Below are 59,069 nucleotides of genomic sequence, written 5' to 3'. Positions count from 1 at the left end.
TATCCAATTCAATACTGTAGCTATAATTAATGGAAGTAAGGTAAATGTTGCTCTTGTCCCTCCCCTCTAAGTGTTGCCTTGGGGCCCAGTCAATATGAAACATTCAGTTCCATATACCTGCAACATCTGAAGGTTTTCCCCTTAAATGGAAGTTTGAAAGCAACTACAGAAAAGTGTTCCATGTGTATCAGGATCAGAGATTCAGATGTTCACTTGTATTTCATGCAGGTTTAAAAAAACAACAACCAAGGTGTATTCAAAGTAATTAGCTACATTATAAAACCAAAGCAATGAAAACATTACAAGGATCAATGCAGCTAAGCTGATCTTTTCCCTATTTTATTTGCTCTTGTATTTTCAAGTCAATTGGTATGACAGTTAACTTTAGTATGGCTGTAAATTTTACAGGAATAAAACTTAACATTTTTATTAAAACAAAAATATATTCCTAGCAGCACTTGAGCATAGCCTATTAAAATAAATTATAGCTATTTGCCTCTGAATTTCCTATGACATTTTAAATCAATAGCTATGGAGTTTTGCATGCAATGAAATTCAGCTCTGGGTGCATTTTAAATCCAGCAGGGTTGTTATTTGGGGGGAATGGGAAAGGTACCCAAAATATGGATCTAATCTCGAAGACCACTATTTCTGCTTTAAAGAAAAAAATTTAAAAAATTGTCCAGTAGCTACTGGACAATTTTTTAATTTATTTCGACTGCATCAGACCAACACGGCTACCTACCTGAATCTAGATGCTTTAAAGAAAGTTTGCCCTCAACATTCAGTAAACGTGTAATATTTTCTAGTAGCACCTCCCTGCCCATGCTAGTCCTTAACCAGGGACATGCCAGTCCAGCAGCATCAACAGGATGTGCCTTCTCCACATGAGGTCCAGAGGGTGGCAACATGAGAACTGGCCTTTTCTGCAGTGGTTCCCTGTTTGTGGAATGATCTCCCCAGGGAGGTTTGTCTGGCGCCTTCTTTATATATCTTTAAGTGCCAGGCGAAAAACGTTCCTCTTCAATCAGGCCTTTGGCTGTTTAATATTCCACAGCCTTTTAAATGTGTCTGTGGGAGGGGGGTATTGTTTTGCTGTTTCTAACTATTTATTTGTGTTTTAATCTCACGAACAGCCCTGAAATCTTATGATGGCGGGTGGTATATAAACCTAATAAATAAGATAAACTAATAAATAAATATTGCAAATGTGCTTGGGACACGAGAAGCAGTAGGCGAGAGGAGAAATGTTAATGTCTTAATGTGTACACACAGTGCAAAATACTCCAATAACAACTGTTTATAGCAACACTCAGCCAAAGGAATTATTATGACAACTTCCTATTTTCTTGTCTGCAGCTTGTATTTATTAATTCTGCTAAGTGGGAAGATAAAGATCTTGGGAAAAATTTTTTATAATTGGCTGTTTAAAAGATAAGACCATGCATTATTACGCTGCAGGGCTTGACACCAAGCAGTAGACCAGGAATAGCTCACACATTCAACTATTTACAAATAGACATTTATTCATGTCAACGCCCTTCAGCATGTGCTTCATGTTATATGTTGAGCTATTTATTACCCGGAGGAGTTTTGCACTCAGTAGTGTCCTTTACTAATAGCAGTAAAGCACATTTGTGGCACGCTATGAATTTTGCTGTTTGCTTCTGGGTAGCAGCAGCTTTTCTTTGGCTCAGTTTTGAAGCAGCAATAATGAAATGCTCTTCCAAGAAAGGGAGGTGGGGCAAGAGAGAAGCTAAGCAATGCCAACTCGGGAGTCACGTATTGTCATCATGCCGAGACATTTTAAGGAATAGGCTGGGATCAAGGATTTAGTGATCTTTTCAAATCCCATGGTCTATCTAGCTCTTCTAAGCCAAGTTGCAATCAACTCAGGGAAAGGTATGGCACCACATAAAAGGATTCTACCCATGTGCTCTCTGTACTGCTCTGCTTCGTGAGGAACTGAACCTCAAAGAGGTGATAAGAAGGTAAAGGTCCCATGGACGGTTAAGTCCAGTCAAAGGCGACTATGGGGTTGTGGCGCTCATCTCGCTTTCAGGCAGAGGGAGCCGGCGTTTGTCCACAGAGTTTTCTGGGTCAAGTGGCCAGCATGACTAAACCGCTACTGGCACACAGAGGACTGTGATGAGTGCCAAAGTGCATGGAAACACCATTTACCTTCCCGCCGCAGTGGTACCTATTTATCTACTTGCACTGGCATGCTTTCGAACCGGCACAGTCATGAAAGACAGCTTATTTACAAGAAAGGAGATGGGAGAAGAGTAGTAAAAGCATCCTTTAAACAATTTAGGAAGAGAAGCTCCGAGGAGTATCAGTAACTGGTGAAGCGACTTGAAAGCAAACCAGCAAGGAGGATGTGTTTGATATGATGGGAAAGAAAAAACATGATGGAGGCACATAGAAGTTCCAGCATGAGGATATTCAGGAAAGGCATCACAGCTATAAGAGACAGGAGGGTGTAGGCACTAAACATATATCACTTTTTAAAAAGTGGCAAATGTGGTTATGATCTACAGAATGTTTACCAGTGGCTGGGGAAACCCAGCCAGATGGGCGGTGTAAAATTATAATGATTATGATTACCATGATAATGTTAAATGAAAATGTCAAAAGGAAATCTCGCTTATAGACCTGTAAGGGAATGCCCATGAAGCAGAAGAGAGCAGTCCTAGTTCTCAATGAGGCAATTACTGGCCTTTTAACTCTTCTCTTCAGACATTTCTCATCTATAGCCAGGGCTGTGTATGTTGTTGTTGTTGTTTAGTCGTGTCCGACTCTTCGTGACCCCATGGACCAGAGCACGCCAGGCACTCCTGTCTTCCACTGCCTCCCGCAGTTTGGTCAAACTCATGTTAGTAGCTTCGAGAACACTGTCCAAGCATCTCGTCCTCTGTCGTCCCCTTCTCCTTGTGCCCTCCATCTTTCCCACCATCAGGGTCTTTTCCAGGGAGTCTTCTCTTCTCATGAGGTGGCCAAAGTATTGGAGCCTCAGCTTCAGGATCTGTCCTTCCAGTAAGCGCTCAGGGCTGATTTCCTTAAGAATGGATAGGTTTGATCTTCTTGCAGTCTATGGGACTCTCAAGAGTCTCCTCTAGACCATAATTCAAAAGCAGGGCTGTGTATACTTATGATTAAAAAGAAGGTAATGCCTAAATTCTGTTGTGTGGAAATTAACACAGTTGTAATTTGTATATGTTAGGGCAAGTGAAGAATATTTAATTAATTTACTCGGCTTCTGTTAGTACACATGATCTGCAAATAACACTTTGTGCCATGCACACTGCTCCAAGACTTCACAAGGCTGTATTTATCCTCTTTCAAGCATCATCTCAGCAGCTACTAAAGGCTAGATTTTGTTTGAATAATTAGAAAAAAAGAGAGACCAAGACTCTAGGTGACTGTACTATGCATCAAGACACCACACAATGAACTTATTCTGTGGTTATGCAGACTTGTGAAATTCATACAGCTCAACAACTCTATATGGCTGTAAGTCTCTCTCTCTTTCAAATCACAAATAATGGAAAAAGTAAAGAGAGACTGTTTTGTTAAGTCTTCAGTTCTTAATCATGTGACAAAATATCCAAAAGATACTTCTAAGAAATATGTTTAAGGTTAGAAAGTACCATACATACAAGTAGCAATGGAAAACAGACATAGGTGTATCATATTTAGAGTACGCATACAGGAATTCTTTTACATATTATGTGGAATATGTATACCAAGAATCACACACATTTATTTTGTCAGAACTGGATGCTTCCCCTCTTATATAGATGCTTGATCAAGGTCAATATTAATTTTATAAGCCTACCATTTCTCAAGTACAAGGTGCAGTGCACATCATGAAATTAAGTATGCTAAAAAAGGACTTATTTTTAGAATCTTTACAATTTAATATCAATTGAGAATAATTTTACAGAACAGCTAAATATTATTTGCTTTCAGAAACACTTGTCCCATTAATGAGGTTTCTCCAAAAATGCTTTACAGCATCTAAGGCACTGTTGATAAACAGTTTCAAAATCTTCATCAGTCCCCTATAGAAAGAAGCAGAGACAAAAAATAAAATGAACCAATTTAAGTTACAGGTTTCTTTATTACAACACTGATTGCTACAACACTGGTTTTGAGTTAAAAAGGACTAATAAAATTGCATACTTACATAGTACGGATCTTCAATAATAAGCTGCTTTTGGGGATCATAGCTCCCAAGCAGCTCAATCTGAGATTTGCAGTTTTGAACACTATTGCTTTTTCTTTTCAGATCTCTACAAGACAAAAGTTTAGGCAACTTTTTGTCATTAAGTGCGGCATGTCTTTCTTTCTTTCTTTCCTTTGACACTAATATGTCCTTAAAGTTTGCAGTGCATAAAGGAAACAAAAATCACAGTGTATAAAGGAAAAAACCCACACACTTTTAACAGTGTGATGTGATTTAGTATGCAGCATCTAACACACATATCTTTATGTAATGTTGTACCCAAGTATAAGTGTATGTTATGGAATACCAACACTATGGAGCCAAAAATACTAATGAGAGGCTCAGGAAATATATGCAACAGTTTCAGAACATTGACTTGAAATAACACCTGGATCCACCAGAAATATAGATTTCATACAGCAGCCTGTTCTCCTCTTGCAGAGTAATCCTGGCAATCATTTGCTCAAATGAGGAATAGATTACTATAATGCAAAAGGTACAATGCTATTCCGATCCAGAACGGGGAACCTGTGGTAAAGGGAAGTCCTCTTTCTGCACATAGCTGTTGGTTCTCCTTCTGCCATTAACTGCTACATTATGGGGAAGCCTTGCTTCTTTTCTCTTGCTTCCTTTCTCTTGCATTCTGAGAAGTCTTGCTTGTAGGCTTTTCTCTGCTTTTGCACACACTGTACGAACCTGCTCTTCATGCCTAGCTGACCACATCTACAGAACTTGATTGTTATATTGTTTCATGTTATGATCAATCATTAGTAATTGTTTGTGCCATATTAATCTCTAGTTACAATTTAATTAGGAGGCTTCATGCCTGTCTAGTTCTAGCTCCGATTCTCAGCCTTTAATGTATCAGTGATAAATGATCATATGTAAATCCCACCTCTCACATGTAATCCCCGCCTTGTAACCAATCAGCCACAGGCCCACCTGTGGCAATGCTTGCAATATTCAATAAAAGAGGCTCCCAAGGCCCGCCCTGACAGACGCCTCATGTTGCACCTGCCTCTCTCGTCTCCCGTGATTTTTCATTCCTACACTGTGGTCCTCCAGCTGTGTTTGAATTAACCCCTCATCATCTCTATGCATTGACCATGCTGGCCAGAGCTGAGGGTAGTTCAATAACATCTGGAATTTAATCTGTTTCCTTCCCCATGTTTTAGACAAAGGGTGTGGGAATACTCTTTAAGGGCTTTAGTGCCTATTAGGGAATACTCTTTAAGGGCTTTAGTGTCTATTAGGAGGCACTAAATGTAGCAAACAACTCATTTAGGCTAGAATAATCAGAACTATCATCATCTATAAGCAAAAAGCACATAGCTTTCACAACTTACCGTAAGTTACTTTCATCCATACAAAGCATATAATCAAACGTCAGGAAATCATCTTTTGTAACCTAGAATTTAACAAATACGTTTAAACACTGTTAACAGAGATCCATGTCACAACAATTCTTAATAAAAAAAATGCAAAATAAGGTTAAGCCAGTGTTGCAGTGATGGCAGTTAGCAATACATATTTAAAATTCTAAAGCCAAACGACATTTATGTATGCTAACTGACAGCTGCAAAGTAAGCAGCTCAGAAATCAATTGTCGAAAAATAAAACTGGAGACAGAACAATTAGTGTTTTAGCATTTGGCCAGGGAACACTTACACAAGTTATTGCTCATATTATCTCTCAAAAATCAAACACTCTTCAGAAATTCTGGGATAGGGTTGTAATGATTATGACGTAAAAGTATTGTTCAACAATGTGCTCTTCCAAAGATGCCATCAGTTCTTCTTTTGAACTGTGATAACAGTCAGAGCACATTTTGATGTGTTGAAAGCAACAGATGTGAACTATACCATTTAAGCTTTCCTTGTTAAGCTTTTAAATATTGGCAGGGGGGGGGGAGAATCAAGATATCAAGAGAAATAGAAGAAAAAGCAGAAGGCAGGCAGAACTGTTTGAGTGTTGAGAGGCTCTAATCTATGCTGAGTTCTATGGGTTTTACATGAAGTGGACCAAAGGGAGTTTAAGGTCAAAAAGGGCACCAGTGAAGCTAAAGGAACAATAATAAAAAGATCTGTAAATGGGGAAAACAACTAAAGCAAGACCTCACGAAAGGAAAGGAAAAGTCAGAAGGGAATATGTGACACATCCTTTGTCTAACAGAAATGCTGCAGTTATGAATCCATCTAAAGAAGGTCAGGCCTTAAAGGAATTTTGATAAATTATGTGCATTTATTTTAGCTGAGACATTGAAATCAATATCATTTAGCCATCTCTTATATCCTACAATTGTCTACTGGAGCAGAGTTGCTTATGCTCTGAACCAGGAACAGTTGTCACAATGGAGGGAAGCTAACAGCGAGTCTCTATTGGGATTGGTGTGATTTAACTTGTTTATTAATGAACTGCAGCCAGGGGTGAGAAGTCCAAGCCTGCAATCAACACCAAATTCTTTAGTACAGTGGTACCTCGGGTTAAGAATTTAATTCGTTCTGGAGGTCCATTCTTAACCTGAAACTGTTCTTAACCTGAGGTACCACTTTAGCTAATGGGGCCTCCCACTGCCGCCACGGCACGATTTCTGTTCTCATCCTGAAGCAAAGTTCTTAACCCGAGGTACTATTTCAGGGTTAGCGGAGTCTGTAACCTGAAGCGTCTGTAACCAGAGATACCACTGTACTATGAAAAGCCAAATGCAATATGACTCAAAAGGATCTCTTTAAACTGGAGGAATGGGCAACAAAATGGCAAACTAGGTTCATGGCAAGTGATTCACCTTGGCTAGCAAAGAAATAAAATAGTAATATTCCTAACCACTGAAATCATTTCAGTCAGGGAACAGTGTTAACAGGCTCTGGAACACGGCTTCATCCAACCACTTTACGCAGATGCTGTTAGAATTTCCACTGCTCTAACCACGACGACACTGAGTAGTTAAACATTTAATACTTTGCCAATCCATGCGCAATCCAACCTACAGCAGTTACCAAGACTTTTGCACCACCCATAGTTTCCAGAAAACAACAAACAGACTCTTTCTACCTGTCGTGCTTTATGGCCCGTCTGAATGTCATGATTTCTCAGACAACTTAAAGCCCTCGCATCTGGGGAGCGCCCCACATTCCAGTCAGAAACAGCACCGCTGTCTATCACCCACTGTGAACAACAAGAACATATGCATAGACAGTGAAAGCAATATGGGTACAGTACCTGCCTGGCAATATGATTCATGGTAACACCATGTTTCCTCATGCAATTCTGGCCTCGATAATCTGGAGGATTTCCTACTTCATACGTAGATGTTGCTGCACTGTCTATCCTCCACTACAGAAAAACAAGTCAAAATATAATAATAATCTTTATTGCAGTCCAAAAATCCATAACACAGATTCAGAATAAAATGCAGATTCATAGAGACAACCCCCCAGCAGAGGGAGACTGAGACGATATTTGTTTAGTCTTACGTATGATGATCTTTGATACGTATGACTACCGAAAGAAACTTTGCCACGGCCACTGTGATACCATTATACTTGTCCAGAAGATATTTAGTATACTAGGTTTCAGATTTACCCAGCCGATTTGCCAGTAGGGGTTTAATCAATAGATCGCTAGCTTGCTCATATTGTCCGCAATGCAGTAGCATATGCCTCATACAACTGATGTCCTGAGAGCATACACAGAGCCTATTCTGATAAGGGATGCCCCTCAGTCTGCCATTTAGCACTTCTGATGGAAATACATTTAATAATAATAATAATAATAAATTTTATTTATATCCCGCCCTCCCCAGCCGAAGCCGGGCTCAGGGCGGCTAACAACACTAAAATAGTGCAACATTATAAAAACATCATAAGAATTAATTAAAATCAAAATTGATGGCAACCATAAACTAAAGTATTGTAAAGATTGCCAAAGGAGGGAGTCAGGCTGTGCCCTAACCAAAGGCCTGGTGGAACAGCTCTGTCTTGCAGGCCCTGCGGAAAGATGTCAAGTCCTGCAGGGCCCTAGTCTCTTGTGACAGAGCGTTCCACCAGGTTGGAGCCGCAGCCGAAAAAGCCCTGGCTTTGGTAAAGAAACGCTGATAAATTGGTACAGACAGATGCAGGTAAGGTCAAAATATTTATATCATGCTAACAGAATGGCGGCTTTGGCGGCTAAAATAAAACTTACCTTGTTTTCAATGTTTCCCTCAGTCACAAGTTTCCTAAAAACAGCTTCGGCTATGGGAGAGCGGCAAATGTTCCCTGTGGAAATAAAGATTTGATCCAGTGACTTTAAAATGTAATCTCTCACACCTGTGTTCTTAAGGTGAAACATTCCAGAACCTGTGGAGGTACATGTGAAGTACTGAAGAAAGCCACAGAGTTCATCTGCTCCCCGTTCTATGCAGTTTCTCATCAGTGTTCACTTCCTGACTTCCACATCTGGCTTGTGAGAAGCCCATTATTGTTCACCAACAGCAACCAACTTTTAGCAGAGGTGGATTGTTGCAAGTCATTACACACCAGTATTCTATGGGCTTTATTGGTTTTCAGTAGCATTGCTGACAATGTATTGTGACAGATTGAATTCTACATCCCCAAAAGACAATTTCACCAACACATTCCACTGAAATCAACAGCATTTCCAGATTTTAAGCCTAGTTCCTAAGACACCTAGTGAAATCACAGCCTATGACCTGCAGACTTTTCCACTGAGTAACAACTACCTGCTTTGACTCAAGCTACAAGTACACTGTAATGAAGTCTTTAACTTCATACTAGTAAAATACAAGCTGGGTCTCAACAAGGAGATACAAGGAATTACATGGGGGAGGTATTAACTCATTTCTGCCCCATCTCCTTTCCCTACAAAATAAATCTTATATCTGAAACCATGGAGTTGTTTACTTAGGAGTAAGTCATATTTTGTTTAATATGATTTGTTCCCCTGAGTAGACACAGATAGAATTGTGCTACAAGACGAACTACAGGCCAACCTTCTCCTTGCACCTCAACATAATGGGTATAAAAGTGGGGTTGCCTGACTCAGTGTTTGCATTGGGAAGGGGGTCATTAATGGATAATCCCTCTTCTGATACTAAAATAGTAAAGGTAGGATTGCTATTTGGTTTCAGTCTGTTCATCACTCTGCAGCAATGCAACTTCCAATGACAACATGCACACATTCTCAATTTGGCTGACAATGATCTACAGTGCAACTTTAACGTAGCTACTAAGCAAATACAGTGGTACCTCGGGTTAAGTACATAATTCGTCCCGGAGGTCCGTGCTTAACCTGAAACTGTTCTTAACCTGAAGCACCACTTTAGCTAATGGGGCCTCCTGCTGCTGCTGCGCCGCCGGAGCCCGATTTCTGTTTTCATCCTGAAGCAAAGTTCTTAACCTGAAGCACTATTTTTGGGTTAGTGGAGTCTGTAACCTGAAGCGTATATAACCTGAAGCGTATGTAACCCGAGATACCACTGTAATAACTATCTACTGGGATCAAAATTAGACCAAGAGTGAGTGTCTATCTATCCAGCATCCTTTTCACACAGCAGCCAACCAAATGTTCCCAGGAAGCACATAAGCAGGACTTGACAGCACCTTCCCTCTCCAGTATTCTGCCTCCTCCAGCTGCTAGTACGGTATTTAGAGACACACTAACAGCTTCGCTCTCCTGTGCTAGAAGAGGAATAGATGAGGCAGAGAAGGGAGAACCCCACCAGCAAAGAGTGTTGGTGGGGTGTTCACAGCCAAATTTCAATACTGATCCTCAAATGGAAGACAGAGGCTACTGCCAGCAGGAACTCACAAAATGTGTGCCAGTGCAGATTCACTGGCTCTTCAGCTGGCTCTGATGTCATCAGTTGATGGCCATGGGCTCAGCCTAGTATCTGGTGTAGATACTAGGGACTTTTTCATGTTGCCCCAGTGTGAGTGGTGGGGCTGTGGATGCAGTGGTGTTTACACTGCTGCATCAACTCTTGCTGTTGCCGGTCAGGAGTTTTAGTTCAGCTCTAGATGCGTCTTCCATGACCAGTCATGGCTGAAGCTGTTGATGAACCAATCCTTCATGAATATGTCTGATCTCCTTTTAAAGTTATCCCTGTCCAATGGCCAAAACCACACATTGTGGCAGCAAAGTAAGTTAACTATGTGCCGCACAAATAGGTATTGTCTTCTAACCATGTCCAATCTACTGCCAATCAATTTAATTGAGTAACACCCAACTTCCAAGTAGTGTTCGAAACTCCCATTGCTCTAGGTGCATTTTGCGACAGGGAATTTCATTAGCGTAAGCACCTTCTGAGCTCTAGGCGCAGTACTGCACCCCCATGATTTCAGATTAAAACTGCAGAGTGTAAGGAAAGGAGGACCTTTTTCTGTCTCTCCACTTCCAGCTACTCTCTGAAGACTGGAGAAGAGACCCTCTTAAGAATATTAGGTGGTTGGGCAGGGGAAGGACAAGACCATGTGGAAAATGAACATAATATTTTAGCTGCAGTTCATTCATTTTCAGTTTTGTCTCCTTGTTATTAAAGAAGTGTGCCTAGACATTCTGTTGTTGCACCCATAACCTGGGTTTAAGGTGCCATTTAGCTCCTAGTTTTCATATCTCAGTTTCTAACACTGCTTCTAAGTGTTGAAGGAGAGAGAGAGACAGCTCTATCTACAGTCTCCACACCATGCTGCCGGACCCTAGTCTAATCCTAGTTGAACACTGTTTCCAAAAGCAACCAGCCAGGATTAAAAGCAGGATTTCTAAATGCAGACAGAGAAAAACTGTATCACTATCATTTGTTTAGAGATTTTAAGAGACGTCATCTGCTCTCTCAGCTGCAGCACCTCCATCATCACAATTTAATCAAGCAAAAAGGTTTCATAAAGTGATATCTCATCTTCTACTTCACATGTGGGCAAAGGAATGAGATACATCAGGCATAATCCACTAAATGATTGTTGTGCATGCCTCACTGAAACATAGTCCAGACTGCACAACTATGGACAGGGCCCATGTTTAGATGCATCTATTTGATTTTTACCAATTGATACATGTTTCACAATAGTCATTTCATGTTTCTTTTGCCCCAGAAGCAATGAGGCTGGACAGAGTAACAGCAATTTAATAAGCAGGCTGTAGCTTCCATAAAATTCCTCTCCTGCTTTCACTCTGCAGGGTAGTTTCAGTGCCGGCTATCAGGGAAAGGTTCATCCATTTCTTCCAGAGGATTTTTTGACTGAATACCAGGAGCAGGCAACCTGAGCTGTAATCGGCTCCTATCAACATCTGGTGGCCCCTAAAACCCCAAATGATTTGGCTTCCCTTTTTTAAATAGAAGTATTATTCTTTAAATATTGTTCTCAGCAGGTGACACTTTTGAACCCCAGGACTACACTGGTTAAATGGAGAGGTTTCAACTTGTCCACCAATCTAAGAAACAGGGTGAAGGGCTAATGTCACCTCTTTTTTTACCTTTGTAAAATAATCTCTCTTTCTCTCTCTCTCTCTGGCATGGCACCGTTTCTAGAAAAGCACCAGGGACTTAGGAAACAGGACATTCTCAAAACTATGCCGCACGAGAGAGAGAGAGAGAGAGAGAGAGATCTTCTCTCTCTAAGACCTTCTAATAATGGCAGCATGCCTGTGGGAGAATTTTTTGCCAAGATAAAGAGATGCTTTATTTTCGCTCGCCAGGGCAGCACTGGGGAAGATGGAGTCCTTCCTACACCAGTGATGCCCTAGGGACCAACAGGAATATTAAAGCAAAGCTATGCACTTTGGAGTAAGCCCCATAATTCAGTGGTACTTCTGAGCAAATGTAGCAGCATACAGCCTTCATTTCTGTTGTTACCCTTCCCATTTATTTCTCACATGTACTGTACACCACAAGAGATCCACAGACATGTTACTCTTCAAGTATTAAGTAACTTATAGTCTGCTATGTAAAGAATATCCACTACTCCTATTACAAACCAAAAGCAGAGGCTAAGTGATATTTGACCAGCTTTATATTTTGCAAATCAATGTAAACATAGGACATGTACTGGTGAAATAAAAGCTGAAGACTTAATAACTTCCCATTCCTCAGTGGAATGATACTTTGCAGATAAATTGCAGGCACATACTATGCAGGCACTGGTGTCTCCAGCTTTGTTTGCTCTCTCCCTCCTCTGTCCTAACCAATAAGAAATGAAGATAAGCCCTCACACACTTGGGCCCACTGCTACCACGGGGATGTAGGGTGGCACCCTCTGCTGCCATGAGGAGGCCTGGCAAGGCTCTCTGCTGCTGCGAGGAAGTGTGATGCACCCTCCACCATTGCAGGGAGGTATGGTGGGACCCTCTGCCCTCGTGGGGGGCAGCAAGGCCCTCCGCCACCGCAGATATATATCGTGATATATCAAGATATCATATTTAGCTGGTGATATATTGTGACGTTGAAAACAAGGTATCACCCAGCCCTACTATCCAAGTTGTATCTTACCTTCCCAACTCAGCCATTCCTCAGGGGAGGTGATGGTGGTGGGAAACCACTAAACTCACCAATGCCCCTTCCCATTACTAGGATAAACATAGTTCTGCCAGTGCCACAAAGGAAGGTGGAAGATCTGAACCAGGAGATCATCAGAAAGTAGGTTTGCCACCTGTCCTGTATAATACAGGATTGTTCCGCATTTCAGTGTAAAATGCTGAGTCCTGTATTGACAGATTTGTCCTGTATTTCAGGCCTTCTCTCTCTGTCTGCCAAGTTACAGACCTCCTCCAAACGCATGAGTAATAGATTACCACTGTATTATAAAGCCAGGGGGAGGTGGTGTTATGTAAAACAGTCTCCTTCCATCACCACAGAGAGCATGGCAGCTTCTGTCCTACTCCAAATGTAAATGTTTCTCGCTTCTAGGCAGCTCTTGTTTTAAGAGATTTAGTGGTAACACTGGATTCCACTCTGGCTGCCCATCTCTTTCTTCACAAGTAAGAATGCCGTGGCTCTTCTAGCTGCTCCTGGCTTAGCTCTTCTGATATACAGTGGTACCTTGGGTTAAGTACATAATTCGTTCCGGAGGTCCGTTCTTAACCTGAAACTGTTCTTAACCTGAAGACCATTTTAGCTAATAGGGCCTCCTGCTGCTGCTGCTGTGCGATTTCTGTTTTCATCCTGAAGCAAAGTTCTTAACCCGAGGTACTATTTCTGGGTTAGCGGAGTCTGTAACCTGAAGCGTATGTAACCCGAGGTACCACTGTAATTGGGGGAGGAAACAGGACAGCTTAAAGATAGAGAACTGAATAATATGAATGTGCAGCACATTTTTGTATTCCAAGTCCATGAACATATTTTGTTAGCTTGCATAACACTTCCTATTATTATTATTATTATTATTATTATTATTATTATTATTATTATTTTCTTCTTCTTGTTGTTGTTGTTGTTCTTATTACTATTACCACTACTACAACTACCCACTCTGGGCGGTTTCCAACACATAGAAAAGCATAATAATGAAACCCCATGCATTTTTATTTTTACCTCCCCGATTCTCCACCCCCACTTTCCACTCACCCAGGCAAACGAATAAAACGGACTTAGCTTCCCCGGCCGCCATGCTCTCTCTTTCTTTCTTTCTTTCTTTCTTTCTTTCTTTCTTTCTTTCTTTCTTTCTTTCTCTCTCTTTCTTTCAGGAACCGCCAACAGGACCGAGCAGCGAAAGAGGCAGTTCGGAGGCCCTCGCAACTGTCGTGAAAAGCCGCCTTTCCCGCTTTACGGCAGCCGACGGCCGTCTTCGTATAATGCCTGAGTGGCGGGGGGGGGGGCGGCGAAATGTGAAGGATACAAAATAAAGTTGAAATCATTTTTATTTTTTTAATTCCCTTTCAGGAGTTAACGCCCCCGAGCTCTCTTTCGCGGCTTCGATTCCAACGTTAGATAAAGAAAATCAGGCGCATGGTTTAGACGACTATCGCGCCTCACGCCCGCCCATGCACCTGCTCCAGGTGAGCAGCAGCAGCTGCTGCTGCCTCTTACAAGGCGGGGTCTTTGGAGTGGAACGCAGGGATAGTTTCTGTCGCGAGTGGTTGGCTGCATTGCTGTAGATACTCCCGAGGCTTTCCCAAGCCAGGGGTGGGAGTGGATGGTACCTTCCTGGAAGCAGTAAGTATGTTTGCTTGGTGTGGATATGAGGGAGGTGGGAATTTGGAAGGTGGTGGGGGAGAGAGGAAATTGAGTTTTTGGAAAAAGTCTTGCCCATATTTATTCCCCAAGGTTCCCTAGTTCTTCCCTGTCTAGTTCTATAAGTCCAGGTTTTCCCCCCACATGAGGGGCTTGCAAATCTTTAAAAGAGTGGCTGGGGAAACCTAGCCAGATGCACGGGGTATAAATAATAAATCATTATTTAAAAAGAGTGAAACAAGTCCACTGATAAATTAATAGGACTGTCCTAGTGTAAGTCACTTTTAGAATCACAGACTCGGAGTCCGGTTCTTGTTTTATGTTTGTTTTATGTTTCTTGTTCAGTCAAAAGATGATTGTAATGTGTAATGGTATATTTATATGGAATATAGTCCCATATATATATATATATATATATATATATACACACACACACACACACACAGGAAGTGGTCCAGAAATCCCAGTCAGGTGGGCAGGGTACTGGATTATTATTATCATAATAATAAATAGGTGCAAACTAGCCAAAATCCCCATTTATGTTGTATTAACATGTGTGTTATTATAGTCCTATTTTTATTCCCAGTTAGATGGGTGGGTTACAAATAATGTTGTTGTTGTTGTTGTTGTTGGACTGAATAGGTGCAAACTAGCCAAAATCCCCACTTATGTTGTATTAATGTGTGTTATTATATTCCTATTTCTATTCCAAGTCAGATGGGTGGGGTACAATTATTATTATTATTATTATTATTATTATTATTATTATTATTATTGGACACCTCTGCAACGGCCTCTTGGTGAATAGGAGGGACTGCTGGTCTCCTCGCACCTTTGTTACCGATGTAGATCTTTATTCTTCTGCTCGTTCCTGATGGGTAGATCTTCACTCACCCCTTCTTCCCTGGTGGAGGGTGCTGTTTTGTGGCTCTCTCAGGTGCCAAAACGTCTTGGGGCAGGCCTGATTCCAGCATCCCATTCTCTCAGTGGCCAGCCCCTAAGACATAAACACAGGACCTCGGTCGCAAAAACCAGCGTGGACACATTATACGAAGAATAATAGGACATTAGATAATGAGACAGTAGCATCTCTCCACTTGCCACACTTCCTTCTATTGACATGGCAGATGGTCTGACAATTAGTGGCTAGCAGAAGCTAATGGAGGGTTAAATCACTGCTACAATAAAGTCATGAATTTCTCCATCTGCTGTGACCAGCTATAGGTTTTTTTTTTTGCCAGTGACAAAAGAGTTTGCCATGGTGTCAAAAGTAACCAGGAAATCCAATCCAAAGGAAGTATTCTAAATCACTGTGCCTGCACTCACTTATTTTCCTGTGCATGTACCTTGGGACCTAGAAGGGTGATGGTGAAGAACTGTTGCTTGGCGAATTTTGGTAATTGTTGTTCTTGGCTGTTAGTTTTAAAAAATTTAATAAAAATCAATTTATCCTAAGTATCCATCATAAACCTACAAAAGCCAACACGTCTAGCTGTGGTCAATGTTCTCTCCTTTTCTCTGAAATCTGTGGCTTTGATATTGCAATTCAGAATGTTTCAATGTAAGCCTCTCTTGGAGGCTTTTTGGCTAAAGAGCAGGGCACAAATGGAATAAGTGAGTAAGTATTGCAGAGTGGTTTACAAACTTTGTTGAGAAGACAGGCTATGCCCTCAAACTCTCAGTCTAAGAGAGCAGAGGGAATGTAATAATGTTGACTCCATTGATTAAACTGAAATGTGTGTATTCTGAATACAAATAAGGGCTTTTGCATGTGAAATCCTATTGGCAACACTTGCATCAGTTGCCCTCCCAAAGTATGATATGCAGCCTACAAGGTTAAGAGAACTAAAAGCAGTCAGATATGACATTTCTCATGTCCTTGTTTTCTGCAGAGTAGGTCACTTATATCTTCACTACTTGCTAAAATGCCTGTGATCTGTTTTCAGATAAAGCTAACCTTGAGTTGGAGTATCATGCAAAGATTTGTTCTGAGGTGCTTGTCTCGTTTTTCCTGACAGGACAGGACAGGACAGGAAACATACTACCTGGGCTTTTTAAATGTTAGTATGCTGTTTTATAATGCTAAAGTTGTATTTCCGCATTCATTTCCCCTTAAATAGGGAGGCCATGCAATTTTATTTATTTATTTCATAAAATATATTTATACTGTATCTTGGTTGTAGAAGAAAACCTCAAAGCAGTTAACAAAAAACAGCTGGAACTGCAGTTTTTAAAATAATCGAGCTCAAAACAAGCCTTCTCACCACCATCTACTCTTGTCTGACAGAATGCCTGGTTATAATAATTATTGATAATTGTGTAATGTATTTTATTTTGTTTGTGTATTTTGTTTTGTAATGGTTTCAGCTACACCTAATAATATTTGTATCCATACTAGGCAGTCCATGCAACAAGACCCAAAATAGGCTCTGGTATCTTATTTTACTCTATAGAACCAAGATATAACTAATAAGCATCTTACTTTGCATTTACAGAACTAAATTAGTGATAGCAAACTACAGTGGTACCTCGGGTTAAGTACTTAATTCGTTCTGGAGGTCTGTACTTAACCCGAAACTCTTCTTAACCTGAAGCACCACTTTAGCTAATGGGGCCTCCTACTGCTGTCGTGCCGTGGGAGCCGGATTTCTGTTCTCATCCTGAAGCAAAGTTCTTAACCTGAAGCACTATTTCTGAGTCTGTAACCTGAAGCGTATGTAACCTGAAGTGTATGTAACCTGAGGTACCACTGTATTCGAAACCTCTAAATACAAACCTCTTCATAGCTTGGATCTCACAAGTATGGGACATCATTCTTAGAGACAAATTAACGATATACAAAAGGGGCATTGCATCCAAAACAAAACTAAAACCCCAGACACTTTCTATAAAGCATGGTGTGCCTTTATTGGCTTGGTAAAATCGGTTGATCATTGTTTCCGTATGTTATATCACATGCAACACTATAGAGCAACACCTTTAGTTGACTGCCTATGTTGGAACAAAAGTGACTGCAGTCTTTAGCTGGTATATATTTTTCTCACTTACCAAGCTCTGCATTCCGCCTTGATAACTGTTTAGCAAATCGATAAAAAGCAATTTAAGAAGAGAAAGCGTATTTTACCAAGTCAGGCCTTTGGCTTTGTCTAACTCAGTATTGTCTACACTGACTAGCAACAGTTGTCAAGGGTTTCAGGAAAGGTCCCCCCCCCCCCAGTTTACCTGGAGATACCAGAAGCTAGGACCACAGCTGTCCTCTGTTGCATATGTGGACACCTGACTGCTACAAAAACATTGTCTGAAAGCTTGAATTACATGAAAGTTTCATGCTTCTTAGCATTGCTTTCCTTTTTGGTTTTGCTTCTCCAAAATATTGCAGTCATCTAATATCTCTGTATCTATGCAGCCACTTTAAAAGAGGTAAATTCAAGCAAATATTTTCATTCTCCTCTTCTGCTCAGCTGCTGTCATATTATTTTACCCTTTAGCTTTCATTCAGCAAGATTATCCTGCTTAGGGGGAGGATGGGGAGTTCAGTCTGTGCGTACTTAGAGGCTCATTTCAAGCTGTTTCAAATATGAAGGTAATTTGCCATGAGATTCATAAAATCCTTCTGATAATGTTTTGTCATTTGGGCTGAAATCCTGTACCCACTTACCTAGGAGCAAGCCCCACTGAACTTAATGTGACTTTTTCTGAGTAGTTGTAGGTAGGATTGTTAGATTCCCTAAGGACTTGCCAGGGCTGCATTTCATTACTGTTTTGCCTCTATATATCACTTTGTGTGTCCAATGATAAGGTTGCACCGTTCCCATAGCAAACATAAAACTGAACTTATAACAACTGATTAAAACGTGCCTTTTGTGTACCTTGTAGGTGATGTTTTAAAAAGGCGGGTATTTACTCAGTACAGTGGTACCTCGGGTCAAGAACTTAATTTGTTCTGGAGGTCTGTTCTTAACCTGAAACTGTTCTTAACCTGAAGACCACTTTAGCTAATGGGGCCTCCTGCTGCCGCTGCGCCGCTGCTTCATGATTTCTGTTCTCATCCTGAAGCAAAGTTCTTAAACCGAGGTAATATTTCTGGGTTAGCGGAGTCTGTAACCTGAAGCGTATGTAACCCGAGGTACCACTGTACTATGATTGTGGCGTTGTACAGTTTGAAAGTATAATTGGAAATGTAATTAAACTCTGATAACCATGAGCAGCCAGATTTCCAACAACCATCTTGATGGTGCGTGCGCTCTCTCTATTGCTGATAAGAAAGTTTTGCAAGTCAGGTTTGTTGCACTGGGGTATAAATTCTTTCCACCCGCTGTGTTCATGTTTTTGTGCAAGACTTCTTGATGACACCCTCCTTCTTCATGAACAAAAGAAGGGAGACCTCAGAGGTACTCGAAGGATAACGTGATTGGCACAGTGCGTTCACAAGACTATCTTCCACCCAATCCTTGCTCCAGATTTAGTTGTACTGAGCAATTTCATTGGAGGGAGTTTTCTCCATTCTTGATATCTCATGCTCTCCTATCTTTCTGGCTCCTTATTTTGGACACAGCTGACCTTGTATCTAATAGCTGTTTGTATATTAATTTTGAGAAATATTTCACCTGAGAAATTATGAGCAGATTAGTTTTGCCTTCTGTTATCTTACTGGGTGGATCTTTGTTAACTCATAATATCTTACACAGTATTTGTTTATGGATTGATTACTCCATTGTATAGGGTTGGCAGTGTTTTGAGTTTCTCATTTGGATCTAAGTCAGAGGAGTTTAAAAATTCCCCAACTATTTCACATTCTGTGACTGCAATCCTATGCTCAACAGGGCTTCTGTTAATACTTGAAAAATCTTTACCAGCTCTCATGTGCACTGCCTGTATTATCCTGCTACCATCAGTCATTCCTTTTAACTTCTCTTGAGGACTAAAACTAAGACAGATGTTTGTGTTGTATTGATGACAAACTATTCTCTGTGAGGTCACCTCTTTCTCTTCAAATCCCTCCTGCAAAACCTGCCACCTTGGTGAAGTCTTCGTTGCAATCTGCTCTTGCATTAGTGAGACTAAAACTAAGCCTTAAATGCATGCAACTTCATGATAGCACACTCTTCCCCTGTGGCCTCTCTGCTGTGTATCTTGTTAGATTGTAAGCTCCTCAAGAAATACTCCTGTCCTTTCCTATTCTGCAAGCGCAATACACAATGATGGCACTGTGTCAAATGAATAAAGTTTCTGCAACCATTCCTTAGGTGAAAAGTATTTCAAGGCTACGCCAAAAAATCTAATGGTTCTGCCACCTAAGCTATTCACATATTTACTTTTGCTCCTCAGTAACCTTTAACAACTCAGTAATACAGATAAAATGTTTTAGCCTTTATAGCTCAGCCTAAGTGCCCATGCTTTTAAGTGGCTTAATGTTTAATAATACTTAGGTCCAGTGTGGGTGGATGAATGGAATGTAAACAATTTGGCTACTGACAATAGGTTTTGTGCTCCATAGGCATCATGGTTTACATTTTTATTCTTGTGACAGCAATGAAGGACAGGTATTTACAAAGCATTTCAAGAGGACCCAAAAGAATATGATTTTTTCCCCCCTTGGGCTAATGGAGATTGCAGTGGAACCTTATTTATGTAAACCATCTTGATATACAGTGAGAGCCTCTACTTTGCAGAGATATTCAACCAACACAGCACTGTTAGTCAGAATTCTAATTACAGACTTCAAGCTTCTTTTAGAAACCTGCCTGTTTTCCTGTTCTGTCATATGCTTGACTCACGTAGGGTTCAATGTCATCATTCTTGAATCAGCTGTGGCATAATCACTCCAAAGCCATCAGCTAGTAAGTCCCTTTGCTGGAACTTATCTGCATTTTAACGTTGCCTGCTGCAGCTCTGGGTTGCTCATTGGTGGAATGAAATTGGATCAATTTTTTATTTAGCTTGACACACGCTTCAGAGCTACTGGTGAAAGAATGTGTCATTTCTCCATAGGCTCAATACTCAAAAATAGCAAATTGTACTGTGGAATGATTCTCCACCGTCATGTCTTTATGCTGATAATGGAGGAGATAGTGGTAGCATTATATGGTGTTACTAAGCAAGACATTTGTACCAGATTGTTAGGGATGCAACAAATGTTACCAGCTCTTGGAACTAACAGATGATTCTTACCCCCTTTTGAAATATTCATGTTTTGTTTACAATACTCCTTTATATTTCCCCTCCTTTTCAGTGAATAACCCTATACCTTCCAATTTGAAGTCAGAAGCAAAGAAGGCAGCTAAGATTTTAAGAGAATTTACAGAAATCACTTCTAGAAATGGCCCTGACAAGATCATACCTGGTTAGTAAAAGAGAGTTTTTCATCTTGTTGATCACAACTTCAGTTTGTTTGTTCTTTCTAGAGCTAAGTTTCCCCTCTAGTCTTGTCTTTGTGAGTTCACCTGATTAAAGGCCTGGGATCTGCATTTGGTAACATGAAATGGATTGTGTGCAGATTTTTTTCTTTTTTAAAGCCCCTGTTACATTTTGCAATCCCAGCTTTCTATAATCTGTTTCCCGGAAAGAAGCTGGTATCGCAGTCTAGGAAAAAGCAGTGGTCCAAGGCATGTCCTGCAAATTCATTTGCAATGTACAGTCGTACCTTGCACACCCTGAACACGCTGAAACGCAGATGTTTTGGCTCCCGAATGCCGCAAACCCGGAAGTGATTGTTCGGTTTGCGAACGTTCATTTGGAACCTGAACGTCCGACAGGGCTTCCTGCAGCCAATCAGAAACAGCGATTTGGTTTTCGAACATTTTGGTCCCCGTAAAATGCCAGTTAAATGGCAATCTGGTTATTCCTTTCCTGCCTCTCTGCTTTTAGTAATCAGCGTCACACACAGAAGGGCAAGCTTCAAAACTAACTTGCCCATTGGTCCCAGATTTGAAAGTGAAACTAAAGTCTGTCCCTCACACTTCATTGACTTCCTTGATCAAGAGTATCAAAGCAAAATTTTGCCTCAAAGTGTCAAGTCTCTGCATAATAGCTTAATTAAATGAAACAAGCTCTCCCCCCTAATTCGGAGTGGTTAGGGTTGCCATATGTCCAGGAAATCCTGGACATGTCCTCTTTTTGGTGGCTCAACAACTTTTTCTTTTTTTGCCCAGATTTTTACCTCTGGAAATACAGCAACCCTAGTATTGGTTCTTTTGCCTCCATAATATCTAACTGTTTAATTTCATTATTTGCAGCCCATGTAATTGCCAAAGCAAAAGGTCTTGCAGTCTTGTCTGTAATCAAAGCTGGGTTTTTGGTAACAGCTCGAGGAGGCAGTGGGATCGTTCTGGCTCGCCTCCCTAACGGAAGTAAGTTTGCCCTTTCCTCCTTTTAAAGCAGTCCAAGTGCTTCTGCATGCAAAGAGAGATGCCGAGAGTTTTTCAAGCTTCAACAGGGCCTGCATGTCCATTGGGATGAAATTGTGAGCTATTATGAATTGGGCGTATCTGGCAACTACCCTCCCAGCTGAATGTAGAGGATGTTGAGTCTTAGGCCCCCATCACAAATTTCACTGCTTTGAAGTATGTGTCTGTTCATCTGATTATCTGGCTGAGTATATTTATGCATTATAAAAATGGGAAGATAGGGGGTAGGCAGAGAAGGTTAGATCATTCTATCAGGGTTTATTCAGTTGTACAAAAAGAAATCAATCTCATGATGTCCAGGAGCATAATAGTGAAGTTAAAGTACAGAACTGGGTGCTATTCCCTAGACCAGATTTTCCAACCTGATGCCCTCCAGAGATTACTGGAGTCTTAACACACATCTCACTTGCCTCCTTCCAATCAGCACAGTTCGTAGAGCATGTGTCTCTTAATTTCAGGGTCAAGTTCAATGCCCACATTGGGCAAAATATCCCTGCATTACAGGGGGTTGGACTAGATGACCCTTGTGGTCCCTTCCAGCTCTATGATTCTATCTGTTTAGCCCTATTGGCCAGTTGTCAGGGATAGTGGGAGCTGTAGCCTTAGCAACATAGTACGGGCACCAGGTTGGAAAAGGCTTCTCTGGTCAACAAGCACCTTGACACCCATTCACACAAAGAATCCTCCAGCAAATCAGTTTGTGTGAAGGCTCTTGTTGAAAACAAAAATCCTAAAACTGAGACAGAATTGTCTTGCTGGTGGAGGCATGTTTCAAAGGCACATATCTGTGTCCTTTTGCTGGCAGGCACTGAGCGCTTCCGTAATCTCCGAAGAATAGCTCGCAAACAAATGTTCCCTTTGTCTTGAGTTTATACGTGGTCATAAAAAGCAGTTTGCTGTTTTGAAAACACTGCGGATTACATAATGGGAGCATTCCTGTACATGAGAGTCCTGTTCGGTTAGTTCCAGTGACTAAAAATGAGCAGCTCCATGTTTCTTTTAGAAGAAGTACATTAACCTGAGGCTCTCCAGATGATAGGCTTCGGTTCCCAGGTCACATAAGCTGTGGTGAGAGAGGATAGGAGTTGTAATCTAACAACATCTAGAGGGTCTACAAGTTCCCTCTTCCTGTAATAGATGCCTTGTGACATCCTTGGAACTGTCTTAAGAACATAAGAAGTTCCTACTGGATCAAACCAATGGCTCATCTAGTCCAGCTAGGGCCGGCCCGCCCATGAGGCAAGGCGAGGCAATTGCCTCAGGAGGCAGGATGCCAAGGGGAGTAGGAATGCATCACCTGTTGCCGCAGTTGCAGCGACATCTGTGGTGCTCTCCTTTGAGGCCAGATCTGCTCTGTCATTGGCAGCCCAAATGCCACCTCTGCAACGGCCTCTTGGTGAATAGGAGAGGCTGCTGCTCTCCTCCCACCCTTGTTCCCAATTTAGATCTTTATTCCTCTCCTCGCTCTTGATGGGTAGATCTTCACTCACCCCTTCTTCCCTGGTGGAGGGTGCTGTTTTGTGGCCCACAGAGCCCAGGACTTGCTGATCAGAAGGTCGCGGTTCGAATCCCCGCTCAGTCCCTGCTCCTGTCAACCTAGCAGTTCGAAAGCACATCAGAGTGCAAGTAGATAAATAGGCACCACTCCGGCGGGAAGGTGCACTGCTTTGGTTCGCCAGAAGCGGCTTAGTCATGCTGGCCACATGACCCGAAAGCTGTACGCCGGCTCCCTCTGCCAATAAAGCGAGATGAGCGCCGCAACCCCAGAGTCGGTCACGACTGGACCTAATGGTCAGGGGTCCCTTTACCCTTTACCAGGTGCCAAAATGTCTTGGGGCAGGCCTGAGTCCAGCATCCCATTCTCTCAGTGGCCAGCCCCTAAGACATAAACACAGGACCTCAGTCGCAAAAACCAGCGTGGACACATTTTATGAAGAATAATAGGACATTAGATAATGAGACAGTAGCGTCTCTCGACTTGCCACACTTCCTTCTATTGACGCGGCAGATAGTCTGACAATTAGTGGCTGGCAGAAGCTAATGGAGGGTTTGAAAGGAATTTAGTTCCTGTTAAGATTCCCAAACAATTGTTTGTGGCTTGTTTATTTTTCAGTGGTGTATGTAGCACATGATGTGGCTTGCCTTACTCAAGCCTTCTAAATTTTACCAAAACTGTCTGGATTTTGTAGTTTCTCCAGCTGTGCATGAGATTCAAAACTGGGAGCAAAATAAAACATTTTGAAGAACAGCTTCCAGCTTTCCTTGGCACACTTTGACATAGACATTTGTATCATGCTTTTCAAAACGACCTACGTATTGTATTACATACATATTTTGTTTGAACGTGCAGTCTTTCATTTGCAAGTCAGTATTGGAACAAAAAATTCAGCGTTGTAGAAATGCCTGAACTGTATGAAGCGATTTCCTTCGAAGTTCTTTTTCTTTGTGAATAAAGTGTTGCAGAATGGCATTGGATTATTTGCAAATGAACTTCAAATGCGCGAATCTAATACAGCGGCATCCTCTTTCCCTGTTGCACCTGCCTATCTCGTTCAGTTCTAAAGTAAAATGCTCTGCATGTTCACAGTGTGTCTCTGTTTCTCTTCTAGTCTGGTCAGCTCCATCTGCCATCGGGATAGCTGGCCTTGGTGGTGGATTTGAAATCGGAATCGAGGTAAGTTAATGCTGCAATGTTTAGTTAGTTGGTTAGAAAACACGCACACACATTTTGATTGACTCCTAAAACCATGTCTCTAATTAATTGGGCAGAGTTTTTAAATTATGATGATATACGTAGTAAAAATTACAGATGAGGATCCTGTGTGTGGAAAGGGGCAGAATGGTTCTATTTTACGACAGTGCCTGCTGCAGCAGTTCTATTTATCACACAGTAACACAGAGAGCATGTCTTCCTCCTGTAGGACTATTTTTCCCCTCTTGCATGCAAACTTAGGCAGATTTGGTACGTGATTGACTAAAACTCATATACAGTGGTACCTTTGGTTGAGGACACGATCCGTTCCGATCCGTTAGCACCCCGAAAAGTCTGTAACCAGAGCGGCACTTCTGCGCATGTGCGAAGTGCTATAGAGTGCTTCTGTGCATGCACAAACTGCACAGAACGCTTCTGCGCATGTGCAAACAGCTCAGAACATTTCTGTGTGTGAGCGGCGAAACCCGGAAGTAAACACTTCTGGGTTTGCCGCATTCTTAGCCCGAAAAAACACAACATGAAGCGTTCGCAAGAAGAGGTATGACTGTATGGTTCAATAAGATTTTCTTTATATTGGGCGAGAGTTCTTTTTAAAGCATTCATATTTGCATTCACATTTATGATACAGTCGTACCTTGGTTTTCAAACAGCCTAGTTCTCGAACGTTTTGGCTCCCGAATGCCGCAACCCTGGAAGTGACTGTTCTGGTTTGCAAACTATTTTTGGAAACCAAACGTCCTGCAGCCAATCAGAAGCCGCGCTTTGGTTTCTGAACGTTTTAATTAGACTTTCGGAACAGATTCCGTTCGACTTCCAAGGTTTGACTGTACAGTGGTGCCCCACAAGACGAATGCTTCGCAAGATGAAAAACCCGCTAGACGAAAGGGTTTTCCGTTTTTCGATGCGCTTCGCAAGACGAATTTCCCTATAGGCTTGCTTCGCAAGACGAAAACGTCTTGCAAGTCTTGCGATTTTTTTTGCTTCCCACCCCTTTTTCTAAGCCGCTAAGCCTTTAATAGTTGCTAAACCGCTAATAGCGCTAATCCGCTAATCCGCTAATAGGGTTGCTTCGCAAGACGAAAAAACCGCTAGACGAAGAGACTCGCGGAACGGATTATTTTCGTCTTGCGAGGCACCACTGTACTTCTTTATGGTAGCTAGACTGCAAGAGGCTCTGTTGTAGTCAGGAATGGAGATCCCATGTACTTCCAGATGATGCTGGATTTGCAACCTGTATCAGTTTCAGCTAGCATAACCAATGCTTAGGAATGATTGGAGTTGTAGCCCGAATAGCTCTATTGGTTAGAGCATGGTGCTAATAATCCCCAGGTTACAAGTTTGATCGCCATATGGGGACAGCTGCTTGTTCCTCCATTGCAGGGGGTTGGACTGGATGATTCTCAGGGTCCCTTCCAACTCTCCAATCTACGATTCTGTGAACATCTACAGCAGTGTTTCCCAAACTTGGGTCTCCAGCTGGGGCTACAGTTCCCACCCACCCCTCACCACTGGTCTTGCTAGCTAGGGGTGATGGGAGTTGTAGTCCAAAAACAGCTCAAGACCTTAGTTGGGAAACACTGAGCTAGAGAGTCAAAGTCCTATGATATGGTAACTTAGCAGGGACATTTGTATCCTATCCTGTGTCTTTCAAGTGTTAGAACTTGCTTGCCTATCTTGTACATTCATTTGCCAAACCAAAGCACAGCTATAATGCTTTCCCTTGAGAATTACGTCCAGAGAGGAAACTTGAACAGGAAGCATGCCATTTGTTTGCTTTTCTGTAAAGTAAGTAAAGCGCTGCCCACTCCTGATGATGGATAACTGGCATGGCTACAGAGCCCTGAGATGCTGCCAGCGAGTGTTGTATAACCTTGATCTCTTCTGTGCATGCTTTGTTGACTGCCAACCAGTTCTTGCCCAAGCAGGTAAAAAAAAAAAAAAAACTAGAGCAGAGGGTTGTGCAGCTAAATCCTACTTGGAGTAGACCTGTTGAAAATAATGAACCCAAGTCCACTAACTTCAGTGGGTCTACTCTGAATAGTACTAGTGGTGAATACTGCCCGTTGTCGCTAGCCAAAAGAAATCTAAGCAAAACCCTGGTGGTGTGGTTGGTGTAGTAGCTGATCCATTCTTGCAGCTGCCCATTCTGTTGAAAGCTACTTCAACTTGGAAGGAAGTTGGAAGCAGCTGCCATGTGAGGGTGCAGCCCCAGAAGTCAAACTGGAAAGCCAGCTTCCTTCCTCCCACCTACTTGTCTATGAGTTGGGAGCAATGCAGCTACCTGTGTTGTACAGCAGGCATAACTAGGGCAAAACAATTGTCACTTGGACGTCCAATTACACTTCACCAAGGACTGGCCCAATGATCGTGGTCTGGATTGTCACCCTCCCCGGTAACGTGAAATGATGAAATGTCAAGAAGCTTGTGTGGAGAGTTTTCTCAGCCTAATGTTCTCCCTGCCCCCAGTGGCAGAGCAAGCCAATTTGGCGCCTGGGGCAGCACGAGTGTCCAGGGGCAGGACCAGCTGCCTGCAGGGCAGGGCCAGTCGGGGTATGACGCTTTGCGAGGCCTCTGCGGAGTCTGCCTGCCTCCTCCCACTCAGCCGCCCTACAGCTGAGGGGGATGCGGTGGGCAGATTGTTTGGAGCAAAGCGGAGTCTGCGGATGCCCAAGCCCCCTCATCACTCCCAGGAGAGATGTGTGGCTCAGGCGAGCTGCAGGCCCCACAGTGACTGCCGCCCGGCATTTTGTCACCCCCCTCAGTAGTGACACCCGGAGCGGCCCGCCTCTACTGCACCCCCTTCCTCCGCCCCTGCTCCCCATCCCACCCCAAAATAATTACATCCTGATTTTCTTTCATTCTACAGCAAGTCACCCTGGTTGCTTCCCTTCACTCAAACAAATGCTACATTTCTTAGGCATTGTTTGAAAACAGTGCGCTCAATTCAGTTCTGGTTGTGCCAACACGAGTCAAGGTGACAAAGGGATGCTTTCAGAACGAACATCTGTATTCCAGTTCTTTCCTAAGGGCTTGTTTACATTTTTGCTCCTTCTGAGATGACAGCTACTTAACTCCCTTCAGTCTCCCATATGATCAAGGGGTTTATCAAGCTAAATGAGGGGAAGAGCACTTAAAAAAACCCAAAAAAACTTATGCATAGTAGCTCAAGTGTGGTTCACCCACACCCAAGTTTGGGGGCTTGAGCATGACTTGAAAGCAATTTATCCAGATCCCACTGGTTTTTGCAGCAGCAAAAAAGAAGGAGGAGGGGTGGAGTATACCCAGTTTGATCATTTGATGAGCAGTGGCTGGGCAATAACTCCCCGCTCATGAGCTGATCTGTTTGGATAGCTCAGAAGAGGGTGACTGTGGTGCCCTGTGTACACATGCAAGAGTGTATTAAACAGTTGCCTATTTAAAATAAAGAGCGGGTGGCGCTGTGGGTTAAACCACAGAGCCTAGGGCTTGCCGATCGGAAGGTCGGCGGTTCGAATCCCCGCGATCGGGTGAGCTCCCATTGCTCAGTCCCTGCTCCTGCCAACCTAGCAGTTCAAAAGCACACCAAAGTACTCATGGAACTTTGAAATGTGAGGCATAGCCCTAATGGCTTTAGCCCAAACGTAGCAGAGTTTTCCTGCACAGCGAAGAAGCTAGTTGAGGTGGAAATGACTAGTCAGCTAGACTCAGAATAACTATTTACAGGATTTATTAAAAGGGGGGAAAAAACCAGCAGAGTTTCTGCATACAAAACAAAGCAAATAAAACCTTTCTTTCTCTCTCTTAACCATACACAGCACTCCTACTCCTTCAACACACCTAACCCACCAAACTGTGCTAGCATTCCTAGATAACAGAGTTGAGTGCTGGTCGTTAACCAATCTGTAAATGGTTTCTAGGTCAAGCAGACCTTGGCTTTCTTCCAAGAGTAAATTGACACTGCCTTGAGTTAATTGTGTGAAGCCAGAATCTGCAAGTTTTCATGAGAATCAATTAACAGAAACTGAACAAGTACAAGTAGATAAATAGGTACCGCTCCGGCGGGAAGGTAAACGGCGTTTCCGTGCATTGCTCTGGTTCGCCAGAAGTGGCTTAGTCATGGTGGCCACATGACCCGGAAGCTTTACGCTGGCTCCCTCGGCCAGTAAAGCGAGATGAGTGCCGCAACCCCAGAGTCGGCCACGACTGGACCTAACGGTCAGGGGTCCCTTTACCTTTTATCTTTATTTAAAATAAAAGTCAACCAATGGGGTGATGGGCAACCTGCAGGCTGTCCTTCCACCTCTTTCAGTGTGCTCTGGTCAGACAAATAAATAGCTACCTTCAGTTCTTGTTCCCCAGGATAGACATTCACCAGGATTACTAAATTTGTTGGTTCAGCTTGTAGTCTTTCGATGGGGCCTCTTTTTCTATGTTATCCTGCTTGTAGGCAAATGAAACAATTTGAGTTCTTTCCTTCTGGAAATAGATTCAACATTCTGCTTTTTAATTTTCTCTCTCCAGGTGTCAGACCTTGTGGTAATACTGAACCATGAGAGAGCTGTTGAAGCTTTTGCAAAAGGTGGCAATCTTACTCTGGGAGGAAATTTTACAGTAGCAATTGGGCCTTTGGGGAGGTGAGTGTCACTGAAATGCTAAAGGATACTGAGCTCTCAAAAGCTGTTACCGTACAGCTTTATTTTCCGTAAGCTGAAAACGGTGTTATTGATCCTCCAATAAGAGTGGAGTTGAGGGAAAGCCTCGAGGGACTTGTTCTAGTTCATGGTGCCTTGAGGAGTCAGCTGTCTGAATGTTTGTTTCCTCATATCAAAACCAGTCTCTGGAGACCGCCTACTGGCAGAGTGGCAGGAAGATTTTAGCAGGGCTTTTGTTAACACAAAACATCAGCACGTCAGGAACAGCACTAAGCGCTCCTGACAATAATGGGTGCTGTGCAAGGAAGCCTTTGGGCCAGATCCTGTAGATTGTTGCTTTCCACCCACTTATGTGACTCATGTCTCTGATTTCCACTTCCTTTCTCTCCCTTTAGTTCCAAAAAAAAGAGAATTCAAAGGGATACATGGGCACGCTTTCTCTAGGGTGGAGTTTCCCAAACCTGGACCTCCGGCTGTTTTGGGGACTACAATTCCCATCATCCCTGACCACTGGGCCTGCTAGTTTAGGGATGATGGGAGTTGTAGTCCCAAAACAGCTGGAGATCCTTCAGGTCTTTCTTCCCTGGCTCCTAAGCAAAGAGAGGGGACGCGCACTCTGTTTAGCAAGAGTTGTTTCATGGGGATTGCACTGTTTTGCAGAATCCCTAAAGATTCTTAATAGCACTACGTGGTTTATTCTTATATAGAGTAGTTGACTTACTATTACCACCAAGGAGTGGGGCACCACTGGCAGTTCTGCCAGCCTTATTCAAAAGAGGGAAAATGTGGAAATGCAAACACACACACACACACACACACACACACACACACACACGAACTCAAGTAGTGGTGAAATGTGGAAACGTATCCCAAGCTGAGAACAGATCATGAGATGAGATAGCTCAGATAGAGGATGAGACTCTCAGTCTCAGTTCAAGCCCTATGTTGGGCAAAAAGATTCCTGCATTGCAGGGAGTTGGACTGGATTACCCACGTGGTCCCTTCCAACTCTCCCAAGTCTACGATTCTGTGGTTATAGGAGGAATTCTATGTTGCACTAAGGCAATTGTTCCATTGGAGCAATCATTTCAGCTTGGCAGACAGAACAGTTGCCTCTCTCTCCCTTCCAGCTCCGCCCTAATAATAATAATAATAATAATAATAATAATAATAATTTATTTATATCCTGCCCTCCCCAGCCAGAGCTGGGCTCAGAGCAGCTAACAACAATAAAAGAAACACAGCATTCTAAAATCAATTCAAAATCAAATGGCAACCACTGAGCCAGAGTTCTAAGAGGATCACCAAAGGAGGGGGTCAGACTGTGCCTTGGCCAAAGGCCTGGTGGAACAGCTCTGTCTTGCAGGCCCTGCGGAAAGATGTCAAGTCCCGCAGGGCCCTAGTCTCTTGTGACAGAGCGTTCCACCAGATCGGGGCAACAGCCGAAAAAGCCCTGGCTCTGGTTGAGGCCAGCCTAACCTCTCTGTGGCCCGGGACCTCCAAGATGTTTTTGTTTGAAGACTGTAAGGTCTTCCGTGGGACATACCAGGAGAGGCAGTCCCGTAGGTACAAGGATCCTAGGCCGTATAGGGCTTTAAAGGTTAAAACCAGCACCTTAAACCTGATCCTATACTCCACCGGGAGCCAGTGCAGCTGGTATAGCACCGGGTGAATGTGATCCCGTGGCGAGGACCCCATAAGGTCCTCGGGGATTCTCCTGCCCCACCCCCACTCCGAAGAGAAGAGGAAGCCCCATTGCACAAGCGCAAGTCCTCGCACAGGGCTTCCGCTGATGAGACTCCTGAGCTGGATCCCACCCTCTGCTTTTTCCTCCCACTTAGAAATCTCGAAGGTGACGTTGCCTTGAGAAGCTCTGCCGCTGTCTATACGTACTGCAAATCTCGAGGGCTGTTTGCCGGGGTGTCTTTAGAAGGAAGCTGCTTAATTGAAAGGAAGGAGACGAACGGCAAGTAAGTAGCTGGGCAGTTGAGATCATTCTTCTCAAAATTTAGCTCCTGTTGTCAGAACACTGTGACAGGGCAGGGTATACATTTATGAAATAATATAATTGGAGTTGTAGTGGCTAGAGTGTCTGATTGAGACAGGGCAGACCCATGTTCAAATTCCCACCCGTCCAGGGAGCTCGCCCTAACCTTGGGCGGGTCATGATCTCTCTCTAACCTACCACACAAGGTCTTTGTGAGGATAAAATAGAGGGAGGAGGAACTGTGGACTCTCCCGTAAGCTCTTTGGAGTCACAGGCATGCTGTAAATGAAGAAAGAACATAGAACACCTTGTAGAACATAGGAAGGCCCCATCTTCCTCCAGGATTTCAGGCAAGGACGTTTCACACTCAGTCTGGCAAGCAAGAGAATCAAGCACACATTGTCTTCAGAGCATAGAGATAAAAACTGAGCATAGAGATAGCAGCCTATGGCTTTCTAGTTCAGGGCATCCCCTGCTCCTTACTACTATTCCTACAGCTGAAGAGGCAGACACACATTTCTGCATGCATATGTGGGCCAGGAAGAGAGACATAGAGAGTGGGCCTTTTCTGTGGTGGCTCCCCAATTGTGGAATGCTCTCCCCAGAGAGGCTCGCCTGGTGCCATCACTACATGTCTTTAGGCGCCAGGCAAAAACATTCGTCTTTACCCAGGCCTATTATAATCATCTACGGCCTGTGAAAGTGTGGGGGGGGCGTGGCTGTTATTATGATAACTGTTTTATTATTAGGCTGTCTGTCAGTATGTTTCTTACTGTGTTTCTATTAGGTTTTTATCACTGATTTTCTGTAATGTGTTTTAAATGTTGTGCAGTGCCCTCGGTTCTTCTGATAAAAGAGCGTTATATAAATTGAATTAATAATGATAATGATAATAATAATAATAATAATAGATGGGTGTAGTAGATGTGCTTGTGTGTAGAAGGATAGGTGGGGTGGTTCTGTGTCTGTGAAAAAGAGAATTAATGGGTGGAGGGGTGGGAAATGAATGCCCCACCCATTTTTGGCTTTGGCCTCACCTACGTAGGGGACGTGGGTGGCACTGTGGGTTAAACCACAGAGTCTAGGACTTGCGGCGGTTCGAATCCCCGCGACGGGGTGAGCTCCCATTGCTCAGTCCCTGCTCCTGCCAACCTAGCAGTTCGAAAGCACCTCAGAGTGCAAGTAGATAAATAGGTACTGCTCCGGTGGGAAGGTAAACGGCATTTCTGTGGCCTGCTCTGGTTCACCAGAAGCGGCTTAGTCATGCTGGCCACATGACCCGGAAGCTGTACGCCGGCTCCCTCGGCCAATAAAGCAAGATGAGCACCGCAATCCCAGAGTCGGCCACGACTGGACCTAATGGTCAGGGGTCCCTTTACCTTTACTGCTAGTAGGTAGTCCTCAACTTCAAGACGGTTGCCTACCCCTGGTGAGGGTACTGCATGAAATCCCTCTTCTCCTCCTAGCAGGCTAAACATGAAACACATCTTTCCCCAGGTTCTACGGTCGGGACATCCGTGCTAGTGCCATTTTGTACGGTGACATCCCTCCTCCTCCTCTGGCGCAGGACCTCTATGACATCCTCGAGTCTTTCACTCTGCAGTATGAAACTCAGGAGGGGAGAAGCTGGACGGCAGTAACAAGGGAACCCAAGAAGGTGTGGGGCAGGCTCATGCGAAATCTGCTTGGCTCTACAGTGGTACCCCGGGATAAGAACTTAATTTGTTCTGGAGGTCTGTTCTTAACCTGAAACTGTTCTTAACCTGAAGCACCACTTTAGCTAATGGGGCCTCCCGCTGCCGCCACGCGATTTTTTTCTCATCCTGAAGCAAAGTTCTTAATCCGAGGTACTATTTCTGGGTTAGTGGAGTCTGTAACCTGAAGCGTTTGTAACCCGAGGTACCACTGTGTTTCTGAAGAGCCAAGAACAAGGCGCCCTTGCCCTTGCAATAGTGGGGGGCACGGGGGGAGGGCTAAAGGCAAAAAGTGTGGTGGGGGCGGCGGCAATGGAGACAATTCTCGCTATGGCATCCCAGCCACATGCAAGCTGGTGGTTTCTTCACATGCGAGGGGCAATTGCACAGTTCAGGACCACTTTTCCAGCCAGGTGCGGGCATTTGAAGAGCAACGCACAACAATTACAGCACTGCTTTGAGCCAAATGGTTCGGCATATGAGTGCTTCAGTCAACGTGGAAGGTGTGTTTTTTTAAAAAGAAATAGTCTCACAACCTTTGAGTTTCTTGCACTTGTAACAGAAGGTAAAAAATATTGACATCTCTCTTCCCCTTCCCCTGCCAGGTTAACGAGCAACCGTCGAAGCGACAATCACGCAGGACTCCGGCGCAAACCACACCGGAAGGTATTGTATAACTATCAGCTTTATCTTTTTGCAGTAAACCCCCCCCCCCCCGGAAACATTCTGATTTTATGTGCCCTGGGATCTGTTTTTCTCCATAAATTGGTAAGTTTCTTGACTGCCGGCATGAGATGTGTGTGTGATTCTGTGTATGTAGATAAGTCTTGTATAGGTAGGATTTTGCCTTGTTCTTGGGTTGTCTCATTGTTGCATCACCTGCCACCTGTACCTAAAGAGCTCTTCTGTCCATGGCGCATTCCTTGTTTACTTCAAGGAGGGGAGGGTTGGGGAGGCATAGCTGTATATAAAGGGATATACATAGGGGAAAGGGCCACGCTGCTGAACACTGGCACTTCAACTCTGATCTTATGCAGGTCTTCTCAGAGGTACCATATTTTTCCATGTATGAGACAAGCTTTTTTTATATTATAGAAAAATGTTAAAAATGGGTGGTCATCTTATACATGGATAGTGCAGAGGTGAGACGTGTGATTGTTGACAGCCACGAGCAGGAGATTCAGTGGTGATTGGTCGGGTGATTGTTGGCATTGGCAAGGCGTGGTGCTAATTTGCCGCTGCAACGGCAATTGTGCGGATGATTTCTGACTGCATCAAGGCGTGGTAGTGATTGGCTGCTGCAATTTTGCAGTCAATTGGCGAGTGGGCAGACAACTCTGGGCAATCTCCCCCCATTTCCTTAATTTGGGGTCCCCAAAAATTGGGGTCGTCTTATACACGGGTGTGTGTTATACACAGAAAAATACGGTGTTGTTTTCACTATTATTATGATTTTTTTAGTCATTATTTGTTCTCTCTTGGTCTGCTTAATTATGAGTGTCATTTCTGGAAAAAGCAACTATAGCTTCATGATAATCAAACTGAGATTGTTTAAGAAGATATTAAATGGCCATATTAAACTAATAAAATACATTCTGAATTCTTCTGCAGCTGTAAGAACACCGACTAGCCTTTACCCTGAACTTCCCAGCTATTCTGCTGCAGTGGGTGAGTGTTGATATTGTTATAATATCATTCATCATCAATGTCAAAGTAGCATTTGAGAATTCACAAAATCTCTTGATGAGACTGAATCTTGATCCTTAACAATCCAAATTGGGCCACTACTCCTTGAAAGTATGTCTCCTCCTTGAAAGTATGCACGAGTTTCCATCTCTCCTTATTTTGGTTCTGATTTTGGTTCCGATGTTTAGGGAGAAATTAATTTACAGTGTACCTAACATGGCTTGAATAAAGCTTACAAGACTTAGCTTTTGTAGGCCAGCTCCAAGAAACAGGCTAATGTAATGTTGTGTTCACTTCTTGTCGCTGAAAGGTCCTGCATCCAAAAAAAGATAAGTTCTTTGCACTGGGTTTTGTTAGCTCACCGATCAAGCTACACCAAATTAAGCAATCGTGGTTCTTGCTAGTACTTGTTAGGAAGACACTTGAACATTATCCCATTAGTGTTAATGCTCCAAGGGAGATTATCTCCACTTTTGCAGATCTGAGTGAGGAATGGCTGTGTGTGCATGTGCATGGCTAGTTCCCGAATGCCTATACATTCTGATGCAAAACAGGACTTCACCACATGGAACAGGCTCCTACCCTGCAATGGTAATGTGGTAAAGGTAAAGGGACCCCTGACCATTAGATCCAGTCGGGACCGACTCTGGGGTTGCGGTGCTCATCTCGCTTTATTGGCCGAGGGAGCCGGCATACAGCTTCTGGGTCACGTGGCCAGCATGACTAAGCCGCTTCTGGCAAACCAGAGCAGCGCACAGAAATGTCGTTTACCTTCCCACCGGAGTGGTACCTTTTTATCTACTTGCACTTTGACGTGCTTTCAAACTGCTAGGTTGGCAGGAGGAGGGACCGAGCAACGGGAGCTCACCCCGTCGCGGGGATTCGAACTGCCGACCTTCTGATCGGCAAGCCCTAGGCTCTGGTTTAACCCACAGCGCCACCCACGTCCCCATGGTAATGTGGTAGTTTGTCCTAAAACAGAAGAACAAGAAGAGTCTGCTGAAGCAAGCCAATGGCTCATCCTGTTCTCACACCAGATGCCCATGGGATGACCACAAGCAGGGCACTAGCACTCTGCCCACCTCCAATTCCCAGCGACTGGTATTCAGAGACATACTGCCTCTTAGCAGTGAAGGCACAACTTAACTATTGTGGCTAGTAGCCATTGATAGCCTTTTACTGATCCTCTTTTCAAGCCATCCAAAATGGCGCCCATCACTGCCTCCCATGGGACCGAGTTCCATAGTTTGACTGCACACTGCGCAAAAAAAGTACTTTTTAAACTGTCCTTTAATCTTTCAACTTTCAGCTTTGTTGCTGTTCATGAGTTCCAGTGCTGTGAAAGAGCGAGATAAAACTTTTCTCCATTTGCTTTCTTCACGCCGTGCATAATTTGTTATAAATTTCTATCATGTCGCCTCTTACTTGACTTATTTTTTAAAAAGGCCAAATGCTGCAATCTTTCCTCATACCGGAGTTCCTCCACCCCCTTTCCTTTTTAATTTTTTGTTGCCTTTTCCTGAAACTTTCTTAACAGTCTATAACCTTTTTGAGTTGAGGCAAGCAGAACTGTATTCCGAAGGCGATTGCACCATGGATTTGTATACGACATCAGCTTTTCAGTTACTTTCCTAATAGTCCCTAGCATGGAATTTGCTATTTGGGCTGCAGTCATACATGCATGTATACTAGGAATTCTGAACCACTGAACACCATGGGGCCTACTTATGAGTAAACATGGATAAGACTGCATTGCAATGCCTTGCTGCACATAGCATGGCATATCTCGGGAGAAAATTGAAACCATTGATTGTTTTCTCAAGAGACTTCAGAAAAGATTATTGTAGATGGCGAGATAGCACCACTTAGTAGTGAAATGAATATTTGACTATTTCTTTGGTAACAGAAATAATAATGAGCATGCATGTAAACCATTTGCATGTGTAATGGCTGGTTGCTGTTAACTCAAGACTAAAGCAAGACTTGAAGTATTTTTTCTTTTTAAGCAGGGAAGGGAGATGTCTGCAATGGCAGCAAGAGCCTAGGCTGAGTTGCAGTGTGTAATGGTCTCTACAGAGAAACCTTTAGCAGATTATAAACTGTAAAAAGCAGCAAATGAGATCAGGGTTAACTAATGGATATTTGTATGAACAGATCTTTAAGCAAGAGAATAATGTGTTTCTGTAAATTCGTAAGCCATGGTGACGTACGAGACTTTGGAAACATTAGAGTGAATTCTCTCTCCCTTTTAAAAGGTTTAAGGCAGCGTAGTCCTATTTTTGTGGTTCTCTTTCTCTAGTCAGGCTTGTAGCTTACTTCCATCTAAAATAAACATCCATCTAGCAGCTTACCTCCCTCTGTTGTTATAAACTGTCTTAATGCTCATCATTAAACAGGAAATCCCAGGAAACAATTCCTATTTTTGAAATTGCTCTGCTATTATAATATTATTTCTGGCACTTTTGTGCCATCATTTTAAATTGAACTTCTTTTTTTTGGCTTATACTGTCATGAAACGAGCAAAAATAGAGAGAGAGAGAGAGAGAGAGAGAATACTATGTGGAATTCTGATTGTATGGGGGGGACGACTCCATCTCCTGCTGCTGAGCCAGCTGATTACAAAGGCACATAAAGATTGAGGTCAGTGCATGCTAGGACTAGAAAATTGAGGTCTTTGTTTTATGTGTGTTTTGGGTCAATGCCATTTTGTTAAAAACTAACTTGAGTAATAGGCAGCCACTAAGAGTGTCTACCTTTTTAGTATCCTTAACATGGCAACTATGCCATTTTCACAGAGGAAACAAATAATATTTAGTGTACAATGGAGGTTTTTTGGCAGTAATTAAAGGCTGAATTTTTTTTTAAAAAAGTTAAGCCTTCTCCATCCAATAGCACCCCAGGCTTGAGGCAAGGAACAAAGGCATATAATTCATTTTGCTTTTTGGAAAGAACTTGTAAGAAGAATCAATCTGTACAAAATCCAGTTGTATTTAGTTTCTCCAGGCTATAATAGGCACATGGATTTTAAACAGGGCATGTCGTAGGAACAGAGAGAGCCTGGTTTTATAGGGCTAGCTTCTTAACCAAATGAATCGTGCTACCAAAGTAGAAAGCCACTGGGTCTCCTGATGTCAATCTGAAATGTGCCATTGAAAAGCAGACTCAAAGTAGGAGACTCGGATCAGATGCGTGGCAGAGCACACTGCCTTGACAAATGGTGCAAAAAACATCTGTCTCCCCTAATGTCTTCGTTTTCTTCCTCTGCCTTTTTGAGAAACAATCCTAATTTTAGTTTCAAAACTTGATTCTATACCTTGGTATCTAACAGAGTGGTGGATAATTAACTGCCCATAAGCAAACTTTTGCAATCTGGGAGAGTTGGTCTAATAGCCCCTTGTTGCAGGCTATTATTGTGGAGCGAATATCCTGTGGGAGATGATCTGAGCATTATATTACCACCCCTACAACCTTCCCCCCAGCCCTCTGACGGAGGGGGAAAGCGTGATTAGAGATTATGACAGATCGGTTATGGCAGACGCTGTAAGACTTTCCCAGTACAGACAGCAATAAAAAAATGATACTTTTGTATATGAATTGGATTAATAGCCATGGAGTTGCCAGGTCACCGTTGCTGGCCGTTTAAACCTCTCTCCCAACATCTGTTTCATAAGAGGGTAAAGGGAGAGAAATGTGGTCTTTGACAAAGCTTATGTTTTGGGTTTACTATAGGTCACTTCTCAATGTAAGCAGGCTTTATCAGCATTTGTTGTAGTGTTGCGTGTGGCGCAGGAAAATGTCTGTGGCATGCATAGGAGCCTCAGAACACCGTTTTCCCTAAATAATGTTGCATTGCTTGAAACAGAGGCAAAGTGTTCTTACCAAAGCTGGATGAGTAATAATGGATAGAGAAAGGGCACCTCTCACTTCTAGTTCTTGACTCTCACAATCATTTCTTAGTAAATAAATGCATGAAGATGTGTTAAACTGAGCCAATCCATTGTGCAGAGCAAGCCACAAAAATTTAGGCATGTCTCCTAAATAGAAACTGCGGAATGGGTAAATGGCAATGTTGGTGCTTTGAGCCTCTCCCTTAATAATAGATGCCTTTCCCCCCCAAACTAGTTAGTGCGAATTTTGCTTCTTTTGCAACCGAACCCCTTCTCTGCAATGCTTCTCCGTAAGTCATGTGCAATCTTGCCCTACTGCAGAGCTGCATTAAAAGAGTAATCTACACGAGTGTAAGGGTAAAGGTACCCCTGACCGTTAGGTCCAGTCGCAGACGACTCTGGGGTTGCGGCGCTCATCTCGCTCTATAGGTCGAGGGAGCCGGCGTACAGCTTCCAGGTCATGTGGCCAGCATGACTAAGCCACTTCTGGCGAAACCAAAGCAGCGCACAGAAACGCCGTTTACCTTCCCACTGGAGTGGTACCTATTTATCTACTTGCATTTTGAGGTGCTTTCAAACTGTTAGGTGGGCAGGAGCTGGGACTGAACAACGGGAGCTCACCCCGTCACGGGGATTCGAACCGCTGACCTTCTGATCGGCAAGCCCTAGACTCTGTGGTTTAGACCACAGCGCTACCCACAATGGGCAAGCAAATGATGGTGTACGCATCTTTCTTAGGAAACAGTGGGCCTTTAAAGCTCTGGGTAGCTCTCTGTTTTGTAAGTGCAGGGCTCTCTTAGAATTCAGCAGTAGTTGCAAAAACCTGGTAACTATCTCCACCTTTGATGGAAGTGAAGTAAAATATAAAAACTCTCCCCTATGTTGTTTCATGAAGGGGTGTCCATGAATACCTGTGGGATAGTACAGCTGTCTCTCCCCCCCTTTCTCACACACTTGCACATACATGGATGCAAGGAAGCCTGTGTGCCTGCACACAAACGCACCACACAGTTTCCCCAGCTCCGCCCCTGCATGTCTAATGGACATGGTTGAGAACCTGCACAATCATGGTTCCTGGTTGCATGGGAAATTCTCTCTCTGTCTTGGCTCCCACTGCATGAGGAACGTGAACTCAGATGATGGTCGCTCCCCCCCCCCCTTCTCAACCGCTTTAATGCTCACATTGGTGTGGTTGCCTCTGGTTGGGCACTGTGAAAAGAGAGTGCTGGACCTTGGCATCATTCAGCAGGGCTTTTTTGTATGGATCCAAGCCCAGAAATCGGATTTTCCCACAAAGTGCCCAAGGCAGCAAACAGAGCAACAGTCATTTAGGATTGCCACATAACACAACAAGCTGATCTGCTGGGCTTCCCGCTCCTACAAAACTAAGCTACAAGTGGCTTAATGTTGAACGGATAGCCATTTTTGAGCAAGCACCTTGGCCAGTTTCCCAAGATAAAAATTTGCTAGATGTGTTGAAGGCCTTCCCACCCCCCTCCCAGCTCACAGGAACTTTCTCAGTAGCAAACATCTTCCTCCATTCTACATGGATATAGCATAACAAAAACACAAGACAAGATTATCATCAAATGTTTGGTCTACGAGTTTGCTATTAACAGATGAACAGGGCTCAATAGCTTTTTCGTCATTTGAGTGTAGCACTGTAGCACCATCTTGTGTAGATGGAGCATTTTTTAAAATCTTTTTGAAATACAGTTGCAATGTAACAACGTACGTAACAACTACATGGCCTTGTTTCCCACAAACCTTCCTTAAAATACTCTAAAGGCAAACAAATCGTTGTTGGGTATTTTCAAAAGGCTGGAATTCTGCCAACAAGAGTTGTCCAGAGATGCTGCTTTTGTAAATTTCTTAAATATAAACAGATGCCACACACAACCAGCTATAGGTTTACCAACTCTAGTTTGGAACTGAAGGTGCACAATTCTTTGGCTAATTTGCCCTGTAAGTTTGCAGTATTTTATTTAGTTTTTGCCTTCACTCTGGCTTCCTCAACTGTAAGGTAAAATGTGTGTAAGCTCTCATATGAGCGAAATGGGTTGAATATCTTCTCTCCTGCAAGCTGTGAAGAAAACCTCACAGCTTACTTGCACACCAATTAAAAAATATTTTGGTTATGCTTGAGCTGGTAGATAGCTCAGATCTAAGTTCCTGCAGGACATTAGATTTCAGCTTTCTAGTGCTTCAGTGTGGGTTTTTGGGTTGTTGTTTTTTACTGTTTAGCACCTTTTGCCTGCAACACAAGTAGGAACTGCCCAAACCATTCAACGCCAACATTTTCCTCTTTTAGATGTTGAGTCTGCCAATAGGAGGTGCCTTGAATATTTTGTTCACAGGAAGTATTTTGATAGACAAATGTTGCTAGATCTTGAGAATGCAAGAAGAGTCTTATAGTGTTGGTTCAGACCAAAGGTCCCCCTTGCCCAGAAATAGCCAGCCAAATACAAGAAGGGATTGAAGAAAATGGGCCGCCATCCTCTTTTAGTAGTTGTTCAGATAGCAAGTTATGGATTGGTTGCCTATCGCATTCCATGGCCTCTGAACACTTTATCTCTCTCCATCTCTGTAAACTGTATCTGTGTCTTATGCAATATGTATCGGAATTTTACGAAACCCAACAGATCTTGGATGTGTACCTCTAACAACATAGTAAGATCTGTGTAGACCTTCCCCCATATCTTACTCTGTGCCACATTCCCCTTTTCTTCCTCCCCTCAGTTGCTCCAATCTTCAACATATTATACATGCTGAGTAGACCGTCCTTTGTACAATGAAGTTGGACCAGAAGGCTTGGAGTAGAATCATGCATGAAAACGCTTGACTTCCTGTTTAACTCGTAACAGGATTTAGTCTTGAAGTGGTTTGGGGTGATTTATGTTGTACTTTGTGGCAGCTCACTTGTTGTCAAGGCAAGCTGGACTTCAGCACTCTGTGAAATTTATCGTTCAAGATGAAACCCAGGTCCTGAACTGTCGTCTTCTTCTACTTCTTCTGTTTCTTAGGAAACTCAAAGGCCGCCAGTCCTACATTCGTTACAGCGCTATATCCGTTTGAAGGACAGCAGCCAGGCGACTTGACTTTCAACGCGGGCGATAGGATCAAGATCACGACGAAAACAGATTCACAGTTTGATTGGTGGGAAGGAAGTTTGCAAGGCAGGACTGGCATTTTCCCTGCTAATTATGTGACCATGAATTAAAGCACATTCAGGCAGCCTTGCCCTTTTTGTCTTAACTACTTGCTCTTAAATATGCAACAAAAAATTAATACTTACAAATATTTGGCTTGATCCAGTTGTGTGTTGGCCAAAGCAGAGAAATGCCATAGGGAGCCCTGTTTACCTCTCCTTGCCCTTCCCCTCCCAGGTGTACATGCAGATATTGCAGAGAATGAGAGAATTGTGTGTGCCATCTCTGTTGCCCATTGATGCACCTTGGAAGGGCTAGGCTGTGGATAAGGGAGGTGCACATGGGCTTCTCATTCCTTTCAGTGCTTCACTGTCCTGCCTTACCCTCTGGTTCTGTTGAGCCTTATTCAGCTCCTCCTTGTGAGCGGGCGTGTGCCTTCTTTCTGCGGGATCAAGCCCTATATTTTTTACAGATTTTGTTTTTAATTTAATATTTTCAGAAAAATTGTGTTTTAATATTTTTTTTGTAACTTATTTGTAAATGGGTGAAATCATGGAGCCTAATCGCAACGAGCTGCATCAGGGATGCTAGATTGAATGTTGTGTGCTTTGTATTTAACACTTGTCATTAATAATGTCGAATAAAATCTTTAAATAAAAATCTTGCCAATTGGAATTCTTCGGCATTCTCTTAAAACCAACAAGCATTTACAGTGTGTACAACGTTTACAAAGCCATTCCATGTTTTGAATTTGTCTTCTGGCTGTTTCACCATCACCACCCTTGTCTGTGACTTGCTGCAGGAGAGTCGTGGTGAATAAAAAGAGAGAGAGAGAGAGGGCAGGGTTTTTTTGTCATGTGTGATGACTTAGCCCTGAAGTTAGCAGTTCCTTGGCAAACTAAGTATTTAGGCTACTCACTTTCATGAGCAAGGGGGCTCCTTGGATTCCAGAGGTTTGACGTTCCACTGGAAGCCCCAGTACACAATTGAAGATCCATAAGTCAAAGTGGTGAAGTCCTGCTGTGCCTCCTGGTTTTCTTCTCTTTCATACCATCCAAAGAGGACCTTAACCAGTAACTAGAAAAATATGTGAGGAGTTTGGATTTGATATCCCACTTTATCATTACCTGAAAGAGTCTCAAAGCGGCTAACATTCTCCTTTCCCTTCCTCCCCCACAACAAACACTCTGTGAGACTGAGAGACTTCTGGGAAGTGTACTTCAGAGAAGTGTGACTAGCCCAAGGTCACCCAGCAGCTGCATGTGGAAGAGCGGAGACACGAACCTGGTTCACCAGATTACGAGTCTACCGCTCTTAACCACTACACCACACTGGAGAAGTCTAGCTTTCATTACATACCAAAGACAAGCATCATTAAACTTATGGTCTTTTTTCCTATCCGTAGAACTGGTTACCCCTGGTTATTTGACACATTCTAACTCCTATAAATGCCTTGTTTACTCCCCATCTTCTATATAGTGTGACCCCCCTTTTTTTTTGCCTCCTCTGGTAGTACTCAGGCATATTTTGAGTATAAACCAAGTGTTTATCGTATTTTATTTTTCCTTAGAAATTCTCAGAGGGAGGACATTAAGGAATTGTATATTCCTTTTAATAATGCAATTCAGAATCAGCCTGTCGATTGTAGTTTATTTTACCATTCGTTGTTTCAGTTTTTCCTTTTACAGGTGAATGGCAACCAAAGTTTTAAGCTTTCCTTGGGAAAGGATTTGCTCGGATGTTATGGGTGTCTGTGGGGCAGGTTGTTCAGCTCTGTATATTGCTGCTCAGCAGAATATCACCCTGCAGTTTCCACATTAGCTGCAACACTAGACAAATAATGTTTTTATCTTTTTGTAAACTGCTTTGAGATTTTTTACATTCAAGCAATGTATAAATTTATTAAATGAATAAATAATATATATTTACACATTTTACCATTGGATAGATGGGGAGGGTTTTTAATTTTATTTTAAATTCATTTCTCCATGCATATGACTGAATCCCACTTGCTGACTGACAGGAGCACTGAACTTGTTAAGAGTAAATCCCAATAAACTAGACCCAAGTGGTTTTCTTTGGCTACCTGACTGCCAGAAAAATGAGTCCCTTGTATATACCTCTCACTTATAACAGGACACCCAAAGTGTTATCCCCAAATGGTTATGGTATGCAAGTCTCCCAGGAAGTTGACATTCAGCACACAAAGAACCCGAGATGTGTTGATTGCTATAAAATTCGGAATTTGGGTATTTCCAGAAGCCCATAGATATTATACATTCCTATAGAACAAAAACTTGATTAACTAGTAAGTTTGTATATTATTATTACTTATTGTAAAGCATTTTTTTATCTCATTCTTCAACTAAAAGAGGCTGCAGGAAAATCTTCCAAATGTCCCAGCTCTCAAGCTTAACAATGTAAAAGACATGACACAAAAGAAAAGGGAGTTGGGTGGGAAGAGGAGGAGAAGCAAATTCAGCCACTGTTTCATGTATAAGAATTCTTGTAAATGATCAGCAGGGACTGAAATATTTCAAGGAGAAGAACAGCAGCCCAAAGTTGATGGTCTTTCAACTGGACTGTTAAAAAAGTCATGGAGCCCCATCTCCATCTCCTTTGGGGATTGTGAACCTTTTTTTTTTTTTTTTTGTATACTTGCAGGGTATATGTATATATTTAATCACTAGTGATCGCTACCCCGGAAGGAACCATGTGTTCAATAGGCAAGGAAAAGCTCATCAAAGTCCTAAATATGTGTTCGGCTTGTCTGCATATGTGGGTCCGAGTGCTTGCTCCTCTACGTAAACAGGGTAAAAATTGGGTAGCTTTTGTTTCATATTCTTCAAACACAATGAAATGAGAGAGTAAATCATGAAAAGTTTGTGTTGTGAAGTCTCTGATTTGGAAATGGCTTCAACTGCAGCCTAGCCTTGGGGCAAATATTTTGGCAAATGTTAGGGTTTCTAGAGAAGGTAAGTTATTGACTTACAGTGGTACCTCGGGTTACATACGCTTCAGGTTATATATGCTTCAGGTTACAGACTCCACTAACCCAGAAATAGTGCTTCAGGTTAAGAACTTTGCTTCAGGATGAGAACAGAAATCGTGCTCCGGTGGCGCGGCAGCAGCGGGAGGCCCCATTAGCTAAAGTGGTACCTCAGGTTAAGAACAGTTTCAGGTTAAGTACGGACCTACGGAACGAATTAAGTACTTAGCCCAAGGTACCACTGTATTAAAAATACAATAATAGAAAGCAGTGTTTTAAAGTGGGGCGGTACAAGAACATACATCATTTTTCCTTGGCCAGTTATGCTTGTGTCATCTATCATTGCTATGGCAAGTGGTGCAGTTTTGAAAGTTTGGTCAGCAAGTCCATCCCGAATTAGAACTTTTTCTTGTAATGCTTGTTTCAGAATGGTCTCCCTTTAAAATACTAAATGCATGTGCTTCATTGGTTGTTGTTGTTTTTTTTTTTTTAAAAAAAACCTGAATGAAATATAGTCATTATACACACACACACACACAATTCTCGTGTTACATGTAGACTGATTTCTTTAGCACATCCTTTGTGCATTGGTTCACCTAATCTATTTCCCTCATACTTGATTTCTAAAACAAACTCCCACGTTGCGTTACAAAATGCAAGCCATCATTTTTTAACTCTTAATTGGTTGCTTGTCATCCATCAGGCTCTGACAAACAGACCTAGAAAAGCTTGACAAAAGTTCTGCGGGTCACTTACTTAAGTGTTGCGGGTCATTTACTTTGTATATGTGTGTTTGATTAACTTCAAATCTGGGCCATCAAATATCCATGTATTACAACAAGAAGAGTTTGCCTTGGGCTATAAACAGGATGCCATGGATCCACTAACCTTAAGGGACCTTTCTGAAGGCTTTTTTGTTGGCTTCATTAGGCCTTGGACTAACGTCCAAAAAAGTGTCTCCGTGTGTCCAAAGCAATGGATGGTGTTACCATTTGCTTTAGTAGTAACAGGATCTTTCTCATCAGATATCCGCATGTAACTGACCCCCTTGTCAAGTTTAGCTTGGTTTTTAAATTTCTCATGCTCGGAACACCTAATCCTTGCCAGCATATGTTAGCTCCATAACCCAAGTTTCATTTCCTAGCATTTTGTATCCCTGAAGTAACCGTTTGCATTCTGTTCAGCTGGTGACTTTTAGCTTTCAAGTTAGAAGTCACCATTTTGTCTGTGCCAGTAGCCTGTCTGAGCTATTGCCCTTCTGTACGGCGTTAAGATAAGGCCTAAGGTTTTTAGTTTTGAATGACAGATATGTCATACTCTTTCCCAGTGCTTTTTTTTTCTTCTGGAAAAAGGAGGGGGAACTCACCACGAAGTTGGTTAGTTAATTTATTGCTGGCCCAGTCACAGTGCCATCCCACTTCCCTGGACAGTGGCTAAATGTAAGATGTGCTTAATAAACTCAAGCAGACAATGATATGAATTAGAAAGGGCCACAACTTTATTGATTATATATATATATATATAGGGTGGCTCAGGCACTGGGTATTAATAATAATAATAATAATAATAATAATAATAATAATAATAATAATAATAATAATAATAATAATAATTTATTATTTATACCCCGCCCATCTGGCTGGGTTTCCCCAGCCACTCTGGGCGGCTTCCAACAAAACACTAAAATACAATAATCTATTAAACATTAAAAGCTTCCCTAAACAGGGCTGCATTTAGATGTCTTCTAAAAATTTGGTAGTTATTTTTCTCTTTGACATCTGGTGGGAGGGCGTTCCACAGGGTGGGTGCCACTACCGAGAAGGCCCTCTGCCTGGTTCCCTGTAACTATATCTGTTCCAGCACACACACACACACAGACAAAAACCCAAATTATTTGATTTTTAAAAATGCAAGAGAACTCAGTTCCCCTGAGTTCCTGCTAAAATAACAACCCTGCCCTTCCCCCCCAAAAAAAAACATGTATTCCCCCTTCCTTCCCTCCTCTGTCCCATACTCTAGCCAAAGTGAAGCACTGTTAATCCCACTGATTTCCATTTTTATTTTATTTATTACATTTGCATTTATATCCTACTTCTCCAAGGACCACAAGGTTGCATACATGCTTCTTTCCACAAATTTATCCTCACCTGCATAAAATCCTGAGAGGGTAGGCTAGGTTCAGAGATAATGACTGGCCCAAGGTTACCAAAGGAGCTTCATGACAACATAATTGTCCCCAGTCCTAGCCCTACCACACAGGCTCTCTTAAAGACTATAGTCTCTCTGGAGACTATAAAGACTAAAATAAATAAAGCTGCTTCAATATTATGTTACCTGGATCCATAGGGATAGAGCTGTGAGAGTCTGGGCACCTGCTAACATGTGCTTTGTTTAGATAGATTGTGCCTCTCAGGGTTTTAGTTCTTATACATTTTATCACATCGGAGTTTTGCTATAAGACGTGGACATCTGGAAAGTTTATTCTCAAGTGTGTGCCGCCTTTTGTCGACCAAGGATTCTTTTCAGCAAGTGTTGTATATAAATGTCTGGTTGCTGCTTTCCAAAAGGCATTGTCCTTGATCTGCAGAAGCAGCGGCAGCAGTGAAGATAATATTTAAGTGGTGTTTGAAGGGATAAACTATCCTTTGTTTTATCTGCAGGATTTTAAAATAGCACCAGTCCTCTGTAACAGAGTAAGAGAGGCATTCATAGCATCATGGGATTGTAGAGTTGGAAGGGACTCTGAGGTTCATCTGCAATGCAGGAATATACGGGGATCAAACCTGCAACCTTGTTATCAGCCTCACGCTCTAACCAACTGAGCAATCCAGGCTAGAGAATCACAGGCTATTTGCTCACTTTTGGCCCTCTGTGGCACTGCTGCAGAATTCTGTTGCCTTGGAACACTTTTGCTTTAAGAAAAATAAATGCTAAGGGGTTAATAATCAGTTTTGAGGTTCAGCTGGTCTCATTCAAACTGCATGGTAAACCAAATTATGGAGTGCCAGGACCGCGCTGACTCCCAAATAGTTGCAAACAAATTTGTTCTTCCACTTTCCTTTTAGGCCAGCACGGCAGCTGAGTCAAGGTATGGATTACTGTACTATGGTGTGTGAACCAGGCTGCTATCTATGAAACACCATAGGTATGCTTTGTTGTAACATGGATGGGTAAACAGGAAGTAGCCATTTCCATGCATGTGCTGGAATGACAGCATGCCTTGAGAGGAATATCTCTTTCACACCAATCCTTCCCTCCGCCCAACTGATGGCACATTCTGCTTGAGTACACCTTCTCCTTAACTGTGAAGTCCTTAATTTTTAGGTGAATCTGTGTTTATTAATGCTAGAGCTTCACCAGCCATGGAGATAGTGCAGCAAAGTGTCGTTCTAGTGCGTCAGTCTCTACCTGGAGGTTTCTGAGGATAAGCACACTGGGTTGGATCCGTACTAACAGCCCACTCATATTTTGTTGTTGTTTAGTCGTTTAGTCGTGTCCAACTCTTCGTGACCCCATGGACCAGAGCACACCAGGCACTTCTGTCTTCCACTGCCTTCTGCAGTTTGGTCAAACTCATGCTGGTAGCTTCGAGAACACTATCCAACCATCTCGTCCTCTGTCATCCCCTTCTCCTTGTGCCCTCCATCTTTCCCAACATCAGGGTCTTTTCCAGGGAGTCTTCTCATGAGGTAGCCAAAGTATTGGAGCCTCAGCTTCAGGATCTGTCTTTCCAGTGAGCACTCAGGGCTGATTTCCTTAAGAATGGAGGGGTTTGATCTTCTTGCAGTCCATGGGACTCTCAAGAGTCTCCTCCAGCACCATAATTCAAAAGCATCAATTCTTTGGCGATCAGCCTTCTTTATGGTCCAGCTTTCACTTCCATACATCACTACTGGGAAAACCATAGGACCTTTGTTGGCAAGGTGATGTCTCTACTTTTTACTTTTCTACTCATATTTACTTAGAAGCTAATCCCACCTTGTTCCGTGGGTACATTCCACAAAATGGCGCCCAAGTGGATACTTCCATAGCAGCAGATATGATTGCTCAGATTAAAGTGTGACTGACGCAGTCTGGGTTCCGGGCCAGTCCGAGCTATTTTGCTGCTAGAAGCAAAGAACAATTCTGCCTCCATTCCATGTACAAAAGCCACTCACATTGGCAACTGAGTCTGATTTAAATGCTGGCAATGGGACCGTGTCCTCCACAGCAGCTGAGGTCAGCAGTCTAGCTTGGGGAACTCAGGGTGAGCTATGTAGCTTTGCCCTCCTACATCTTGCCACTCTTCCCCGTCAACCATAAAGAGCTATATGAGCTACAACCAGCCATGTAGACAACGTGCTGGGGAAGACCTGCAGGTTTTATTTATTTGAAACAATTCTGACTTCTAGGATAAAATGGTTTATAAAGCAAAAATGGAGAGCACAGTAATTCAATATAAAGCAGCTTCAAAAGGAACATATAAGCTACCGTAAAATGAATCTGGAGTTCATCTTTGTACATTGCAGTCCATGCTGGTCCTAGGCTTAGTTCGGTAGAGACTCATGTAAGCACTAAATCTCCCTTTCCCTCTCTGTAAGATAAAGGTAAAGGGACCCCGACTCTGGGGTTGCGGTGCTCATCTTGCTTTATTGGCCGAGGGAGCCGGTGTACATGTGGCCAGCATGACTAAGCCACTTCTGGCGAACCAGAGCAGCGCACAGAAACGGCGTTTACTTCCTGCCAGAGCGGTACCTATTTATCTACTTGCACTTTGACGTGCTTTTGAACTGCTAGGTTGGCAGGAGCAGGGACCGAGCAATGGGAGCTCACCCCATCGTTGGGATTCGAACTGCCAACCTTCTGATCAGCAAGTCCTAGGCTCTGTGGTTTAACCCACAGCACCACCCGTGTCCATTCCCTCTCTGTAGTCCAAAAGGGGCCAAACAGCACACCTGATCCCTGAAATAAGGACCAGCTAGCGCCCCTTGAATTAACACAAGCACAACCTACTTTCTTCTATCTTAAAAGCAACCCACAATCATCCACATGCTGTTCCACCAGCATTTCCATCCCTATTATGTAAAGAAAACCCAATTCCATTAATGGGCTCCCGGCCTTTTAAGTGAGCAAAATGTTTAATGTGAGCCTCAAGAGTGTGATATTAATAGCCTTTGCTTGACAACGTGACATATACACATTATTGATTACACTCCCGGCGCATTGCGCTAACTGAAACACAGCATTCAAGTAGCATGTGCGGGCAAGCCAGATGCGAAACTGTAACACTATCTAAACAGAGTTGACTCTGAAAGTAAATAATCCAGCGGGTGGTCCTCAAAATTGTCAGCAGTCATTATTTCCTACAACATAAACAGGGTTGTCAAACAGGATTCTTGTCACAATGCTAAAAATCTCATTCTTCACCCGAGACCTCTAGGCTGTTTCTTCTCAGGAAGAAGAGATCCGATCATTAAGAGAGGATGAAAGTCGCTTTCCACTCTTCTGCAGCATTCTTTCAACAGAAACCTGATTGCTGGGGGAGAAGAACGCCGGCGAGAGCAAGCAGGAATGGAGGGGGGGGGGGAGTGCATGGGCAGCAAAAGCCTAGCAAGTTACAAGCTGGTGATTTAATTTTTTTAAAAAAACAATTCTATTGGTTTATTTTCATCACCATTATCGAGAGGCAATGTCTTGGATTTAAGGGCTGTGCACAACACTCTGCACGTGTAAGGAAGGCTCAGATTTGTGGGTGGGTGGAGTCTTTCTGCATCATTTCATGTCCCCCACTGGACCTCAAATGCCACTTCTGGAAGCTGGACAGCAGCCACCTGCCTTTGACCCAGAAAAGGGGTAGATTTGTTGCTAGCTCTTGTAGCCCTCAAGGTCTAAAGAAAGGGCTCTTTCTAGAGTAGTCTCACAACTGATTCCCTCAGGATATGTGGGATCACCTCCCTCTTATCATAGAGGCATTGATAGCCTCCCAGGTGCCCCCTGTCCCCTGCTAGGAATTTATAAGCTCAGAGGGCTAAGCGTCTTGTCCTCATTCACAGGCAGGAGGAACTGAAAACTCAAGTCAATGAAACAGGAGCAGACAATGCCCTGGGTGCATCCATAGATTATAGAGGCAAGTCAAGGTGGATGTGAAATGCTAAGCAAGTCCTTATGCTGGCAATGATACACTGCACCTGAGGGCAGCAGGCTAGCTTAGGGGATGCAGGGCACAGAGGAAGATGCCTCATTTTGTCTAATGGTGGGACTGTCCCTGGCCATGGTGGTGGTATAAGGCAAGCTGGTATAATTAAGAGAAATGTCATTGTTGGGTTTTGCAGTCTAATCCTAAGAACGTTAACTTCCAAATATATGGGGAAAGAGGAAGCAGTCTAGGACCAGATCAGACCATTGGTCCATCTAGCACAGTACAGTGGCACCTCGGGTTACATACGCTTCAGGTTACATACACTTCAGGTTACAGACTCTGCTAACCCAGAAATAGTGCTTCAGGTTAAGAACTTTGCTTCAGGATGAGAACAGAAATCGTGCTCCGGCAGTGCAGCAGCAGCAGGAGGCCCCATTAGCTAAAGTGGTGCTTCAGGTTATGAACAGTTTCAGGTTAAGTACGGACCTCCGGAACGAATTAAGTACTTAACCCGAGGTACCACTGTATTGTCTACATGGACCAGCACCAGTTCTCCATGGCTTCGGACCAGTCTTGAACTTGGGATCTTCTGCAGCTAAAGCATGCACTTAACCTCCCACCTTTGGTAAGCATGCATAGGATTAAAGTTTTGATCTGCATTTGCATAGTTGAAAAGAAACTAAGGCAATGACCCTGGTAGAGGCCTGAGAGAAGTGGTAGTTCCCAAGGCATGAACTTACCCATAGTACAGTTAGCCTCAAATTCAGGGCTTTTGTCAGCTGGAATTTGCTGGAACTCAGTTCTGGCCCCTCTCAGGTGGGCAACATTACCATTCTAGAAGAACAAGGGAGGTGTTCATGGTGACTTACGGCGCCCATTTTTCTAGAAAAATAGCACTGCTCATATTGATGCATCTTTCATCACCATCATTGTTTATTTGTGTGCTGCCTTTCTGAAATATACTCGGAGTCGAGTGTGAATTTCATTCTCTTTATTCAGCTCATAGGAGCAATGAATGGAACTTTCCCCAAAACGTCTAGCTATATATACATTATTTACACAATGGGCCCCATGTGACTGGCTAATTCCGGGCTGCTCCTGTAGGCCAGTCAGGCTGTGGATTCACTTCCTCCAGAAGCCTGATTGGCTGCTCCTGCAGGCCAATCAGGTTGCTGATTCGCTTCATCCAGGAGCCTGATTGGCTGCTCCTGCTGGCCAATCAGATCGCTGATTCACTTCCACCTGGAGCTGGATTAGGTGGCTCCTGCGGACCAATCGAGACTGCTGCATTCTGGATCCTATTGTTCTAGGATTCAGCTCAGTACATAACACTTTCCATAGTTGAAACAGGCTCAATGCAGCATACAACATGGAAAGATTTGCATGATTACAAAAGTAGTTATAAACAAGGAATAAAAATGTCTCAGTAAGCATACAGTGGCGCCTTGGTTCTCAAACACCTTGGTACTCAAATGCCTTGGTTCCCAAACACCGAAAACCTGAAAGTAAGTGTTACGGTTTTTGAAGATTTTTCAGAAGCTGAACGCCCAATGCAGCTGTCGGCTATTGTTTCCAGGGTGCCTGCACCAATCAGAAGCTGCGCCTTTGTTTTTGAACATGTCGGAAGTCAAAGGGACTTAAGTTTGGTGCTTTTGTTTTTGCTATTTATTTTGGTTTTTTTTTTTTTTTGGTTTTTGAGGCTTTTTTGGTTAATTTGTTTTTGTGACTTTGTAGAACCCAGTTCAGCTACTGATTGATTGATTGATTGATTGATTGATTGTGTGTCTACGGAAATGGATAAAAGTCCCCCATCCAAACAATAACTATCATCAGTGCAGGTAAGAAAAAAATAATAATTTTCATTTTTATCATCTACAATACTGTCTTATTTATTTTATAGTACAGTACATTGATTATTGGAACACTTTGGTTTTGGAATGGACTTCCGGAACAGATTAAATTGGAAAACCAAGGTACCACTGTACAATGAAATTGAACGGTCCCCACAAAAGGTCTAACAATAAAGATGCAAACAGTTAATACCAATAACAACGGAAATTAAGCATCTCCAAAACTAAATTTTGACCCAACAAAAACGCCTCACCAATACTCCACCCCAAGAGTCCATAGGTATCCTAAGTAGCAGGTCTTGCAGGACTCACAGCAAAGATGGCCTCTGACCTCTTCAGCAGCCTCAGCTTTTGTAGCTGGAGTCATTCAGGGCCCCAAAGCCCTCTCAGACCAGGTAGAAAGTAGCCTGCAAGGCAAGAAGCAAGTCTTCCAGGACTCACAGCAAAGGTGGTCTCTTTTGAGCATCAGAGCTCCTTTGTGGCACCTCTTCCATGTTGAAATATTTCTTGTTGTAGATACTAAACATCTGATTCATTCAGTGGCCTCCTTCTTTTTGCAAATGTTTGGAGTTGCATGGCATTGTCAGTGATTTGTTGACTTGTACAACTCTCTGGACAACTGTCTATGAGAGTTGAAAGCCTTTTTTTGGCCTCTTGTGACTCCCCCCCCCATACACAGTTTCTGTGTACCTTTACATCCAAACACGATGCCCAATTTAGGAGATTCGAAAGGGCAAGGAGTGTGCTGTGCAAAATGGGAGTCCCTGAAATGTCTTTACCTCATGACCGCAGGCCTCAATTTCACAGAAGATCACAGTCCCGGGACTACATTCCCACAAAAAACAGAATTGCCATTTCTTGAAAGCCCCAGCTGTCCAAAACACCCATCAGTCTCAAAGCAACCCCTTGGCCCTGCCTTATTTTCATAATTAAATGCATGTTATTAAAAAGAAACAAGAACGTGGGAACGGAAAATGTTTCTTCAAGCAAAAGCGGTGGGAATCTTAAGTTGGGAAAAGAGCAAGGGGAAACTTTGGTGGAACAATGCTAAATCCTACAAAGGCCCAATTGTTTACATCTTGCATTTTATTTATAGGGACACCAGTTGCGTGGGCACTTAGGTACCCTGTGCAAAAAGATAAAATAAAAATAAACAGATTTCCAAAATAAGAGACCCGCACGTCTACGGAGGTCAAGGCCCTAGGCCGGAAAATTCCCTAGGCTTTCTTGCTTAAGCCGAGCCAATAATGAATAGTTAACAAATGAATTTGATTTGTCTCTACAACTACCTTTCATTAAGTCTATTTTGAAGATGGTGTAATGGATCAGCCATACTACCCCTCACATGTTCTCCTATTCTAAAAAGTACCTTGCACTTCCCTAGTTTGAAGGATTATGAATTCTATCCTCGCAAGAACAGCACTGGATTGGTCGTAACAGCAAAGCAGTGTATGTATAGCGTGGACCTACCCTGTTAATATTTGAATTAACCTATATTTTGTCTCTTCTCTTTCTTATAAACTGCTTTATCATCATTTCAATTGGTGTATTGTTTATGTGTTACATAGCAATAAGATTACTTGCTTGGGAGCTGGACCTGCTCTTTATTTTTATTTTTATTATTAATTTCATTTATAAGCCACTTACTATCCAAAGGGTCTCAGTGGTTTGCAATGAACCAATATGTAATTGTGTAATCATACACACACAGCACAATAAACCATGTCAAATAAATTCACATAACAAAATACATAACAATACCCACATACATAAACATAATATAAAAAATAAATTAAATCAGAGCACTACATGGTAGTCTAATATAAAATTTCTCTATACATTGATTAAACCCCACCACCCAGGAATCTAGGGAGAAGGAGGGCACTCAGAAATCCGGGGGAGTCAGGGCACCCACAAATCCACAACAAATCGGGTCCTCCCTTAAAGAGGGCACATATTGCAGTGAGACCTGGACAACCGACACCCTTTGTTGTGGGTGGGTACATTTGGTCAGCCACAACACCCGATTGGTAGGTCCCTCGAAGCTAGATACAATCTGGCCAATGGGACGCAGTCCAAATGGTTCAAGGGACCTATTTATGCCCATGCACGTGACCCAGAGCTTCCTCTTTCAGCTCATGCATTGGAACACCCGCCCACCTCTCCCTACTTTTAGGGCTTTGCGTTTGACCTAGCTATGCCGTCGTGTGTCATCTGTCGTTGGGGCAGGGGCATGGCAGGAACTTTCCCCACTTGGCTGATTGGCTATTGCCATTTGGGTTTCGCCTGCCACGTAGCAAATCGTCACAACTTGTAAGGTTGCAGATAGGCTCTGGTTCAGGTGATAGGGATGGGAGAACGCTCTCGCCATCCCTTTGTGAAGGGTATTCTGTTAAAGGAATCCAGGGACTTGATGGTTTGGTCAACCTCTGTGAGGGGGTTGTGCCCATACCTGAGTCCAGGGGGACATTTGGGTGGTGGAGTTAGCCTGTTCCCAGCTTTCCGCTTAACCAGATGTTCACCCTTGGCTGACCTATGCTGGTGCCCTGGGTCAGCGCTGCCTGCATGGCAGGCAGCTAGTTGAATCAGAACCTATGTAGCCAGTCACTTTTTGTAATCAATAAAGTTGTGGCCTAAATTCTGCCAAAAACCAAACCAAAAATTTGAGTCAAGTGTGAATTTATTTAGGGGGGAGGTTTCTGGGTCTGAACACGCAATATATTAATTTCTTCTGAGTGCTTTCTTTTTTTTTGTTCTGCAGCAATCTCAAACTTTTGGATACCGCTTGCACCCCACCACCTTGTGTAGATGTTGAAATGTTCAGAAACGCCTTTTGCAAGAATGGTTTTCTTTGGAAAAGCAGCGCTGGTATCCTCGGTCTCTGTGGCAATTCATTAATTTATCCTATTGCATATTTGGGAAGCTGCAGTCAGCCAGCACCAACCCAAAGTCTGACAACTGCAGCTCAGGAGTGCCAAGAACTCTTTGTACAGCCAGCTGCTCCAGTTTAACTTCTGTAGCCATCTCTTCTGCTAGCTAAAGGAAAGGGAAAGATGCCTTTTTACAGTGTGACAGAACAACAAGAACCAGTACCAGCACTGTTCTGGACTCCATGCAGAATCTTGCATGATTTGTAGAGCTGTGCAGGCTCTTGTTGCAGGTAAAGATGGCTTTGCTAGCCTGACATCTGTAAGTGATCAATAGACGTTGCAAGTAGTCATTGCAACTATAAGGTAGTAAATGGTAAAAGGTAGACCACAGTCCACTGGAAACATATTTTAGTGAGGAACTGCACCAGATTGCCATGCTCTTCTAAAGTGTAGCATGCACATCACTGGATTTAGTTAGAAAATGGATTTCTTTGACTAATTCTATGGAAAACATAAGCCCAAGAAAAATATTCACAAACACAGGATCAGCCAGGGTAAAAGACTGCTTGTTTTTAGATTCCTGGGAAGCACTTGGTACTATATTACTTACAACCTTATGAGCATTTGGATAGTCCAGTTTGCAACGTTGCCATTTCACATAATCCTAAAATAGCTCCAAGCACAGGAATTTATTTTCAAGCTGTCTTTTTGTTTCCTATTTATTCTTACTATTCTTCTCCGTCCCACCCTCCTCACATCCCAGGCTTCCAGGAAACTTGATTCTGTTGAATATTATGCTGAATTCGGAAGGAAGTTCCATATTCCTCACATGGATTAGGTAACCTATTGCCCCTGTTTTTTTAAAAAAGGAAAGTCTTATCTATTTTTTTGCATGTTACAATATTGCAGGATGTGCTCAAGAAAAGGGCAAGACCTTCAGAATTAAATGAATTCCAGTCTGGCTGGAGTTACAACAATATGTAACCTTTTAGCAGTGCTGTGAGAGCCTGTAGCAGGACCCTTCTGTACAGCGATCCGTCAGTGGTGGGATTGCATGAGGGCATGGAACATTTTCCCGTGATAAAAGTGTACCACTTTGGCTCCATATCCTTTCTCACTAATAAAACAGTTACGCCTGGTTTTGTTTATATCTACCGCAGCTCTATAGGAGAGCTCTGAGCTGCCCTAATAAAACTCCAAGAAAGTGTATTTGAAAGGGAGTTCTTGCAACTGCAACACATCTTGTTATGTACTGAGCTGAATCCTAGATCTATAGGATCTAGAATGCAGCAGTCTGATTGGTCCGCAGGAGCCACCCAATCCAGCTCCAGGTGGAAGTGAATCCGCGACCTGATTGGCCTGCAGGAGCCACCCAATCCAGCTCCAGGTGGAAGTGAATCAGCCACCTGATTGGCCTGCAGGAGCAGCCAATCAGGCTCCTGGATGAAGTGAATCCACAATCTGATTGGCCTACAGGAGCAGCCCGGAATTGGCAATCACGTGGGGCCCATTGTGTAATATATAGCTAGACGTTTTGGGGTAAGTTTCATTCATTGCTACTACAAGCTGAATAAAGAGCATGAAATTCACACTCGACTCTGAGTATATTTCACATCTGAAGGGAACAAGCAACGGAAGTTGCCTTATGCTTTTCGTGACTTAGCAGCCATTCATACTGTTACACCTGACAAGCAGGTCTTAGGTGTTTTGCCATCGCCACCCCTTGTGTATTGAATACAGGGTTGAGTCCCACAGCTGAACTCGAAACATCTATCATGATGTTAAATCATGTGCAACCTTTTCCTCTCTAGGCTGAAACGCGCCCCTCTTTGCTTCAGTAACCAACTGTGTGATGGATGTGGCATGATAGATGAAAAGGCCTTTTCTTCCATTTTCAGCAGCTTCCATTGCAGTTGATGTAGATCTTAACTATAGAAGTGCAGGATGGTGTCTTATGCAGAGTCAAATCACTGGTCTATCAAGCTTCCTATTGTTAACACCGACCCCTAGCTATGCAGGGTTTGAGGCAGGTATCTTTCCCAGGTCTTGTACAGCTCTAGCTATTTTGGTACATCATTGTACATTTATTACTTATACCCCACCCATCTGACTGGGTTTCCCCAGCCACTCTGGGCGGCTTCCAACAGAAGATTAAAAAATGCATTAAAACATCAGTTATTAAAAACTTCCCTGAACAGGGCTGCCTTCAGATGTCTTCTGAATTTCAGGTAGTTGTTTATCTCTTTGACATCTGATGGGAGGGTGTTCCACAGGGCGGGCACTGCTACCGAAAACGCCCTCTGCCTGGTTCCCTGTAACTTTGCTTCTCGCAGTGAGGGAACCGCCAGACGGACATTGTGGCAATTACAGCTTCAGGGTGACAGCAGTGCTCATCGGCTTGCAAAGTGGAATAGAGACCTTTCCTTCCGTGTGTGTGTGTGTGTACGTACACAGTGCTATTTTTCCAGAAAAATAGGTGTTGGAACTCACCATGAACGCCTCCCTTATTCGCTTATAATGGCAATGGCGCCCACCTGAGAGGTGCCAGAACTGAGTTCCAGTAAGTTCCAGCTGAAAAAAAGCCGTGTGTGTGTGTATGTGCATGTGCTCAGTCTTAAAACTATATACTTCTCTTCCTCAAGTCAACTTTATAATTTACAACCGAGCAATAGAAGCTAGTGCTGTTGAAGTTAAAACATCTTTCCCTACTTACATAGCCAACCTGTGTTTTCTGAATCTTGTAGATCAGCCTTGTGGCTATGATCCAGGCAGAAACTTGGCCTCCGGCTTCTTAACCCAGGAGAAGCTTTTTATTAAACTCAATAAAAATAGGCTCGAACGTTTGTAAGTTAACGCTGGAGGAATGCTATAAACAAATAAATAACAGGAGGCCGATGGAGTTTGTTTACACTACCCTAACTCAAATGGCCCAGTTTGTAGACACTTTTAGTCCATATTGGGTCTGCTTCTGTACCCATCTGGAAAAATATATCTATGTTTTCCAGGAGGTGTTCTGAAAAGAGCTATGACTGTAGATCAAAGACTCTTGTGGTGTTTAGAGACCCTGTAAGAGGACCAAGTTTTATTAAAACAGTATACTGGCAGAAATATGACCAGGGAAAACAGCAAGGCCAAGTCTCTCACAACAGAAGACCTCACACGCCACTGCCATGTAAATGGGAAATATTTCTGAAATAGTGCAGTGTGAAGATCATTAGAGTAAGATTACCGTAAATGTAATCGTATAATGTTACACATTTGCTCTACTTGGTTCAAGGATGGGAAAACTGTAGACTGTTGTTGGACTATAATACCCATCTTCCACTGGTGGGGTTGGCTGGGGCTGATGGGAGCTGGAGTCTGATGGCAAGTGGAGGTTCACAGGTTGCCTATCCTGGATCTAGATGTTATTGGGAGATACATGGGTCAGATAATGTCTAGCTTGGTCCATAGAATCAGCTGTCTCTTCCCCACCCCTAATTACAGACAACCTGGAAGGAAAACACAGAGCAAGGTAATTATGAAATCAATAGCTACATCAGGCAAACAGCTTCACTGATAGCTGAGTGATGGAGACCATTGCTCTGTGACAGAATACAAGCATTTTCTCTTTCAGAAGATGTCAGATCTGTGACTTATGAGTGGGAAGGTCAGAATGGAAAACCATTGGAAAAGAGTTGTAAACAGAACAGCAGGAAG

General features: G+C 42.9%; 2 protein-coding genes across 3 annotated transcripts; one reads left to right on the top strand and one right to left on the bottom strand.

Moving 5' to 3' along the window:
• Window positions 1-3,896: 3,896 nt before the first annotated feature.
• ACP1 (acid phosphatase 1) lies at window positions 3,897-13,857 on the bottom strand. Of its 2 annotated transcripts, none has more exons than XM_081189272.1 (6): window positions 13,785-13,857; window positions 8,411-8,484; window positions 7,448-7,561; window positions 5,575-5,636; window positions 4,190-4,295; window positions 3,897-4,064 (listed from the first exon to the last, which is right to left on the bottom strand). In XM_081189272.1, exons 1-6 carry the CDS (start codon window positions 13,825-13,827, stop codon window positions 3,987-3,989), a joined length of 477 nt encoding a protein of 158 aa, XP_081045398.1. In that variant the 5' UTR covers window positions 13,828-13,857; the 3' UTR covers window positions 3,897-3,986. The 2 variants fall into 2 exon arrangements, with proteins under 2 accessions (XP_081045398.1, XP_081045399.1); XM_081189273.1 differs by lacking the exon at window positions 7,448-7,561 and adding an exon at window positions 7,280-7,393.
• A 367-nt stretch (window positions 13,858-14,224) lies between these two features.
• SH3YL1 (SH3 and SYLF domain containing 1) lies at window positions 14,225-42,203 on the top strand. The gene is made up of 10 exons (XM_081189200.1): window positions 14,225-14,372; window positions 20,623-20,733; window positions 21,626-21,739; window positions 24,406-24,470; window positions 29,010-29,122; window positions 30,982-31,110; window positions 32,625-32,784; window positions 33,427-33,487; window positions 34,433-34,489; window positions 41,418-42,203. Coding segments are annotated over exons 1-10 (1,008 nt in total). The 5' UTR covers window positions 14,225-14,371; the 3' UTR covers window positions 41,615-42,203.
• Window positions 42,204-59,069: the final 16,866 nt, after the last annotated feature.

This window comes from Podarcis bocagei (genome assembly GCF_964188305.1).
Source record: "Podarcis bocagei genome assembly, chromosome: 3".
NCBI classification, from domain to species: Eukaryota; Metazoa; Chordata; class Lepidosauria; order Squamata; family Lacertidae; genus Podarcis; species Podarcis bocagei.
Note: the sequence above shows the minus strand (reverse complement) of the source record. Positions and strands in the feature narration are given on the sequence as shown.

Excerpts from the sequence above, each read along its gene's own strand:
- SH3YL1 (XM_081189200.1), top strand. Across the intron at positions 20,734-21,625 it reads CCCTGACAAGATCATACCTG|CCCATGTAATTGCCAAAGCA; the intron begins GTTAGTAAAAGA and ends CATTATTTGCAG. Across the intron at positions 24,471-29,009 it reads GATTTGAAATCGGAATCGAG|GTGTCAGACCTTGTGGTAAT; the intron begins GTAAGTTAATGC and ends TTCTCTCTCCAG.
- ACP1 (XM_081189272.1), bottom strand. The coding sequence starts at position 13,827 with ATGGCGGCCGGGGAAGCTAAGTCCGTTTTATTCGTTTGCCTGG. Across the intron at positions 7,562-8,410 it reads AGGGAAACATTGAAAACAAG|TGGAGGATAGACAGTGCAGC; the intron begins GTAAGTTTTATT and ends GTTTTTCTGTAG. Across the intron at positions 5,637-7,447 it reads TGAATCATATTGCCAGGCAG|GTTACAAAAGATGATTTCCT; the intron begins GTACTGTACCCA and ends GTTAAATTCTAG.